Below are 72,089 nucleotides of genomic sequence, written 5' to 3'. Positions count from 1 at the left end.
TACATGAATTTGTGTCCCTTTGAATCCTCAGGCTGTTGAATTGTCCTTGTCTAGTCTGACTACCTCCCTGGGAGAAAGATGTCCCTCCTGGTGCATGATGGTTATAGGACTCCCAGGATATCCCGAGGTTGTTCCTCCAACTGGGAGCAATCTGTCAGTGCTGCATAGTCCACACAATGAACTTGGCCAGCAGACAGACCTGGAGATGCACCTGAACTGCACCTTGAATGAGCTTCTCCTGCAGCCTACGTGAGTTGCAGGAGACAAAACTACAACATCACACTGCACTGGGACTGAAAAGGGTACCTAGCATATGCCAGTTATAACTATGTCCCACCTGAAAGAAATCCATTAATGTTGCCTATAAAGACATCCAGCACGGAAAACCCCACAGCTTCCTGAAGTTGCTCCGGTCACTCACCATCACAGTGCTTCTGTGTTTGTTTTTTTGGTTTTTTTTTTTTTTTTTTTTATCTTGCATGTTTCTTGCTGGCATGGAAGTCCATCCACCTTAGACATTAAGGAACAAATTCCGTTGCAGAAGCACCTCACAACTAGTACTTCCCCTCAAGGCCTTCCCCTTCCCTTAACCCCACCAGCTGTACTCCCATGTGCTAACTCAAATGTCTTTTTTCTTTTTAAAAATATTTAAGTCACCCACCCCCATCTTTGGATGCTATTGTGAGTACTGCATGTGGTCTTGGTTTGGATACACTGAAAACCAATTCTTGCTTTAAACAAAAGGGTTGGCACACACAAGTGGAGTTTCCAGCTGGCAAAGGTGGTAGCCCCTGATCCAGGAGATGTGATCTCTGGGGATTGCTCGAAACACAAAACCTCACTAGTGCATAAGCAGCTTGTTGTACTTGGGGAACATCACCCCTTCCTTGCTTCTCTCTTCCCATGGGAAGACTCAGGATCACCTTTTTCTTCCAAAACTCCTGCCATGATGAAAAGCACAAGCACTAACCTCTCAGGTGTGTTTGTCAGCGACTGGTGGATTAATAGACAATTCCTTCCCCATGCCTGCCATTCACACAGGTAGCAGAGAGCTCCTGAGAGCAGTAAATTAGAGAAGTAAGGAAAAAGCAGCGGGAGGAAGATGTTTCCAGGAGTGTCCTTGCATTGTTGGCACACCCCATCTACAGGTGGCATCGACCCAGAGCTAACAGGGGACAACTGAGGCACAAAAGCTTAAACTGGAGGCAGCCTCCCCTGAGAGATTTTGGATTCATTTTAAAAAGAGATTTATTTTTTTTATTCTGGTAAATCCAAGTCACAGTGAAAGATTTTCTTCCAATTTTAACAGTCAGAACTGGAATATTATTTTTTGCAGAAACTGCATTTTCCATCAAACAAATTTCCAATTGAACGTTTCTTATCAACTTAATGGGCTTAAAATTGTTTTTAATGTCCCCTGTCAGTATCAGGATTGGTTTCTCTACAGAGTCTGTTTATTTTACTTTCTCTCTTACAAGATACAAAATCTGATGCAGTTTGAAACTTTAGTAGTATTTTTATTGAATGCTGAGATTATAGACCTGCCAGAGACCGAATTGTTCAAACAAACTTTCCAAGGCCCCAGTGAATGTGTCTCCAGGAGTGGATTGAGATGTCAGGCAAGCAAAAGCTACTTGCTTTTATAGTTCAAGAATGACTTTTTACTCATATAAACATAATGTAGCCCAGACAAACTCACAAAGCATTTAAACCATGTAACAGTTTAAATAATCAGTGTAATCATCTACTTGGTGTTACCTGCAATGTCTGGAAATGCAGTATCATATCTGGAAAGCATCTCACCAGGAATGTGAGCAACATGCTCTTCTCTCGCTCCTCTGGGAGAGCCTTTGGTTAGGGAGGTTCGAAAAAGATCACACTCCATAAAAACTCATATTCTTTCTTCTGATGTTACTTATACTGTTTCACATGGTTTCTAATACAAAACCATATTTCAATAAATACATATTTAATGTGTTAGATTCAACTCTTCTCGTTGTAAAGTTGGATTCTATTGTTGGATTAAAACTTGAATATTTTCAGGCAAGCCTAATAATAACCTACTGGGCATATCTGTAGGTCGGACCTTTGTTTTCACGTCATGGGACACAACCAAAACTTGAGCAAGGTCCTTCTGTCACGCTGAAGTCACTGGGCAAATCCACCTCAAAGGAGGAATCACTCTGTAAAACTTCTGAACCAGCCTTTGACACTGAAGTGATATGTGCTAAAAATAAACATCCAAAATTATTTATTTTAAGAATTTTTACCCCAAATCATTTCAGCAATCTGGTTACATGATTGCACCACCAGCAGCTGCCTTGGCACAAATGAAGGGCCAGGAAAAAGTGGCTGGAGGGAAGAAGGTGTTTCCTAAATTGGCTTTGCCATCAAAACCAGCGCACCATGGACAAACGCTCTTCTTTACTGTCCGGGTGGTTTACAAGTTCACCTTGAGCTGACCTCACGTACCAGCTTCCAGCCACAACTGCAGGGAGCAACCCCTCAGTGACCCACAGCCCAGCCGGCAGGTAGCACAGCAGGACATGCACCTGACCTAAGATGCTGGCAGGCCAGGGCGGTGGATTCAGCTCAGTGTCAAAGTGATAATGAACTGACTGCTACTGGCTTTCCTCAACCACCACTGCACCCCCAAAACGTGTGCCTCTGCTATGCTTGCTGCACCCCGAGTCTCAGCATACCACAGGATCAAGTCCAGCTCAGTAGAAGATCACTTCTTGTCTCCACCACCCATCCAAGACGTTTGGGACTTTCCAAGGGACCACATGTTATCCTGGTGTATTTACCTTTCCCCATCGTGGTTTGCATACCTTGCGGGTATCACCTAACTGTAAATGAGGAGAGCAGTTATTCACTACACCACTTCCCGTATATTTTTTTGTTTGACACTTTTACACTGCTAACAAGTTCAAACAGCGTCATGCAACAGGGCTCACGGGCGTATGATCCCACCGGGCAATGCCCGGCGTGTCTATGCTGCCCATGGGATGCTGGAGGGTGCTCTCCAAGGCCTTGGGGACCCATCGCACCTCTCTGCCACACACATTTGCTGCCCTTTGCTACACGGGATGGACAAGCCCCAAACCCTGCTGCTACAAATCCAGGTTCAGTTTCACGGGGTGAGAATTTCTCACCTGAAACCCTCCTGGATGCCTGACCCTCTCTGGCCTGCTTCTCCTCAAACAGCATTTCCAGCAGCACCAACAGGTCAACAGATTGGTTGGAGTTTATTTTTTTTTAATTTTTTCTTCATATGAAGAAGAAAACAGCTAAATGATTGACTGCAGCAACCTCAGCCATCCCACACTCCACACAGACGACCTGCTGTCACGTATCACGCCCTTTTACAGCAAAGCAAGTGAGACCACTCACTTGACCAAGAAAGTCATGCCAGCTGTGTCCCAAGTGAGAAAGTACCTGGGGTTTGCAGCAACAGCCCTTGGTGGTAGATGAACGCGGCGCAAAGAACTTATCCTAAAAGCAAGAGCTTTGTGTACGCAACATAGATCAGATTTCTGAGTGCTTCTCAGCCTTTACTTTTCTCCAGTCCTGCTGGAGAGGTACAAAAAGCTCACGTTACAGAGTTCCAGAGCTGCTGATTCACAGCAGAAATGAGCAACACAACAGCCTGAGCCTCCTCTCTGGGACTGCTTGCTGTGACCCTCTGCAGAGGTCCAGGACTGGAGAAACCACAGCTTCGATGGGGTGATGACAAGTCCAACCCAGCTGATGTCTCACTATAGCGTGAAGGTGGAAGAAAGCTTTCCTCCTTGTTGCACCATGCCTAAGCACCTCTGAAATTTGGTACAGCTGCTGGGGGATGTGCAGAGAATCAGATGCAAGGCTGCTGCTAGAGCAAAGTCGCAGCATTTTACTCTGGTGATGAACTTTTTCTCTCATTTCCATTTGCATTGGAATATCAATTTGCATTTATTAAAAAGCCCTTACCCTCCTCTCCAGAAAAAAAAAAAAAAAAAAAAAAAAAGGCATCTAAAGAAAGAGATTGGTTTACATAAAATCCTATTAGTATAGCTGATTGCTTCCAAAACATTTCTGAGAAAGCTTTCCATTACCATACAAATGGCGCTGGGCCCTTTTTGCAGGCTAACTGCTAGATAGCGTAATGGTTTGGGCAAATATTCATCAAGACAGCTGCTTCTGCGAGAGGGGATGGGAGCCTGCCGCACACCATTTAAGAAAAGAGCAAGAAATAGCTGATCCCCTCCGTGAAGGCAACAGCTAAACCAGCCGCAGCCCTCTCCCCGCATCTCGGTGGCAGCACCCCAAACATATGGGGAGCATACCTGTGGGGGGAGCCTGTGGGTCTATGGAAAAGGAGGAGCAGGACCCAGATGATATGAGAAGGTGGGAGAGGAGAAGGAGGCTGGCAGCCCGGCGTGAACGTGTCTGGGGATCGTGTGCCGGAGCAGAGCAGCGAGGGAGCATGCCCACCGACTTGGCCAAGAGCTGCATTCCTCCTCCGTGTCATCATTTTCTCCTCCTCGCTGGAATAACCGCGAGATCCCACAAGCTTTGCCTGGACGATGAAGCCAAAAGAGCTAAGAAGGCTGTAATTTTATAGACCTCTGTGAACAGCTCCTGGAGGCTTCAGCATCAGGTCCATCCCTGGGGAGCAGATCCCTGGTCACCAGTTTTGGGATTGCAGGGTGCAGCCTGGGTGATGTGAAAACAGCCAGGACCAAGGACATCACCTCGGTGGCTGGGCATTGAGGTGGGCAGGGGATTCTCTGGGTTTGCAAAAGGGAAGCTCACCACTGAAGGTCTTGTGAAGTCTGCAAAGGCTTTGCCAAGTCAGGGCTTTTGAGTCACCGGGTAAGTGTGGTCCTGTGCAGTCGTGTGGGGGCTGCCTACCCCCCTCCTGTAAACACAAAGCATCTCTTCAACACTCCCCAGAGGTGCTTGTGTGAATCAGACAGCCATGCGAACAAGGCGAGGATCCAGATCTAAAACACCATCATAAACTTGGAGAGGCTGATTTCAACCGTGAAGAGCCCAAATCTGGGAAAAGAGTCTGCACAGAACTTGTTTTTTTTCCTTTAACAATTATTGGTGCAATCACCTTTGAGAGAACAAACATCTCATTAATATCAGCCATGGGATAAGTCAGGATGCAGTAACAACCTCTGTAACCAAAAATTAATTCAGAAAGCCACAATCAGCATCATTGGCATTTAAGGAAAATAAAAAAGGGGGTGGGGGGGGGGGGGGGGAATCAGTGACGACTAAAGATGCCGCATGAGAGAGCAGTAAAAATTCAAACATTCAGCAGCTATTCCACACAACATTTACATGTAATTTCCTGTTCTAATAAGCCAAAATGGAAAAAAAAAATAGAAGAGCTACAGTACCAAGGAGATACCATCAGCCATCGCTGAAAATAAAATAAAATAAAACATCAAATCCCTGGGACTTTTCATCCAGGGGCTGAGGGAAGGGAACATGCAAGTCCTAAGGCTGTATCTCTACTTCCCTACGAGCACATGGCAACCTCACCCCACCGGCTCCAGGCCAGTGAGCTGAGTTATCCTGTCTGGGACTGACCAGCACGGGGAACCAGCAGCTCCTTGCTCCCAGACTGGTTTAGGAGTGCTGCATGGAACCCAAACACATGGGGATTGCGAGGTGCTCTCCCAACTCAAGCATTTTGGCAACCAGTACGCACCAGTGACACAGCCCAGGTTGGGCTGTTAATGAAATCCACCCAACAGGCAGCGGAGGTGGGTGTTTTAAAACAGGCACCCAGTCAATTCAGCAGCTTTGTCTCCATTTTGGGAAAACTATCCCAAAGAGATTTCTTTCCTCAATTTGTTATTTTCTGGAGACCTGACACATCATTTAAGAGTCAAAATGGCACCAGAGATGAGCAGGCATCCTCCTGCTTTTTGGATTGAGGTGACAAAGCAGAGAGGGACCATCCAACACGAGAGACTTAATCGCAACTCACCTTAACCCTGGTTTGCAGAGGAAGCTGGAGGGATGGATGCGTCGAGGGATGGATGCGTCAAGAGATGGCCTAACTAAGCGGTGAACTCATGAGCTGTGCCCCTGTGTTAATGCTGTACGAGGTCACTAATCGTTAGCACGGCACTGTCAACACCAGCAGCAGCTTCCATGCATGCTCACGGCCGTGGCAGTCGCGGCGGGACGGCACACCACCTATCTGTGGGTCAACAGCTCATCTTCCATCAACTGACCTGAGCTTTCTGGGAGTGTAGGACCTGGGCGAACCAACCAGGCTGAGCTCAGAGGCAGGTCTCAGACCTGACACTGAAGGTCAGCAGATGCAGGAGGGACTACCACAAAACCCAGTTTCCTTTGCCCACCGGCTCCCAGCCTGGCATTCTCTGCAGCCGGGGTATGCGAACAAGGAACAGCAGGCAGGCAGCAAACACATAAACTTTCTCCTTCCCCACACTTCAAACCCTGTCCATGATTTTCCAGCTGCTGCCTGTCCCTGACGCCATGAGAGAAGTAGAGGAGAGCCAAAGGGAAAAACAAAAAAGCCCTTTCTGAAGACACCAGGCCAGTTGTACACTGGGAGGGAAAACCCTCGCTGACTCGAGCCCCCTTCCCATCTGCTCCATGGAGGTGACTGGCCGAGGCAGCGGAGCATGAGATTTGATTATAATTATTGTCTTAACGCAGAGCTGAAATTGTTCTGAGCACAGAGAGCTTCTGGGAATAGGCAAGCATCCAAAATAATCTTTGGACTGCAAACTCTGTGACGAAGAGATGGCACAAACCGACAGACATCACAAAACCCTTCCAAGCCCGCTTCCCATCGAGCAGGGTTGTCCCCGTCACTCTGCAATTCCACCTCCAGACAGCTCCCACTTTCGTTCCTTGGCAGACACGTTGTTTTTCAACGAGGAAAAAAATACAGATATTGAGAGACCGTAAACCAGTTCAACCCAATTAAATCAAGCCCAGCGGCTGCCGGGCTGCGCTTCTCTCCACAGTCAATTCCGATCTGGTACCTGCCGTGCAAAACCGGTGACATTATGGACTGCAGCAACACAATTAGGACCAAAGCCTAAATCTATAAAGGTATTTAGATGCCTAAGTGGCAGTCAGACATCTAAGTGTCTCTGTGGAGTGACATGCAGCTCTTGGGGCAGAAGGAAGTTTTCTCACAGAGAAGAAACCATCTTTGTTACCACGTGTACTCCGAGAACTCCTACACAGCTCTTGGCTTTGAGCAACACCTGTAGCTCAGGCTGGGAGAAGCCAGATGTATGGGGGAACACCACCTTCTCCAGCCACTCCTTTTTCTCTTAAAATCCAAAAGCTGGAGGCATTTACTACTCCCCTGTTTCTCATTAAATAAGCCTGACGTGCTGGAGGCCATGCAAAGCTTTGAGTAGTTAGCAGCACACGGTAAATTAGAAATAACGGGTTGCTGGCTGGGATGTATCACGCTGCACATCCTTGGGAAATACCTCTGCAGCAGTCCATGTCATGAGCAGATGCTTTTTCTCTACGAGGTGGCTCCTGGTAGTAAAGCAGAACTTGGTGAGCACCAGGGGGATTTTACCCGATAATTGGCCAGTGTGCACAAGGCTTAAGAGTTTTGGCTGTTGGCACCAGTGAAGCAGGATTTGGGCTCTCCCCTGAGTCTTGCTAATACCCAGATCCTGCGAAGGATTGTAAACGGCTTACGCTATTCCAGGTGGGCAAAGCACTGTGTAGGGTAGGAGCTCACATAAAGCCGATCCAGGAGAATTAGTTTTTTCTTCTGGCTGTTATATCCTGCCTAATTCTAACTCCTCTAGGAGTTATTTCACCATAAGCATCTGTACAACAAGCTATGAAATTCCTATTGCGCTGACTTGGCTATGGGTATCCCTGCGAAGGAAATTCACTTAAAACACCCTTCAGAGCAATTCCCAGTTGGGATGGACAAGGATAATCTGCGAGAAGGTTGCACAGGTACTGCTCTGGGTTTTGAATGAAACCTCCCTCAGTGCCTTTATGTTGAAAGGTTTATTTTTGTGACTCTCAAGTAATGCACAGCCATGTTTCCCTCTTCCAGCTCCTTCTGAATCACATTTTCTCCTGGCGTCTGGAAGAGCCAACAGCAGTAAGAAGTGTGAAACCTCTGTGCCCTCGCCAAGCGTGAACCAGGCTCCCTGCTGGGGAAGGTTCTAGGAAAGGGCATTTTGGACAATGGAAGCAGGTGCTGCCAATATTCAGTTTCAATGTTTTTGTCAAGTGCAATATGTTTTTGTTAATTCTACTGCTGCGTCAGACCTGCGAGCCCTGCCGGCTGTGCCCAGGCTCCCCTCCCAGCAAGCCCACGCTGTGCTGACTTACTTAACCTCTGGTTTGTTGCACATCTCTATTACTCTGAAGGGGGGAGAAAGCCCTGTCCATTGATTATAAATGCTGAACACCTTAAAGATATTTTATATCTGACTAAGCACTTTAGAAGCCTGTTCATGCAAGTATCAGGCCAGAATTCCTCATCTTGTAGGCATAAGAGAATATTTTTTTTGCTTAGTTCAATAAAACTATTTGTATTCATCTTTACTCATTCCACTATTGTTTTCCCTTGCTCTGCAAGATGTATATTACAGTCTGTTTAATTGTGTGTTTGATCTTTACTACTTAACCAGATCTATTTATCATTACAATGCATCAGTACATTACAAAGCTTTCAGGCGCGTTTATCAGCATAACAAAGCTCCCACTACAAGAAGAGTCCTCCAGGGAAATAAAGCAACAACAACAACAACTACTTAATGCAATTCACTTACCAGTACAAATATTTGTAATTACAAAAATCTTTAAGTGTGCTTCTTCCATAAATGGCGTGGTTTACTTAAAATTGCTTTCAAAATGTGATCGTGCTTCCCATTTGTGCAGCTGATGGTTTCCTCACATTAAAGAAAGTGAGGCCAAGTTAACTGGTTCTTTATATTCTCCCTTTGGCTAATGTGAAGGCAGAACTCCAGTTCACTAATGTGCTATTGAAAATTTGGTTACACCTAATAAAATGAGAACATTTAAAAACCACTAGTCCCTGATTAATAACTGCTATAAATACATTACAGCATGAATGCAATGTCACAGAGAGCTGCAAGCCATGTGTGAACTAAGTCTACAGCAATCAATTAGCCATTAATTGTAATGTCTGTTAATCATTAATTAACCCTTTATAAATAACAAATACATTACCCTTGGTATAAACTGGGACCACCAGATTATATTACATGGCTATTAATGTTTCTCAGGTCTACCATAGAAAAATACATATTGTCAATCTGTTGTAATTGCAGAACCATTTTGATATATTTAAAATTCTTGGAAAATATGTTGGTACCACATTAGTAGGTTGTTTGGGTTTTTTTTGCTTTTGCCTAGTAGCAAATTATTGCAAACTGAAGGATATCCCAGGAAGCCAGCTTCTTCAGCTGCAAACTGTCATGTCACAAAAAAGCCCTGGGGATACTTGTTTTGTCTTATCATGCAGTGAGTCACACTCAGATTTTCTATGGAAAGTGGTTTTTGTTCAGAGCCCAGGGCAGTGCCCAGCAGCACTTTCCAGACCTCCTGCTATCCTTCGACCCACAGTGAAACCTCCTGCCTCCAGAGAGTGCCAATGGGAGACTCACCTTCACCAGATCCATCTCATGATTAAAACAGCCAGAACTGCTCAAAGCCACGAGAACTAAAAATGAAATTAGGAATACAAATCGCAGAATATCAGCGCTACTCAAAATTTAGCAAGATCCAGACTTCCAATATTTTCTGAAACCTCAGTGTGGCTACATCAATATTATGATGCTTCAGTGACAAGCATCACGCTTTATGCTCCATAGCATTATATATAGTCTTCCACTGAGAAGATCAATGCTCCTTTAACAAACGACTGGTGAAAAATCTGCTTTGCATCCATTGTTCCTGCTTAGACTTGACCTATCGCCATTGTTATTGTGCCTGGTTTTAACGCGTAGGCTTAATGTCCAGTCTGATAGACGCACAGAGAAGCAGAGGAGATCCAGTTCCGCCCACCTTTCTTACCAGATCTCCAGAACAGAATATTCCCACCACATTCCAAAACATGGTATTTCAGAATATTGTTTTGAGGCAAAACAAGTTCTCTGGTCTTCCGAGCGAAACCTTTGCCGAGGGAGAGGGAATGAACATGCCACTGACGGCCATTGCAGGACCTGGGTGGGCAGCGGACGAGTTTCACATCCCAGCTCGATGAAGAAGAGGTACCACCACCCAAAAATGTTAGATCAGCAGAGCAGTCATGGGCACGGCTGCAGGCAGTATTGTCAGGGAACAGGACAACAAGGGCAGGACAGGCATGGATGCGTGAAAGTTGTCTGAAAGGAGCCGGCCAAGAGAGAGGGAGCTAGAAACTTCCCTGTGAGGGCCCCTGAAAGCTATTGAGAAAACAGAAAAACAGACCATGATGGAAATCTGAAACTTGAGAGACCTCCAGTAGGCAAAAGCACAAGGACATATTTCACAGAGGACAAAATCTCAAAGATAACAAACAGTGCCCAAGCTTTAGAAAATGCTTAGGGTGTATGTTTCCCCTGTTTGGTTTTTTTTTTTTTTTTTTTTTTTAATGAGCCTTCATATTTGTGCCTGTGAAGTATTTGGAGCAAGAACTATTTTTCAGATATTCATTTACATGTTTATAAATACAAGAAACCATTCACAGAGGCTGCATCCTGAGCAGGTCCCAGGTCTTTGAGCTGTCTGTAATTTAAGAAGGGAAACGACACCTGAACAGGTGAGCCAGGACTGACACAGATTCATTGACAGTCTCACCAGGCTTTTTAATATCTTATCCTCTTCAAACTCAGTGACACGATGGCAAATTCTGCCGTTGAAATGCTCTGGGCAGGCTTAAACCCTGAACGACCAACATGTAATTAAGAATGGGAGCATTTACAGACTTTGAAAGTGAAGATTCTCCATGTGCAGTATTTAACTATTCCATAATAGCGTATTTAAAAAACAATACCTATAGGGGCAGCTTAAAACAGAGGCAGGGAAAGCAAAGCCAGCTGTTTTAACGGGGGTTTCACTGTGTATTTTCGATGCACAAAGTGTCTGTTTTGCCACCTGGTGGCTACTGCAGAGAGATCGTCCGGATTTTTGTGCCTTTGTCATCCGAAGTGCCCATCAGCTCCCAGGTCTTGGAGGAAAATAACAGAAGGAGATAGTAGCAGTTAAAAAAAAATATCTAGCATATATAGCTATCACAATCCAGATCACCTGTAGTTCTTAGATTTGGCAGAGAAATCGGGAGATAAGCTCAGGTATCCCAGCCTGGGTGTTCCAGAGCCAGAACACAGCCCTGGCTTGAAACAGCAAGAAGCGAGGGATTTCTGAGAAGGGAATTTGAGAAAACAACAGTTCAGCATCTGACTTAGTTCCTATTGTAAAGTGCAGAGGTTGGCATGAAACAAGCTGAGATCATCTATCACACTGAAGCCAAAGGTTTGGGTTGGTACCGCAGCAGCTGCCGCTCGGCACCTCCACGAGCTCAGGCTTGTCAGATGGGAGAGCAAACGATTACACCACCTTCTTCTATTACATTTTCATACACTGAACTCACCACGAGAGTCAAACCGCAATTTCTATCCCCTGACACGCTCAACCAGGCAAAGGCTGCAGCAGGCAACCTTCCCCTCCCCGGGCTGAGCAGACACTGCACTGCTGAGTCCAGACCCCTGGCACGAACACACTAAAAAATAATTTTCAAAAATCAGCATATCACAAACAACAATATATTACCCTTTCTAGCCAGGAATCTATCTCCCCAAAGGGATTGCAGAGGCTGATGGAGCTGAGACAAAGCATCTGTTTAAGAGCGTTTCCAACATTTGGAGTTTTAAACCTCACATTAATGGATATTGGGGGTGAACTATGAGATGTGGATTATCAGAGTGGTTATTCAAAGACAGTACCATGGGTTGGAGAAGTGTCACCCTCCTGTGTCTCCTGGGGATGGATTCTCCTAAGCAATGAAACCACTTTAAAACCAGAAAATCAGATTCATTGCCAGGAGAAGTTTACCCCATACACATCTGGATCTGCAGAGACTCTCTCTGGTTTATTCTACTGCAACTTCAGGCACTTAATTGGAAAGACGATACACGTGAGGAGTGATTCCTCTTAAGCTTTCACTTGGGTCACTGAGGACAAGCAGAAGAGAGAGCCCAGACAGATGAATCTGGATTTAAGAACAGCCACCATCGAATGGCTGGTGACCAGCCTTTCAAAGGAAACCGTGTGGTGTCTGCTGAGATCTGAGCTCAGCTGTCTGTCACAGATACATCACAAACTACCGGCAGTCACTGGCAGCTCCGCTGACAATTAATCGCAAATGAAAAATAAAATGCTTTGGGAATCACAGCAACATCTACTACTTCCAGCAGCACTGGACAGAACACATCAGCAAAGTTCTCCAAGTGGTGAGGTTTGGTCTCAGAGCCTGTGTTGTTGGGAAGATGTTCACTGGAATGACACAAGTTAATATTGCTCTTTCAACAGACTTGTCTTTATCTCCAAAACGGGATCAGATCTCAGCTACTAGCTCCATGATGCTAAACTGTGCCTTTATCCTTTGAATTTACAGAGGCTGAAAACCTCTAAAAAAGAGTATTGAGTCACAGTGGGGATTTTTCATCTCTTACCTGTGCTTCTCGCAATACGGGGGTTGTATCCTGTGCTAAAAAGGCTGGTCCACCGGAAGAAAAGAAAGAAGAAAAAACAGACAGCTGCTCAGAATATGAATTAGTGACAACCCCCACTTTCAGCAATTTGTTTCAAAGGACAAGCTTCCCACTTCATGCTTGGAATGGAAAGCGATGGCTTTGGAGCTAATTACAAATGGCTGTAGCTTAAGAGATAAAAATAAATCTATCACCATAACTTCATAACATGATGAACCCATTTCACACACACCAGGCCTTCAAAAAACTTGGGCAAGCAAACAGCCAAATGACTGGAAACCCAGAGCAAAAAGAAGCTGGAAGTCCCCTGACTCCATTTTAACACGAAAACTACTGGTGCTGGTAACAGCAGATATGTTACTGGAAAGCACCAGAAGCAGCTTCTCTGTCTGTTGTGGTTCAAGAACAGTTAAATACAGCACTTAACTTGCCTCGACTTAACTTTACACAAGGGCTTAACCAAAACCCTAATAAACAGCAATGGAGATGTCAATGGGGTTTACTCTGATGCGTCTAGGTGTGCCGCAGAGCAAGTGCTGCTGCCTCCCGAGTTCCCGGGAAGGGGAATCCGCTGTGAAGCCAGCAGCTGTGTTGGAGGCAACTGGCCTGAGAATTCAACCCATTGCATCAGGTGGGACATTGTGGAAATGGCTGGAGTGGTTTGGAAATCCAGGTCTGAGACATCAGCTCCTCAGGAGACGTATTTTTAGCTGTCGATTTGCTGCCCTGACTTCGAGGGTTCACCCAGGGAGGACCAGCTCCATAAGCTTTTCTCAGACTACACAAGGAGGAGGTTTTCACAGTAGAGAAGAAGAAACAGCTCTGTCACATTGGCACATAATTTTCTACCTCATAATACACCAAATTTGATATGTAAAAAGGCTCTTGTGGCAATTTCAGCTAATAATTATGTTCCTTTTTATTACTTTAAATCTTTGCAACTCAAAACATATTCAAGCATTTAAATGTATTTTTTTTTAAAAACTTCCTTTATTTCTTGAGCAGCTCATCAGCGCTTCCAACCAGCAACCGCTTATCTTTTTCAGGCAGCAGATGAAAGAAGGGGGATAGACAAGTAATTGAAGACTGTGCAAGTAACAAATGTCTTTGATGGGCTGGCATGCTCAGAGAATGATCTACATCGTTTTGGAAATGTCTCAAATGCCTCTAACCATCCCAAGGACATACTTAGTCTGTTTATGGCAGCCTTGACACAGTGTCACAATGTCCCCCTGAAAACAAACAACAACCCTTTAAGAAAACACTCCATTATAGCTCTGAGCAGAAATGTAACGGCACTGAAAAGTGCTGAGACTAGATGTGAAGAACCATAACTTTTTCTGTAGTATAGAACATGTAGGAAGGAAACTCCAGATAAGGAACTGCGTAAAAAAAAGACCAACTGGGAGATCCCAAGGCCAAAAGCGGACATAAAAAATAGAATATTGGGTAAGGGTTTAGGGAGGCAGCATGCATGGAGATCAGAGAAGGAGAGAGCTGAAAAACAACTGGTCTGTGTTGGGCTGGAACTCAGAGACGAAAAGTAGAACTGATCAAAGGATACTTCTTCTGAAAAAAGGGAAGAAATCTAAAAGTAATGTTCCAGGTCCCTTGAACACTATAAGTAAACAAAGAAGAAGGACAGCAGGTAGATGCTGAGCGACAAACAGCCCGATATGAGGTACGAGACCCAGATAACGTCCATCCTGCAAGAGGCAGATACACAGCGGGTACAGACTATGAGAGCGTGACCACGGCATAGAGCATCTACTCAACGTGGAGCTTTTGCCACTAATGAGGTGCTACCTCAGCAAATGCAATTTGAAGATTGAGAAAAGGATTAATGAAGTTCTTCAAGCACTTGTGACCTTGCAGGAAAACAGTTTACCAAGGAAACTGGAAACTTAGTGGAGGCAAGAGGACAGCAGCTGAAAGTCTCAAAGAAGATCAGAAATCATCTGCAGAAGACAACCATAACGGACTATGTCATTCAAAAGGACAAAAATACAGCGCCACAAAGGAAAGGATGTACAGTGTAATGAAAGAAACTGGGAAAGAAAACAGATGAATAACAACCTTTGGTTTTCCTGGAAGATGTGTCACTGACCTCAGTACAAAGGCAAATTAACACACTCACTAAATCCAAATACTTAGACTCATAGAATGGTTTGGGTTGGAAGGGACCTTCAAGATCAGCCAGTTCCAACCCCCCTGCCATGGGCAGGGACACCTCCCACTAGCCCAGGTTGCCCAAAGCCTCATCCAGCCTGGCCTTGAACCCCTCCAGGGATGGGGCATCCACAGCTTCTCTGGGCAACCTGGGCCACTGCCTCACCACCCGCACAGGAAAACATTTCTTCCTAATATCTCATCTAAATCCTCCCCTCTTTCAGCTTAAAACTTTTACCCCTTGTCTTATCCCTATACCTCCTGATCAAGAGTCCCTCCCCATCTCTCCTGCAGCCCCCCTTTCAGCACTGGAAGCTGCTCTAAGGTCTCCCTGGAGCCTTCTCTTCTCCAGGCTGAACAACCCCAAATCTCTCAGCCTGTCCTTGTATGGGAGGTGCTCCAGCCCTCTCATCTTCATGGTCTCCTCTGGACCCCCTCCAACAGGTCCGTGTCCTTCTTATGAAGCAATAACTGGAATTTACAGACAAGGAAAGCCAAACTAAATAAAGCAGTTTAAAAATTCCAGTGACAGTTACCCCCCACTTAAACAAACTCTCAGGGCAAAAACCCCATCACTTGACATTTTAATATAAAGACTAGAAATCTTTCTGAAAGGTTTACTTAAGTGAAAACACAGGATCAGGTTTAATGAAGAAGCATATTACATTTAACAGCTTTACTAAGTCATCAGATAAAATGATCTAACATTACTCTCTGCCCTTGAAATCGATGACTGCTTTTTTTTTTCAGGTTTGGGTTTTTTTTGTTTTTTTTTCAATTTACAAAAGGTAGAAAGGTTGGCGTGAACTGAATAAAGGCAATGCTGGCAGTGCTGCCTTCTCCTTCAAACAGAACAAGTGACATTATTGAAGCACAGACTGAGATTAAAGAAGAGGAGAAGAAAAGTCTTCGGTCTGAGACAAGGAGTAAGCTGGTAACAGCCAGCCTACAGCAGTCACAGTCATTTGGAAAGCCAGCCTTAATCATCTGAGGTGGAAGGCTGGACAAGAAAATAATAGGGCATTTTCTCAAAAAAAACATACTAGAGGAAAAAGCCTTGAGGCTTGTTATAAAGGAAGCAGAAGTGTTTTACGCCGCATGGAAAAGGCCTCTCGTTGGTTTGGCAATAACCTTGTACGACCTTTGAACAGCGTTCTCACATTCTGGATTGTAAAAACCACGTTATGAAAAAAACCCACAAACAAATCCCCCAAACTGAAATCAAAACAAGAACCCCAATCCAAACTGCAGGGACTCCAGGACTGACTCGCAGTCACCCCAACAGGAAGCCTGTCCCAGGACCTCCCTGCTGCCAAAGATCTTTTCCTAACCCCCATTGATGCCTGTTCATGCTAAAGCATTTCTGTAACATTTCTCCTTCCTCCTCAGCATTTACTACTTACAGTCATCACCCCACCTCAGCCTTCACTTCAAGCTGAAAACCCCAAGTTACTCTAATTTCCTCTCACATGACAAACCCTTCACATCTTTATTCGTTTTGAGAGCTGGTCTTTGCTGACTTCAGCTCGAGCTCACCCTTTTGAAAATGCACGACCAAAGCTACACACCAAACGCTCCAGGTCCCGTGTAGGATCTCTGATCCATTCTCATCCCTACCGATAACACTGTGCCAGACACATCTGCCATCAAACTCCTCTTTTCCACAGCTGCCCCACCACAGCAATCAATCAATCACTCCGACCACGCGAAATGGCTTATGGCTCTTTTTTCTGACAAGTTTTTGTTTTGACTTGCAAGTACTTGACTTTTCATTTGCACAACTGGTCTCTCTCTGCTTCCAACAGCCCATCGCCTGATACCATCAAACTCCTGTGTGGGCTCCAGAGCCTCCTGCACACGGGTGATGCCGACAATCTTTGAGCCAGGAGCAGTTTCAGCAGTTGGCCTCCTTCTTGGCCAAGATCCTTAATTCAAATAACACCACCCAAAAAAATCCTGACTATTGAGGCAGGCACTTTGATTACCTCCTCTTCCACCTTTCAACATTGCCTCAGGGCAGCTGTGGCCCTCCGCTGCTGTTGCCTTCCCCACTTCATATTTTCCCACTAATTGCATCTTCTTCTGTCTAAACTTTATTTAGCACATCCTTTACCAGACGGAGGAAATCTAATCATATTTCCACTAACCAACAAAAGCAGTCATAGAAGATTTACGGTTAGTCTGGCATAGCAGCGTTTGTTTATTATGGTACAATTAGTCATTTAATCCAAGCTTTTTTTTTAAAAAAAAATTTAATTCAGCTTTTGAGACCAAAACCCAGAAGTCAGTACCCATCACTGCCTTTTTCCTTTCTGCTCCAATAGAAGCAGGAAACTGGCTTACTCTCCAGCAGTCAGAAGGACAGATATATTTCAAGCACTAGGACAAAAATATTGAACGTGTTCCCACTACAACAGCAATGCCCTATCGCACCCATCAGTACAGTATTTCAAGCTCAAATCTTGAAAAAGCTGTGCCTGAGCAAGCACAGGTAGCAGCTCAAAAACCTGCAGCTGAAGGACAGCAAGGTTCAGAACCAAGCCCGAGAAGCGCATGCAGTAAATCCTGGTGCCTTCACGTCTAGTTCATCAATTTATTGATTCACTGGAAACAAAGCTTACTTACATACATCGCATCCAAACTGATGCAAGAGAAGGGAAAAAAAAAAAAAACAAAACACCATCTTGGTTTTCCTCGGGAAATTTGGTTGCAAATGAGACTGTCGGTGATTCTTTGCCGCCAGATGTTAAATGTTTGTTTTACATATGTTAAAGAAGTATCTTTAGCCTGACAAAGAAGCATCTAAAAACATGAATTACCAATGAAATATTAAATCCTACCTCAACTGCAGCAGACAGCATTTGGTTTTCTTGGCCACAAAGCTGTTGGAAGTGTCTTTCCTGGGATAACTGGCAGGTTTAGTGCTGTTCTCTGTTTTGTTTCATGGAGGGAATGGGAATGGTTTTACCATCAAATAAATTGTAATGGATTACATTCTTGACTCTTTATGTTCAAGGCAAAAACTTTCCACTCCTCCATGGAGACAAAATTCCCCTTTACATAGTGATCCTTGGGTACAGACCTGCAAGTTTCAGTCTCTCTTGACTTGCAGTCTCCTAACATTTTTCCAACAGGAGTGGAGGCTGCTCTGCAGAATTCAGGAAGGGGGAGAGTAACTTTCCATAGATCCCATAAAAACAGCTCACTAACCTTGGGTGCACAATTACTAGCTCAGATTAATAGTGAACAAATAAGAGACCGCCGAGAAGGTTTACGTCCAGGTTCACTTTTGCCCATCCTGGATTTTCTTCTCCAGCAGCTAAACTTTTTTCTTGCCTTTTTAAACTGCGTAGGGATGAAGGACATCTTATCCAGGAGCACAGGAAAGGTCAAAACTGCTTCCAGCTGAAATCCAGCCTGCCTTGAAAACACTTCTGCCTGTGTTCAAAGAAACAAACTCCTTTAATACAGCAAATACAATTACATCCTGCTGCACTCTTCTATCATCACAAAAGCAAATAAAACAATGGACACTTCTCATGTTGGACTTCGGCAAAAGACATTTATTATTATTATTGTTGTGTTGCTGTTGTACCTCCTCTGCTCTGTCCACAGTGGTGGCATAAATGCTGTTACCATATTGCAGCTGATGATGCCGGTGTACAAATCAAAATCCATCTTAATTTCAAACTCCATTAGAAACACAGGAAAAAAGATCAACATTTACGAAATGTAAAGGGAAAAATGGTATGGAAAGAATTTTTTTTTTTTTATTTTTCAAGCTTCCAAGACAGTATTACAAACAACAGAGAGCAAAGTAAAGCTAGAAATGAAATACTTGACAGCGTCTGTTTAAAAATTACAGCTAAGAAACCTAATAAAAGTTGAATAAACAGTTACTAGAAAGAAAAATTTTTACACGTATGACATTTGTCTGGGATTTTTATTTCTTTAAAATAATTCATACAAATGGTTACAGTCACAAACATGATTTTAACCAAAAAATATTGCTAGCCTACTACATTACCAGGAAGGAATCAATGTAGGCAATGAAATGCTGCTACTTTTCAGTAGTCTAGTGCCTTTTTCGCATACCACCAATAATATATACTTTAACTGGTGACAAAAAGCACAATGCTCGTTTATACAAAACCTTTATTTTTCCTCAAAATCTCTTTGCAAGGTTGTCTTCATTTTGAAATAAGGGAATTCATGCCAAAATTAGGAGAAACTGTTTTTCTTTTGTTTACTAAATTATTCTAAAAAATAAGACAAGCAGGTAGAAAAAACAATGCACTGTGTGGCGTAGAAAGAAAAATGGGAAAAATTCATTGTCCTGAGAAGTTTGCCAACTGCCTCACTTTTGGGCATGTTTTAAAATATAAAAGAAAGGATTGTTAATCTCAAAATTGGTTTGTTGAATGCCTCCCTTATGTTTTTCCTTGTTGACAGCTAAGCAAACAAACCCTTTTTAATGTTCTAAAAACTGTACACAGACAAGTACATTCATGATATAATTAACTACTAACTTCTTTTGCTTAACAAAGAACCCATAGGACACAGAAACAGTGAATCAGTCCACTGGACAGGGACAAACTACAATTTATACGGAGGAAAAAAATCTTTCCAAATCTTCTTTTTGTCTCCCACCTTTTCCTTTTATACTGTATATTGGACCAGTTTCTAAAACAATAATCGTCTCCTCCTGTAAGTTCATGGTTTTGCCTTAAATCAAAATCCAGGGTTTTGTTTGTTTGTTTTCCACACGCTGAAGTTGAAATCGCCGATGATGGGAATGCTGTTTTCGTAGGCTACAATTGGTCGCTTGGGTGGTCTCTATCAGCTTCTGGTTTGACAGTTTGGCCGGGGGAAGGAGCATGGGGCGGGTGGGCTACAGCAGGGAGGCCGTGTGATAAAGACATGGGGTTGGGGACTATTCCTTCTACTGCTGCAGGTATGCCAGTTGAAGCCACGCTTACAACGCCTGGGGGATACCTGCTGAGAGAATAGAACAAGAGCATCCATTAAAACCAAGAGATGACTGACATGAAGTCCACCTTGCCTCCTTCTAGAGCTACAGAGATGCTTCTTTTGTTTTCAAACCCATCAGAAAGTTGGTTAAGCTCCGGATGAGTCACCATATGCGATGCTGCTAAGTAAAACAAAAGATACTGTATTTTACACAAATGAGAAATAAAGTTTTGCTAGATTGTTTCTTCAGCTATCAGATTTAATAGCATGACTGACAGCACAGCAACTGAAACAACCTGGAAGTATTGCTCCTCTCAAAGTACACCTCAACAAGAAGTAACTCAGGCTACGTCTGTGCAACACCTCTCTGTCCTCCAGGACTTTTCCTCAAGTTGACCTTTGTGGATTTTTTTTTTTTCTCTTTCATTCTCATGTAGAAATTTTAAAATGTCATTGTTGTGGTTTGAAAAAACATGTCTTTAAGCTAATCTTGCAGTCATACCTTTCTGATAGCCCCCAGAAGATGGAGCATACCCACACACTCTTCAGATGACAAATTCAAGCCTATTACACCCAAGTAACTTTTTCAGCATCAAACTTGCCACTGTACTTGTTCGAAAGAGAACCAGTACTGCTTACACAGGGAAAGTGCTTTAAGGAGAGTGCAAGAAACAGAGATGCAAAACCAAAATCCTATGGATGGTTTTAAAGATTTGTTACCCCTCCTGGATGAATACTGAGGCCTAAATATTTTACAAATTCCAACAAAAAGTCACCCTCTGACTCAGCTTGATTTTATGACGACTCCGATATTATCAGGCTTAAAAAAATTTTGTAAATGTACTGTTCCAGTCCCTAAGTTCAGACGAACACTGGTATTTCACAGTGCTGTACATAAACAATGGGTACACATGAATAGTTTTAATGAAAATAAGTTTTCTTTTTAGCCAAGTACCCAATTTGCAAGTTATCTCAGGCTGGCCACGTACACTGCCCCTTTGCTCCCCCCATCATAATGCTGCACACTCATCCCTCCTCCTATCCTGCTCTATTCTGCTCATCAAGAAGCATCCTTGCGAAAGCGTTACCCACTTTAAAGCCTAAACACACAAACCTACCGCTTACTCACTGGGGCATTTGCTACCTGAGTACTTGCTTTGAATTAAATGGAAGAAAAGGCGATTGTAGTCTAGTTGAGCTTTTTCAAACGTCACATTGTTCTGCTGTTGATCTTCTCCTCATCAGAGTTCCAACGCTGAATGCATCACGGAATTTCTCCCCATTTCAGCAGCATCTTTTCTAAAGAATGCATGTTTGCGTAGCTCATCCTACGTTCCCTCGAACTGACAGAAAATTAGTGCAGAACTTATGGAAAACTCAGAGGATGAAACAAGCTGGATGAAAGCACATCCACACTGGCCTGGTCCTACTGGGAAAGGTTCCTGCAGATCACTGACTGTAACCTGGGATGGATGACCAGTATGTCAAAGATCCCACCACCCGTAGGCCAGAGAACTTTGTTCCCAATTGGACACATACTTACAGGGCTTCCTATGCTAATTCCTTCTCCAGAGAGGATCCTTAGAATTAATTTGCAGTTACTAATGGAATTAGTTGCTTGTTTCAGTACCTCAATTTGAATCTTATTAATCAAATTTGCTTCAATTCCTATGGAAACTGTCAGACTGGGTATTGTTTTATTTATTCAGATTAAATTCTAGAACAGCTTATCTGTTACTTGAGGTGCTTTGTAAAAAAAACAACTTGAAATGACAAAAACTTCCACTTAGAAGCCCAACACAGCAATTATTTCAGCATCAACACACCAGAGCTGGGAGAATCAAGAAGAGCCAATTCTACAACTATGTTTCCCTCTGGAAGAAAAGCCAGAGCCTCTGCTTGTGAAAACGGACAGTGCTGGATCAGGAGCATTAACAGTCACCTTATGAGCACTGTAAGCCCTTTGAACTACACATCTGTAATTCTCCATGGTTCCAAATATTCCTTCTGTATATAAAAAATATTCCCCTTGGACACCAAGCTATAGTAACTGGGATTTTACCTGCCATCCCCCCTCCTCAGACACAGGCTTCCCACAGACTTTCAGTAACCTCCAAAAGCTCTACAATAGTTTTTCTTGCCCTGAAGCTACACAGTAGTAGTAGACAAAATACAGACAGCATACCCCTCTCTACAGAAACCGTATTTTGCTTGACAACTAACCTAACCCTATTTTGCCATGTCCTTTTCATAATTTTTGCCCCTTTTAAATTCAATCATCAGTGTTTAAATCGTATCTCTGAAAGGAGGATGTATGAACTCAACAGCCTCTACACGTGGGCATTTCTATCCTACTCAACCTCCCCTTATGTTGCTATTTATTGCTTTTCTATTCTTAACCAGCAAATACATTCCCTCCAGTGCTTCATAAAGTTACTCCCGATCTTCCTCCCCTGGTAGCAATAAGAGGTAAAATTTCCACTGAATTAATTTTTTGTGAAAACAGAAGCAAGAGATTCGTTACACCTACTCTACTACTTTATATTCTTCATTTCCCTTCCCCCATACAGTCTCAATTTATAAGGAAAATTACAGTAGCCCTCTTAATTACAACTGAAAGGTAACTCCAATTCCTATGTTAATCTCCTGTATTCTTTAAACTACAGAAGCACCTTGAACTCACTATGTTAAGCTCTGTTCAAGAAACTGAGCATGTCCCAAAAGAGATGAAAAATTTAAGTGCATGCTGTTATCTTACAGAGTCTGAAAATCACCAGTGAAATATCTGCACATGAAACAACTCCTCAGTTACCAACATCTAACTATTCTTGTCCAAGTACCTCTTCAGTACCTAGATATTCTCATCTTCTACCTGTGAGAAGGCAGAGAGATATGTCAACATGTCTCTAAATTGCACAATCATGGTTTACTGGCTGCCAAATTTCACTTTGCCCATAACCTGCATGCTCTGTGGCAGAGGAAATGGCAGGGGTTATTTAACAGGCAGCTCAGTAACAAATACACAGTAATAACACAAAAGCAGGGTTTATTATGCTGCTTCGCCAAGACTATTACAAACAGTTCCTTCCCAGGAATATTGTTAATCTTTACTCATGGGATAGGTCCCGTTTGCTTGACCTTTTGTGTTGACAGAGCATCTTGCATTTCACATAGTAAATGGTTTTGTTCTCCACAGACCACGCTGATATTCAGAAAATCTAGATTATACTCTGCTGATTAATGCTCGATGTTCTCTGCTTGAGATAATATCTGATAATTTAAGAGTTCTGTCCTACATCAAAATACAAGTAAATGGTATATCCAGAATGAAATAGCCTCATTAGCTTTAGTTCACCGAAAGAGCTATTTGCATTTTTTAACATATAAATTATTATCCCAGCTCTTATCTTCTAATGCAATTACATGGCTATGATACAGTTATTAGCACATCTGAAACATCATACTGCCTGTGACAGACTCCAGAACTCAGCTAGTTGAATGTAATCCTGGATTGCAAAGAGAAGACAGAAAAAATTGTTTTGAACAATCAATTCAAATTCTGTACTTAATCCAGGTAGGAATTAAGCATCAGGAAATACTGCTACTGAAACCAATTTCTTCATAAAGCCTGAGCTTCACGTTCCACATATTTTATACTGCACAAAATAATATCTGCCTTTGCCCACATTCAAACACTATTCTATCACCCCTCCAAAAAGCAGCTTTTAATATTTGTTCTATTACTCTTAACTCCTTCCTCAAAATTCCCGAACTGAGTTTTGTTTTGCATTTGCAAATAATTGTGAAGTCAGAATTTATTTATTATTTTCTTCATTGAAAAAACGGATTGAAACAATGTCTAAAAAAAGGCATTCAGTTCTGTGCTTATCCCGCTTAAATTAAATACATATGGTCTTTATCTTGTAAATCATTAACTCCTAAAACATTCCTAAGTTAAAATCCATTTCTAGCCGTGAAGCCTGCTTCTACTGGACTTGTGACCCCCAAAATGAGAGCAAACAACTGCATTTTATTTGGGCACGCAACCCTGTTCCTAACTGCCATGACAGGGTTGGAGTTCTCACCCCCCACTCAGCAACACCTGCCTCTACGCCTCAACCGCGTTCAGCTAACCCTGAGTACTCCAAACTGAAGTCAACGAAACCACACACTGTGTGGAAGAGAACACATGTGCTTCAACTTTCCATTTAAGCAAATAAAACCACCCTTCTTCAGATATTCAGGGCTACGGCTACTTTTTACAAAAATACACATCCTGACGTGATGTGAGATATTACGCATGTTGATCAAATCAAAGTTACTCTTTTCCTTTGGTGCACTTATTGCTACTGGTAAGAAGAGTATGACAGAGGGGGGTGATGCTCCTCTGTGTCATCTGTCCATCACTTTCTGATGAGACTGTACAGCTGGGTTCTCATACGGGGAAACTCATATACAAAAAAATCCCCTATATATTAAAAGTATGGGGTAGCTCTCCTCTAGAAAGACAAAGGTAAGGAAGATGTATGAAGGAGGACAGCAGAAAGATTAGTATAAAGAGGTAAAAAAAATAATGAGAAGACCACACTGTCCCTTCACTCAAGGCATTGAGGGAAGCAGTTGTTTGTAGCTTTCTCAGCCACTTTCATCCTACTTATGAGTAAATACCATACTGGGAGATAAAAAAATTGCACATGTGTTTCACAAATAGTAATTGTGTGAAACTGGCTACTAGGAAAAATCTGCTGCTAGAACAGCTGCTGGGAATAAAACAACAGAGAAAGACTCTCAAGCAAACAAAGTAACTAAGGAACGTACATATTAGATGTAAAAGAATCGACCCTTTCTATTAATTATTAAGAGCTGTTCTTACAGTTGATTGAGAATACATAGATCAAGTCTCTCAAATGCTTTTGCTTAAAAATTAAACATATAATTTAGAAAACACTATTTAAAACATATTTTCATAATCACCACAGGCTATTCCACTGCATTCACTACTGATTTATTTGTTTTCTCGTGTGTCTGGAAGCCACAAAACCAAGTAACAAGAGTTTATTACTGCAAGTCTTTCTGTAACCTACTGCTCTATCCCCACCTTCAGCAAAAGGTACACACAAACCTCCACTGCACTGACTGCAATGACCAGAATCGTTTTACTGGAATATACAAAAAACTGTATATTGTTCAGTTATTACTAACCACATAAAAAAGATAAGAAAAAGAAATTAACTTATGCACCTCGTGACTGACTTCAACTAGCAAAACAAGATCATGCTCCTGAACACAACAATTATGAAAACAATATAGCTGGGGCCTAATCCAAACCCGCTTCATTTATTAATAGGAAGGTCTTTCATTTATTCTGGAATACTTACCTCTGAATTAGGAAGGTATTTCTTTTACACCTGCAGCAGGCTTACCTGTATGCAGCACCATTAAGCTCTGGATGAACAACTGCGGGATCCATGCTGGCCCAATGTGTAGCTGCGGTCAAATGATCTTTGTTAACACAGTTTTTCAGACTGTCTGGAATACGACCTAGGACGAAGGGAGGGAAAGGAAATAAAAAATTATGTGCCTTATGCTCTCAATGTATCTATGTTAAAAACAGTTATAAGTATTTGCTAGCCTCTGTAGGCATGTTCTACTAGTTTACTCTTACAAAAGAGTATTTATTTATGTTAAACTTATTTCATAATTATCCTTTCACTCGCCACACCTGCCTTCTCATTTCTTCCATTACTGTTTTCAGCAGTCTTCCTTATGTAATATTGCTAATGTTTTGATGTTCAAAAATATATTCAATATTTCATCTTTGCTCATTATTTTTATTTCATACAGCAGAATGCTGTTTTCTGGAACAGCAGAACAACTTAACTTCTCTATTGTCAGATGCATTCCTTCATTGTAAACCTTTTTCCAATTAGTTTCTCTCTCTACACCCTTTCTCCTCTGTGGCTTTCACATACCCAGCTTTATCCCACACTTCCTGTATCTTTCCTGCATTTGTTTCACTGCAATTGAATGTCATTCTCACCTCCCTACTGTTGGCCTCAGTTTGATCTTACTACAAACCATGTGCAAACACTGAAGTGCTGACAGCTTCAAGACAAATCAATTATTTAGATTGCTGATAGCACAATCACAAACTTGAAGAAAATATCGGTCTGTCTTCCTAGGCACATATGTTTGGGCTATTGCACAATATTTAACATAAGCCTAGCTCTGCATATTTGACTCTTATTCAGTTTTCAGATCTTAGCCTACCAACGCTTACTTGCACATCAATCATCACTCAAACAGGTATCGTATGCTGGTTTGCGCAATCGCTCCCAGAGCTATTTGGGAGCAGGTAATAGTTGCACAACAACTTAATGAATGTACTATTAGAGTTCTCCTGGAGTATAAGCACAGGGACCATTTCCAGCCAAGGGACTCTTCAGGTTACCTCTAAAACAGAGAGAAATAATCCTGGAAAGGGCAATTCAGATCAGGAGTTAAAAGGCACCTTTAATCACCATCTAGAGGAGAATCCTCTTTCTGCACAGACTATAAATGAAACTACGTTGCCCAGCGTCTCTAGGACAGGCTACTGCTAGTGCTTTTTGTACGGCAGAGCAATGTGCTGGCACTGAACTACTCTCAAGGTGACACAGATGGCCCTTCATGTCTGCAGAGCATTCAGTCTATATCGCCGGGGGGGAAACAGCAAAGTCCTACTAAAAAGAGAACATTAGTGCTTAATGAATCATTTTCCAGTATGAAAATCCTTCCTTTTATTTAGGCTACAAGGGATTCAAACCAATGCCAAATGGCTCACTCTTCTCATTTTACTCATTAGCAGTGCATGTTCAAGACATAACTGTTTTCTCTTATGTGAACAGTTTATAATTACATGGTAGTTATATAACAAAGAGACTTTGCTCTTCAAAATGCCAGAGTTCTTTAGCAATGCTTTAAAGACAGGAACATCTAAAATACAGTATTCTCCCAACAGAATACTGAAAACTCTGTTTTGATGCAGACAATGAGTTGTTGAGATGTGAGCACTACTAGGAACAGCATGAAGCTCTAGATGCTTTAACTCTGAATGTTACAGCCTCAAAGACACTGAAATTCCAGACTGTCCTCTAAGACAATTTGGATGTACTTTAGAAAATACAAAGGAACCAAAGAGAAAAGAATCACGGAATCATAAAATGGCTTGGGTTGGAAGGGACCTTCAAGATCACTGAGCTCCAACTCCATGGGCAGGGACACCTCCCACTAGCCCAGGTTGCTCAAAGCCTCAACCAGCCTGGCCTTGAACCCCTCCAGGGATGGGGCATCCACAGCTTCTCTGGGCAGCCTGGTCCACTGTCTTACAACCCTGATGGTAAAGAATTTCTTCCTAATATCTAATCTAAATCTCCCCTCTCTCAGCTTAAAACCCTTTCCCTCGTTCTATCACTACACTCCCCGACCAAGAGTGGCCTCTCTCCTCATGACAAGTATAAGGGGGCATCTAGGAAAACCTATGAAAGATAGCAGCAATATCTGGATGACTTGCAGTCCAACCCACCAAATGGGTAATGTAGACAAGCAAAAAAAGAAAGTAACAATTTTTACATATAAGTACATTTCTGTTATAAGGACAAAGTACTTATTTCGCAGTGCCTGCCTTCTCTGTAACTGCAATGGACCTCCAAAATGATCTGCTCCAGTTCTGAGAACAGATTTAGTGGGTATTTCTTTGTTTCTGTATTAGAAGTGGTTAAACAAAACCTAAAGGCTGGTTCTTTTCAGCATCTTTCAAGACTGAAGAATGAAAAATTTTATTAAAAAGAAATATGCAGTGAAGGAGCTAACAAGGTGAGTTAGTACCTGTGATCGCCCTTCGGATCTCTCGTGCTGCTTCCTCCCGCATCTCAATTGAGGCTTGTTCACTATACCAAGCTGCATGTGGCGTACAGATCAGGTTTGGTGCATCCTTCAAGGGGCCCTGACTAAAGCTAAATGAAGATTTAAAACAAGATCAAATCACCAAAAATATTGAAGGGGGGAGGGGAAGGAGGAAGGGGAGAAGGGGGGTGATCCAGATAAACAGATTAATTTCTACAACAAAAAAGAATTGCACTTCTATTCCTTGCTGGGTTTGTTTTTAATTCTGTCAGTTAATTTAATACACTGTTCATGGTACAAATAAGCAATAATCACCTCACATAGACTCAAAGGGCAGAACCTAAGTATAGGTGCAACATTAACATTAGCTTCTGTCCAATGCACTTACTGGTAACTACAGCCACTGCTACTCCAGTTCTGCTGCAGAAATGCATAAAGCAAGACCCAAATCAATTCAGGATGCCATTCCATCTGTCCATTTCATCACATTTTTACTTTTACTGCACTAGTCAAGAAAGCTCTGTTTTCTCAAGAGTCACTGTCAATGTGACATTTAGTCACTTAAAGAAAAAAATCTTACAATTATTTCCAAGTAAGAAGTGTGTCCATCAGCAGCCTCAACTTTTTTAAACTATTTTTTCTTTCCTGTTCCTTTATAGAAACTCCACAGAAAGAAGGAAATTTACTTTACAGATTGATTTTCAGGGAAAGCAATAAATCTGTGTAGAAGTGCTATCACAGATACCGAGTAAAGAAACTGGAAATAACGGAAACTTGTTCCTCCTATTTATTTCCAGTTTTAATAATCTTACAGCCAATTGTAACAACAGGAAAACAAATATTTTAAGACAAAAGCGTGCTTTCAGAGTTTGTCATAATTCATAAAATGACATATTTCATCTGTAGTTCAATACACATCAGAATATCTGGCAAAACTCTTGCATAAAGAGTTGCATGCTGCGATCAGATAGACATGCAGCACTGAAGCCAAAGGAAATTGTGGCTGTAATCCTGCAACTGAATCTCTGCAGATGGCATCTCTATGCAGTAAATGGGGCTTCCTAGAGGTGCAACGGTCTGCTTGTGCAGATCTGAGATCTGAATTGGGAAGAATGTATGTAGCTGAAAGTCCCCTGAGCTGTTAGACTCTGGCTTTGCACAGCACTACTGCATTGTAATGACTACATTTAGAAGCAAATGAATGCAGGGTATGCATAAATAAAATTAAATATTTGTGATGTGGCATTGTGCCTCAGTAGATATAAAAATTCTACCTAAAAGGATCCTATTCTATTTTTTTAAGCTTCTACTTCCCCCCTCAAGCTGATACAAGAGAGACTGTCGTCTCTCCAGTCTTAAAAACCTGTCCTGAAGTCCCGAAGCTGTTCCTCTTCCAGAACTTATGTGGATTGTTCCAGTTAAAGTGAACATTTCTCCCTGCCCAGACTGAACAACGGAAAAGGGCTTGTCACATACAAGCACTAAGTTGCAGCATCTATTCTCACAATTCTAAGTCAGGCCCAAGCCTCAAGGACATAAAATAGGCTCGGTTTCTGATTACGAGTGCTGATGCCACTGTGGGGAGCGTTACATTTCTGCCTAAAATGCTGGGCTTCTCAGCGTCATTCAAAAACTAAGGCTTGTGCTGCCAGCTCTACTAATGACAACAGTTACTGCTTCCCTGAAAAAGGGTAAACCAAAACAAAACCTGCACTCTGACCACCTTCCTCATCTTTTTTTGCAACCTGTTACACTTATGGCTTTCCTGCAGAGGCGAACTGGACAAAAGCATGTCTTTTCCTCCAGAAAAGTGTCAGAAAGTAGTTATTTCTCACATCAAATCAACTTTTTGCCTTCTGAAAGAGTCTGTTCAGACATCAACACTAGTTGCCTCCAGAGTTGCACCAATGACAAAGGAAAGCTCCCCTCAAAGCCACGACACCAAGCCATGCCCAGGATCTGAACCCAAGTCTGCTATTTCTGCTAAATAAACTCATTGGACACTTTTTTTTTTTTTTTTGAGGAATTAAATCTTGGATATCACTTTTTTTTCACTTTGGACCACACACACAAGCTCCATCTACATTTGCATTAGTCCAGTGCTGCACAGATTCATGTTGCTTTACTAAGGAGTATTCATCTACCAAATGAAGGGAAAACTCAGTTTACTTGTTGCTGTTGATTGTATCATGCACTAAGACTTAAAAATAAGAAAGTGAACAAAATAAAAAGAAAAGAAAAGGAAAAGCACCTGAATGGTTCTGACTCATGTACATCTAAGGCTGCCCCTCGTATCCTTCCTTCCTTCAGGGCCTGTGCAAGTGCTTTTTCGTCTACTAACCCACCTCGAGCTGTGTTGACCAGGAAAGCCCCTTGTCTCATCTAGGGAAAGTTAAAAACAAGAATGATGAAATAAAAATAAATGAAATAAAATCGTTGTGGCATTATTTTTTTACTCAAAAGAAGCATCCATTACAATAAAGGCTATTCAGCTGGTTTAACCCGTAACAGTTGTCTTCCCTTTCCATTGGAAAGTACCACAAAATGTGATGCTTCTAACATAAAATGCTATTTCACAGCACTTAATAACCTTTTGTTTCTTGTAAGTAGTGTCTTTTAACAGAAGCGTTTCAGATATCGTGCAGTAACATGATCAAAAGATACAACTGTGCATAAGAAAGTGACAGATCATTTTATGCCTTTTTATTTCACTGTGAAATTGCATGAGACAGAAACTACAGCACATTCTTATACAAATTCATATTTTGTGGTTTTTGACTTTCACACAAATAAAGGCCTACATGAATTTTTCAGAAAAATCAATGCTTTTGGATTTTCAAACACTTTTCCCTGTAGTTGCAAAAACACAGTAGGTTGATGTTTTATTTATTTTTGTTACTTCAGCTTCCTCCTCCCTGTGAGACTTTCCAAATAAAGGTCTAAAGAATTCGTATATTATTCAATTAAAAGGCATGAAAATGAATTTGGTTGAGAATGCTGTGTGCCCAGGAGAGAAGCTGTGCTGTGCATTGTGCAGATTAGCATTGTAGATGACACTGTGTGGGGAGAACTACAAGAATTTAGACCATAATATATCCACAACACGAAAAACAAAGCAGCGCTTAAATAAGTGAGATGGTACAGGAAAAAAAAAAATATACTACATCCTGCTTCCAGCCACCCTAATACTTCATCTTTTACCAGATGTCTCAAACACAGCTTCTGATCTCGGAAGCACCTCTGTGCACGAAGCTAAGCATATGAAGAGCAGGAACCATAGTGACGATGAATGATAAAAAACTCGTTTTGTATTGAGTCCATCTCTCACCATAAGAACAAGAAAACCCCAATATTTTGACACCAAGTCAAATACTTGAAATCCACACATCAAACTAAAGCTTAAGTAAATGGATCCTTACTCTGAAAGACTGACTCAAAATACCAAATTCATGAACAAGGAGGTTTGGACGAAAGTCATCTGTGAGTATTTTTTTTACATGAGATCATAGGAAATATTAAGCAATTAACATACATATGCTTGCAGTAAGGTTATAAGGGAAAAAAAAAAACCTTACAACCATATTTTATTGGCCTAGGTACTCACTAGGTTTAGTGTGGCCCTGCCTCTCTCCATGTGCAGACTCTTGGGCTTACAGGAGAACCATCTACTGGTCTGTACAGCAAAACCAAAGTCCACTTACGGGAGCAGAACTAAGGGATACTTCTTTTAGTTTTATGTAATCAACCTGGGAACTAGAACAATGAAGAAATGGTGGCATGACCTTAAGCTGATCTATTAACAACAAGATGTTCCTGATGGGAACCATCACTGCATCTCCACTACTTGTCAGCTGTGAGAACTGGATCCAAACCAGCACAGGAGGGCTCACCCAAGCTACAATCACACTTTGTGTGCAGACACGCCATATAGGCTCGTGGGAGCTTGTACACCCTTCCTATTTCTATGCTCTTGCAAATAGCTAATTTGAGTCTTAAGTACAGCCTAGTGTATTTATATGCCCATTGAAGGACTTAAAAATTTTAATTAAAGTGAACCCTGCTAAAATCTTCTGTTCAACCTTAATAGCATTGCTTGACTTTTCATTTTAGGACTATTTACAGAACTCTAAAGCCAGTACCAAGACAAGTCCAAATCAAACAGCACATGGCTGCGTAACTGCATTCTAGTGGGAATGAATTACGTGACTCATGATCAGCCATAAGGGTGGATGCAGCTGGAGATGACCCTTAACAATGGGTGGAAGTTTGAAAGAGCTTCACAGCTAGAACTGATGACAGCTGTTAAATTCACCTATACTAAACCTGCACAGCTGCTTTAAAAACATATTGCGTTCAAACGGAGCGTCATCTTCTCAAGTCTGCAAAACTAAAGATGACCTCAGCTTCTCTTAAGAGCACTTGATTACCATGGGTTCAATGAACACAAGCTTGAAACACTTCTCTCAGCTTCTCTGGGACTACAAGGCCAAGCATGAAGGCTAGGCAGAATGCTGACTAATTAAAGGGAAAAGCTACTGAAAGAAGACTGACACCAAATTTTCAAAGCCATTTTAAGGTTGTGTAATTTCAGATTCTAAACAAAATTTAGAGTGAGACTTCAGTGAAATGAGGTGCATCATACCTCTCTGTACTATGTTTAAAAACTGGTTATTCCATGAGCACGTAATAACAGAGAAAACACAATGCTCTATAAAAATTTTAAGCCAACTCTAACATTTGGCAGCCAAAAAAAGTTATTCTGCTCTTTATGATTCATATTCAGAAGATGTGCTCTACGCAAACCAAGCAGTCAAAAATGTTACAATTTTATGGCTGCCACATCAGCTGTTACAATACAGACTGTTTCATCCAAACTTTTATCCAAAGCAAGAATTATTTTCTAACATTTCAATCTTTGCTTCAATAATGAAGGATGACAAATAGCGAGATAAATGCTTACTATATCCCTTCCACTACAGATTTTACAATATGCATTTCATTTCAGATGGTATCACGCAGTTTTAACCTGTTTTGTTTGTTTCTCTGATTAATGCACTAAGACCCTCTCCAGAACTCATTGTATTTATCCACCACAACTCAAACACTACCTGTGATACACTGCCCCAAGTTTCACAGTCTGCTGTATAATGAGTGACCACTGCTAAGCCTCCACACAGTCCCACCGAACTCAGTGTGTGTGATTCTGTTTGGGTCTAGAAGTATGCTTGCAAAGACATCTAACCACGTAATAACTATTAAATGTACCTGAGCACACAACAAAAGAGAATGTTCAAGGCAGGGTGACAGAGCTCCGTTGTCTTAGAGATTTTACACTTCTTAATTTTTTTAGAGTCTTAAATCCCAAACCCTGATTTTATGTTGGGATGAATCTGCAAAATCCCTAAACTCTCAGATCAAGAAGTGTGTTATATTGTCAGTTATCTGCCATGGTCCTACATGACTGTGGAACACGATCAGTAATTACTTCAGTTCAAGAGTAATAGGTGCAAACTATTACTCAGAAGCCAAGCAATGATTTTACTGCAAAAGAATATTACTGACATTGTTACCAACTCATAGAAACACTACATACATGAAGAACAGAAAAATCAACTATTACATCTTGGAGTTTCTTTCCTGTACACTATCTACATTCTTACATCTCAACGTTCTATTTCTTGTTATCTGCACTGAGGCTGGAGTCAGAAGCTAGACATTTAATGAAAAAGCTTACTATTGAATTAGTCAATAATGGAGTGGTTAATACACCTAGATCTTGAAATTATTTTAATATTACCTAAAACTTTAGGGAGAGGTTAGTACTAATTCCAAGACACATTATTTTTCCAAATCATGCAATGCTGTAAACGTGATCCATCCATGAAGCGCTCTGCAAGCATCAGGACTGAGCACAGGAGGGAGCCATTTAGTCACAATCCTTAAATTGCATCTAAAGAATTCAAACTGGGGAACAAGAGTGAAAGGCAGTATTGCTACCTGAAAATACACAGGTAAAGGAAGTAGCTACTAGAAGACAAAGTATTTTTACATTAATGGAACTTTATTAAACCTGAGCAACATTAAGAAGAGCAAATTATTTCCACAAATGCAATGTTACTGAGCAAAAAAGGCAATAAAAGCAACAATACATAAGCCACCAGCTACTTCCTAATCAGTTATAAACCTGCTTGATCTCAAAGCAGCGAAAGGGAAAAAAAAAATATCTTTCAAATGAGAATCTGCCTGTTTACATAAATGAACGCTACACCGTGTCAGCCACCAGCACTGGTGTGGAGGGCGCCCACAGAGATTATTACCTGTTTTATGGTGAAGTCGTTAATAAGATGATGATTGTGTTCATTCAAGTTGCAGTGCAGGGTAACACAGTCACTGTGGAACAGCAGGTCCTGCAAAGTGCTCACCCGCTGCAGTCCCAGAGCACGCTCCATGCCATCTGAGAGGTATGGGTCATAGAAAATCACACTGAAGCCAAAGGCTTTGGCACGTAGTGCTACTGCTTGCCCAACACGCCCTAGAACAAGAGAAACATGCAACAAGAACAGATGTGAAGCAGCTGGTACAAGGTAGCCTCCTCCCTCCTATTGCAAACGCTTGTATCAAACCATATCGTTTTGTACAGCAACTGGAAGAGGATAAAAGAGAGGCGGCTCCCACCTCACTTGAAACTGTCACTAAGATCAGAAACATCAAATCTGGGCTGTTTCACACTGCTTCGTTCAAAACAAAGTAGGAGGTCTACACCTTTTGCAACTGAAAATCTGAAATGCCAGAAGATGTCACGTAATCTGCAATAATCTGTGTAATACAAGGGCTTGTCCGCTGGGCCTGTTTATGGTAAAACACTCCTGCTTGTGAACACAGCCTGCCTAGGACTTATTCTTACCCATGTCGGACCAGCTGGCCTTAATAAAAAGCTACAAAGCTAATCCTCAAAAATGGATGCAATAAAAGATAATTTGTTTAATCTGAAGCTCAACCATTCTCAATGCATGGAATCTCCTTTGTGAACTAGTATTTTCTTTCATTTTGAATAAAATCCTTTCGGCATTAAAATGTTTAAAAGAGTCCTCCCATCTAAGGCTCTAAAAATTTGTGTATCCATCTAACTAGACGAGGAATAAATACAGTCCATCATATGGGACCTAGTTAAGAAAAGAGTGGTACCATCTGGTATTCATGCTAACCTCAGCTTTTCTCTGTTCCCCTTTCCTTACTGTCATATTTCAGAGTTGTGACTGAAATTGCTGTTTGGGCATCACTCCATGCCACTTGTATCAAGAGGTATTTCACTTTGACACACTATCGGTAAAACAGAGAAAAAAGTAAGTTCATCTAGTGAATACGGGTATTTTGAAGGATGGGAACTAACACACTTTTCAGGTTAGAAGACTACACACTAGATACTCACGTTAGAGTAGCACAGATGTTAGATAAAGACATTTCAAAAGCATCACTAGACACACCATGATAATCATGTCTCATTTTAAAAAAAAGGCAACAAGTTTTCTTTTGTAACATCTCCATTTGTTCAAAAAAGCATCAAATTAACACAGGGAAATCCCATCTCTTTCCAATTGTGCTTGAAGGGATTTCCCTCTGCTTTTCAGTTTCTCTTTGAATAAACTTAAGAAGCCACAGGAAGAAAGGTTTTCTGTTGATCATTTAACCTAAACACAGCAATTCTGCAGTGCTTGGTGACAGATGTGCTTGGAATATTAAGCAGTGTGTCAATCTGATGGGGGCTGTCTGCTTTTCCTTGGGGACACCAAGTTAAAATACTCTTCAAAACCTTTTATTTCAATACTTGCATACATATCATTTGTTTGCTTTTTGAAGCGGTTTTTTACAAACTTGAATTAGACAATTTTCAGCACAAACACTATTATTTTCAAATTTTGGCATGTTCACAGCTCCAGGAATCAGTCACACAACTGTAAACAATTTATTAATTTTTTTTTTTTTTTTTTTTTAAAGAAAGCATATTGCTTTTATTCCAGCTCCATTCATTTTCACAGGGAACGTTCTGTCATCTGTTCTTTTTTACACTCTTTACAACACTAATACCTGAGGGGATTCACAACAGTGAAATCTCTTACAACAGACTCTCCGGTTAAAGCTACACTTTCCACTCACCGCAACCCAGCTAATAAGCCAAAGTCTTCTTCCATGGGCACAAAGTTTCCTTCCGAAACACTTGGGAATCACACGCGTGTGCATGCAGCCAGAATTGTCCTATTACAATTATTTGATGAGATAAAACTCTTCCACAATTGACAATTTGTATTTAGTCTTAGTCATTAGACAAATCCATAGGTGGACACACATAGTTTGCCAATTCCTTTTTAAATTACAGTCTGACAATACAGTACAACCACAAAGCTATGATGGTTTTTTCCTTTACTGAAAAACTTCCATTATTTAAGACTCTCCTGGGTGTGAGGGGTGGCTCAAAACCTACCTCAGCATATGAAGAACAACAGAACAGCACACAAAGCATCCCACCTTTGGGACAGCTCTAGCTTAAAAGCATATGCAACTGCTATGAATATTCATGGCTGCTTCTATGGAAGGCAGATTCTGAAGTTCAAAATATCAAATGAGCTTCTTGGTCTGCAGCATGGGAAGAATGCAGAAAATGCATGTTGCATCCAATTGCAAAAAGAGCAGAGAGCAACAAAAGCCTATTTTAGAATCAGAGATTAATGTAAAGCTCTAGCAAAGCCCATGCAGCACTTCAGTGACACTGATCAAAAACGTCTGGGTCTCCTGTTACAGCCTGACCCATCTCCTCCCGCAAATCTCCCAACTCCCCCCAGGTCTCCCAGTTTGTTGGTGCCTCTGACCTTGACCTTGCCAATGACCTGATTTGAGCGTGACAACCTGCAGTTGTCAATGACCCCCATCCAGCTCCTGGGCAAAGAACGAGCATCCTACACTGGTATTTCAAAGTTTTATAAAACGCCCTTGATCCTGTGGAAATGTTGATGACCTGCCTGCAGATTTCCATGGAAAGAAAAAGTGCTTTCACTTAGCAGCTCTTTCCTGTCTATGCATCGGTAATGGAGAATCTGGGTAATTTTTCCTCCCTCTTGGAGAACTCTGAAATGTGGAGAGTGCCATTTTGTTACTTTTTTTAGAGCTAGTAGGACTGCGAACGGTACATCATTTATTGCACGGTAATACCACCCAACTCTTAACCCTTAATATTGTCTGATGATGCAGATCAGTACTTTAGCCAACATCTAGTCAGTACCGTGGGACTGCTGAGAAAATACAGCAGGTGAGGAAAGACAAACTGAGTGATGACATTCATTATGATGCAGAGACAAATGCATTTGGAGGAATTTCACCTCTCTTGGGTGAGGAATGAATTAGCTATCAGTCATCAGCATTTGTTACTGGGAAGGAAGGGAAAAGGAACGTGACTTCGCTGCCTTCACTGCTTCTAAATTACCATTAGAGCAGAACCAGGTCCAGCTATCTATTCATCCAAGTACTTACACACCGCTGCTCATAAATATTCTTTAAAAGAAAAAAAACCCTGAATGTCTAGATATAAGGTGAAAAGGTAGTTTTTTGTTTTTAAATGCAGGGCTTACTATCCAAGCTCATGATGCATCACTTGAAATATAGGACACTGGATAGTAATAAAGATTAAAAGTGGCAAAGACGGCTGTTTAATGATGTGATATTATTATTTATGTAAGGTTCAAAGAATCACTTCATAAAGACAGGAAGAAACACAGGCTCTGCTCTAAGGAGCTCAGAGACTAACCAAACAACAAAACAATGACGAATGGCATCCAACAAGCACATGCTGTTGAGTCTCTGCTTATCTTCAAGCTCAATACAAGCAGAGGATGAGACATGGGGTTAACTATGAAGGAGGAGCACCGAGTAATAGGATTAAGCAGGACAGACCAAGTGTCAAAGCAGGAATATGCATGAGTGGAGGTAAAGAAAAGAGAGTGGGTGATGGAAGGAAAAAGGCAAGTGAGTCATGAAACTTGGCTAGACCAGTGGACAAGGAAGTGCGGAGCTGAACCTTTGGAGGGAATGACATAGTCACTCCCTAGCACAGGGATAGGCAAGGGCTAGGGTGTTCCTCTTCAGTAAAACAAGAGAAAAGCCCAGGAAAAGATGTGAAGAAGGTTTGGACTTAGCTGTTGCAGCAGCAAGTGATAAATTTAAGCAACCTACTGCTGAAAAGACCACAAGTTTAAGACAAGAATAGAGAAACACAGCTGTGGCTGAGATGCTCTCAGACACACATTAATGAGAAAGGACAGAAACAGCAACACTACATAGAACTAGAGAAAAGGAGGACTTAGCAGCAGGTGATGAGAATTGTTTGTGTGCAATGCATTCACTTCACAGCCTCTTGCTGGTTCATCACTTCTGACCTTGACAGGGTTAAATAAAAAAATAACAAATTGAGGCAGAACTACAAATGTGGGAAGAGGCCACTAGTAAAGAAACATAACCTAAGGACACCAGTCTGTTGAGGGTGGTTGTAAACACACATTCTGGACTAAAACTAGAGACAGGTAGTCTCTTGCAGTGATCTGTAACAGGAATATATCACAGCCTAAGTGCCCAAAGTGCTCAAATGCAAAGTCTAGTACAGCCCTATCTCCATACTTTCTAAGACAACATTTTTATTTTTCATTAATACATAGCTACACAGGAGTTTGTTAGAACAGGTCAGAATCAAAATGTGCTGATTCACAAGCATGCACAGAAAGAAACAGTGGAAGTTTTCTAAACTAACTTTAATATTTAATTTCCCTTGAAATTGTGAATATTCAATTGTAAGAAAAGATCTAGGAACAATTAAGGCTAGAGAAAATTACTGGTTAATAACTGTAACAGATGTGTACCTTTAAAATCAGATTTTACTAGCCTCTTAATATACCACGCGCACAAAGGATTTGCCTTTTTAAAAATAAAACAAAAAAACAGTGTTTTATGTAGCTTTACACACATATTGGCAATCTGATTATCCATTTGTTTCTCCACACTTTTCAATCATTCACAACAAAAAAAACAGACACACAATTTACTTAAGGGAGTCAATAATAAATGAAAATTTTTTCTAATCTCAGCCTGGAATTCACGGAATACTAAAAATGCAATGCCAACAGGACAGATATCTCCAGCAAATATGTGCAGAATATGTGAGCTGAGGCTTAAGTTTCAACAACTAGGTATGCATTTCCATTTTTAAAACCTTTGCAGGTGATTGACTATTATGTATGTATAGATGGTGTGACGGGAAGTGCAATAATCACTGTGTGTCTGAATGACATGCATAATTACAGAGGTATAGATCTGAGAAAGCAACTTCATGACTAACTTCTTGGAAGTCATATTTTAAAGGCAATTCTTCAATGGTGAAGATGTTTTTGCTGCCTTGCATACTGATTTAAATGAGTACTATGTAACGTCAGGCTATTTTCAGCTTCCAAAAGTAAGAGTTTGTGGCTTGAGTTATTTGACAGCAATGTGTAACTGGAGCAGTCATTTAAGTATGATGCCTTGTTGTCAAAATCATATTATTAATTCCTGTGGATGAATACCACGGCAATTACAGCCACAGTCTATCAGATTCTTGATAAAACAAGCACATGACTAAATAATTTTTATATAGAAACTGACTTGCTTGTTTTTCTTCTCTACTTCGGTAACAGACAGTAATTAATTCATCTCAACCAAGCCTGTCCATCTGTCAGATGCTGAAACACATTTAGGGCCATTCAGAGAGGTAAGTAGGTGATTTTATTAAGTCTGGAAACATTTCAAACTTTCTTGCATATATTTTTCCTCTCATTTGAGCTGAAATACAAATTCAGATGCAGCTCGACCAAATGCATGAAATAACTGCTCTGCAGGCTCTTCCTGAAGCAAAGGCTTTTCAGATGTTAAAAACAGTAAAAAGAAAAAAGCACAAACAGACCCACACATGGCAATGGACAAGAAATACAACATATACAGGTGACACCAGGCTGAAGTAGCAGGATCCTTGTCCTGGAAAAGGGAAGCGATGGTGTCTCCTCTTACAACCAGTGTGCCTGACACCAGGCACTATGGCAGCAGAAGTTATGTACAGAAACTCAAAAGTATTGAGAGAATATTAGCAACAAAATAAGGGGGAAACATTTGACACATATAAACACTAGGAGTGAAGTGGTGTACAGAATGCTTGATCGATATGGAAAGGAGTGAAGTGCTCCATTTTTAAAGCTCAAATCTTGATAATTTTTTTAAAGCAATGGGAGGTAAGGAGTATTAAACCACCTCTGCAAGCCAACATACCTAATCCAATAATGCCCAAGGTCTCCCCTCTGATCCTGGCAGCTCCAGAAGCCACTTCCCGAATCTGTTCAACACTTTGTACTCTCGTGCCTTCTCGCAAAGCCTGGTGAAGCCAGGTGGTTCGCCTGTACAGGTTCAGAATGTGGCACATGGTAGAATCTGCTGTTTCTTCTACCGAGGCAGCTGGCACATTACACACTGCGATCCCTGTGAAGAATGGGGGGAAAGTTGCCAAACGTTTTTACTTTTTTCCATTTAACAGCAATTCAGGAGTATGACTTTTAAATTTATCGACATTTCAACATCTGTTTTGCACAAATACTAAGTTTCCGACTGTAATGGCAGACAGAATACTTGAGATAATAGTTGATTAATATGTACAGACTTTTTTTTTCTCATGTGTTATTACTATGTATTGTGTTTGCAAACTAAAGCAAACAGTAAACAGACCACTGAAACCACAGAAGGAAAGTACTGAAGATGTCGGGTAGTTTAGAACACAAGTCTTCGTAAGCGTGGACCACTGAAACCACAGAAGGAAAGTACTGGAGATGTCGGGTAGTTTAGAACATAAGTCTTTGTAAGCGTATTACCTGCACACTGAGCTAGGTGTTTTGAATAGCAAAGAGAAATCTGCCTTGCTCTCAACACTGTGGTTAACGATCACTGTTCAGAATTAATTGCTTGAGGTAGCTTCCCATCACTGCAAAGATATCCTCCCAAAAACTATCTATACATGTTATGAAAAACATAAAATAATTTATAAGGATAGCAGCTCTTATAAAGCCCTCACAGGATGACTATTAGTATTTCTAACTCATGTATGGGTAATCATGGCACAGGGAAGGACAATTTGTTTTGTGTTGCACACAGGTTTGTAGAATTACGACAAACAGAATCCAAGTCCTTTCCTGGTCCCTCAAATTAAAGAGCTAACCTATCTAATTGACAACAGGGAAAGAAAAAATCTGCTTCTGCATGGCACTAATACAAAACTAAGTCCGTGTTCGTAAGAGCAGAAAAGTTACTAGTTAAAAATGGCCTAACATCAAGAAGATAAAGGACTGTTACAGAAAGAGAAATTTTGTGGAAACAGAAAACTATGGAAGCTGGATTGATTAAAGACTCACAGTAATCCTTTTTTACTTCAAAAAACAGATCAGTCAACAAGAGACTGTAATTGCACGCAAGTTATCTCATTCTGCTTTCTACCTTCCAGTACCCAATGTACTGCAGTTAAGAAAAGCATTTACTTGAAAAGCTGGTGTCCTTTTTGACCTGTTTCTGTTCTCTCTCTAATCATGAGCTCCCACAAACGTTTGTCTCTTGGTTCTGCTACTGCAGTTAAGAAAAGCATTTACTTGAAAAGCTGGTGTCCTTTTTGACCTGTTTCTGTTCTCTCTCTCTAATCATGAGCTCCCACAAATGTTTGTCTCTCGGTTCTGCTGATGGAGATCACAAACAGTATAAAGCATAATTCCATGGTGGAGAGAAAAAAGTGTTTTGTACACTAAAGGCACCCCAATGCTGTTTTCACTGTTTAGTTCTTTGGGTTTTTACATAAGTAAATATGCAATGAGTCCTCAGCTCATGCCAGTATATCTTATGAATCAAGGAAGGAAAAACATTCTCTTCAATAATAGCAATAACAATAAACTGACAAATAATAAGCTCACACCATATTTATCTGTGTTTGACATGCAAACACCTTCATTCTGCTGCCCAGTACTTTTTTACAGCTTTCTTTAGATAAGTAAAAGCCAACGTAAGGAACCTGCAGAACTATTTTTCTTTTCTCTGCTGTAGAGATTGTGTGCTGAGTCACTGCTCTTAGACTTACACAAAGATAAAACAGCATCATTTGCTGGGATATGCATCTCGGCATCCTGCAAACATCAATCGTAGTATGAAACTCGCCATTTTTTAACAAATGAGGAAAAAAGTGCAAATGGGGGAAAAGTACAAGACTGAAAAGTAACATCCCTTTAACTGCAACATTAAACAGCTGCACTTGTTTATACAAAAAGTCTTTTTCATGGAGCAAAAATGCAGATTTTAGATGGCAAAACAAATTTAATAAGCATGTCTCCTGATAGCTGGCATCAACCAAATTATGTTTTAATAGGAGTGTAAGAAGTTATCTTACACATTTTGGAAGAGAACTAAGTAATTGAACTCACCTTACACCTTCCTACCGAATAAGTTTCCTTAGGAAATTTGGGGGAGAAGAGTCAGATACCTTCTCTCCTAAACTGCAGGAATTTCTTTCTCTCTGTTTTCCCCCAACTTTAAAACCAGCTAATTTCTGATGGCCAGGGGCATGGTGAACCACAAAAAGCAGCAAGAGAAAGGTAAGGATATGAAGAGACATTTTACATAGAAAAAGCACACTCTTGTAACTCACATCCCTTGCTTCCCCTCTCCCTTCCCTTTCCCCTTTCCCAACTGCTTTCAGTGATCCTGTGCATAGGTTCAACGTTGAAAAATGCAGGAATCAATGGATATCACCCTTCACTCCCACCTCACTTGCAACAAGCTACACTCACAACTTGCACATATTTTCTAGTCAACCATTAGTGAAGTGGAGAAGAAGCAGACCAGATCTTAAAAGATTTTTATCCAGGAAACATTCATGTTAATGCATTTTAAGAAGAATAAAAGTGCTAATATGAAAATAATAGTCAATTGGAAAAGCTGGTAACAACGCCATGAGCCAGCTCTGTGAAAAATGACTCAAAAAGTTACTACGGAAGTTCAGGAATATGTGAGACTTTACAGTCTAACTCTACACTGTATTTCGAGAGTGAATCAAAGCTTTTTACAAAAAGCAATTAACTCTCATATTACCTTGTTGAGATGCATAGTATTTGTACTAGTTCAACAAATGGAAAGTGATTTGTCCCAGTAGTGGTGAGTTAGGGTGAAATGATTGGGATTAAATTCTAACTATTAAAATCTGAGATTTTATACCATAAGCCTTCCAGCTTTTATTGGCTTTTGACAGAGTGGACAACCGTATTTCATAAATACTGGAAAGCACAAATGGCATAGATCCTAACTCTGTAAGTCGGTCTAATCACATCATAGAAACTGAATGATTAGGAACTTGGCCATTTAGCACTTCACATGAATAAAAATTTCCCAAATCTGCTGTAGTTGAAGAACTGGCTTGAAGAATTACACGGATGCAATTAAATTAGAAACTTGGCTTACAATCCAGCATGGAGACTTGTAGAAACAGCCAACAAACCTGCAAACATTTTCCTCCTCTTAGGGATTCTCTGCACAAATCAGTCTCCTCACCCCTTGGGGCCTTTGATCTGTACCTACGTTTTGGGATTTTGGTCTAGGATTTTACCCAAGGCCAATCTCTAGATACATACGTGTCTTCTGGGGCTCACAATGCATGTGCCTGACTTCAGCACTAGTCACAATACACAGGAATACAGCCTTGCACTCAGATCTGATCTGTTCTTCATAGCAGCTCACAAAGAAGTTGTTACCCTCTGCCTGCTGTGCAAACTACACAGCCATTAGAAACAGGCGATTACTTTACTATCATTTACTGATAAACAGACCATATTACAGCTCCTCACTACATCCATGGGGTTATTACTAGCACTAAGCACTGTCACACTGAAATAAATGTTTCCAAGATCTTCCCAGAGCATAATGGGAAACATACTTGGTCACCTCAATCTTAGAAAAGAAACAAAGAAAATGTAGGCATTTATTCCAAGTGGTAGTTTGACCTGTAGATTACAGATAAGAGATGGCTTATCCTAAAGTAAGAAGAGTGCAAATAAGGCTGTTGCTCTTTTTTTTTTTTTTTTTTACAGTGAAACAATAAGCAGCATCTCTCTTCATTAGCTCCAGTATCTGAATATATTCTGAAGCAGCAGTAACTGATTCTCCTATAAAACTAATATTTCTGTTTTATGGAGTAGTTTAGTACTAAATCTCATGCATCATAAATAGGTCTCAGATAGTCGATAATGATCTAATTTTTTATTCAAACAGAGGTAGTATGCCACACTGACAATTATATTTTGTAACTGGATTACAGCAGTAGTAGTAAAAATATACAATTGGGGTAAAAAGGAAAGAAATTAAAAATTACGGACTTTCTCCTTGGATTTATATTGAACAGGTAGATTGTCATCTTGTCACAAAGATGTTAATATTATCACTTAATTAACTAATGCCAGTATCTCCATAATGATTTTTAAACACTTTGATGAGAAAATTATACAGCTTACATACTATGTTAGTATAAATTACACAGACAACATTAATGCAAAGACTTGGATGCTATCAGATTTCTGGAGGCAAGTATAAGATGTAAAATAACATCTTTAAAAGTCATACCTAAATCTCCAGCGGATTTGATGTCAATATTATCAAAACCACTGCCGATTCGGACAATTATTCGAAGTGCTTTAAATTTCTCCAGGTCTTCTCGTGTTAAAGTGATTGTGTGATACATCAGTGCACCCACTGCTTCATTTAGTACCTATAAATAAAAGGGAAGAAAAAAAGATATTTTTATTTTTCTTACATAATAGCTCAATCACACATACATATTTTCAGGTACAAAAATACATTAGAAGCATTAAATCCAGGTCTTTTGTTTTAAAGGTTATTTCTCCAAATAGCTTCCAGCCTCTTGTTAGTCTTTTTTCATCTGATGTATCCGTTCTAGCACGATAAGATTAGCTTTACAAGCACTAAGTGATCTTTGTGTTCTTATTAAGAGGGAGAGCTCTTTCTCATTCCACAGAAGATGCTCTGCAATGCTGGGCCCTAAGTACAAGCACCACTGGACTGCATCTGCCCATGCAGATGAAACACAACACAGCAGCAAGCAGTCACTTTAAACAGTAAGTATTTTTTATGCTCAGGCAGCTGACATTCAGTTCTGAATGGAGTCACAGAGCAGTATCTCTTCACCATACACACAGTGGTACAGGCATTCACTGAGCTATTAAACCTCTTGATACCTGAATAGAAAACATTCAGTAATCACTGTAAAACCCTTAGACAACAGAGACTGAAATCTGTCAATTCATACATAAGAACAATGTGTTTGGCCCTTAGTTTATTGATATTGCAACTATCTAAGCTCTCACTGACGGAAAACTGGATGTCATAGAAATTGCTACAGCTGAGATGCCAAACTGAACATTATCTAGAAAAAATAGCACCTCTAAGAAATAAATTGTATCGAAACAAAAATGTTGAGAAAAAACAAACAAACAAACAAAACAAAAAACTTGCATGCGAGCAAGCCAAAAAAAAAGAAAATTAATTCACAGGATCTGAAATGTCTGAATAATCTTTTAAATTATGTTAGCGTGCATCCAACCTACTCAAGAAAGTGTAAGAGGAAGGGGTACAGAGAAGAAGAGAGCCTAGCACACCATGCCCAGCAGGTTCAAATTCTGCTACCAAACAAGCAGTGACACTGCACCCCACACAGCTGATACAAGATTATTTTTCAAAAAGCAGAAAATATTTTCCACTCTTTATATGCAAAACGGACAATTTCACTTCTTCAAAACACTTCTGTGTTTCCACCTTCAGTGCACTACCTAATATCCTAATTGTTCTACAAGATACAAAACATGCACAAATCATTTCAACACCTAAGATAGCTGTAATGACTTCAAGAGATTCCTGTGATGCCCTCCACATCAAAGTTCTGCAGAAGCTCTAAGTTTCTTATTCAATAGACTTTTGGTACATGTACAGATTCTTTCATCTGAGTTATTTCTGCTCATATGATCATTTTCTAGGGTACTGCAAGATCAGTAACAATAATCAACATAAATAATTAAAAAAAATATTACTGCAGCAAAATACAGTCTTACACACAGAAGATTACAACTGCTGGAACCCAAGATCCAGAGCAGTAATTTTTAAAATTAAAATACATGAAGAAAAAATTTAAAAGAAAATAAAAACAAACTCCATAAAAATGAAAGGAAACTGCTTCTTACAGAACACTTCACAAACGTATTTACGCAATTTCAACAGGTGTTTCTGTTCTAAGTCAGATAAAGACCAGAATCCTTTGAGCAGAATTTGGTTTTACTTGCAAGAGTAAGAACTGCAAAAAAATTAGAAATTACACATCTTTAAAGAATGCAGCTACAACGTAATTTAAAGAATAGCTGTAGGCTCTGATCTTATAAATGATTATACACACACAAAACTCCTTGATTTTAATGGTACAAACAAGTCCTTTGGAGATTACATCTAACAGTCACCAGTCGGTAAGACTGCATGCATCAGAATGTGTTTCCTTGTGCTGTTGCACAGTGTTTAAAAAAACCCAAACGAGTTTATTGGTTTTGCTTCTACAGTGACATTACAGTTGGCATGGGCCAAGGCAAAGCCTGTGCCTGGGGCAGTCTACACAAGAAACAGTCCCTCTTATAACCCTAGTACCCACACAAAATGTCCTTAGGGTTTTTCTGGCCCATTAATTCCTACAAGAGAATTGTTCCAAAATCTCACAGCTCCAACAACATGGAAATTTTTTTCTGGTTTCCAGCCTCAATTTATTCACAGCCCAGCTTCTATCCATTTGTTCTGGCACCACTGTTGGCCATGTGCTTAAACCATACTTTCTCTCCTTGGTGCTTACAATCCAAATGTATTTATAGACAACGATCATATCCTCTCTCAGCCATTCGTTTGGCTAGACTTCACAAGCCTTGTCCTTCCAGTCTCATCGGGGATGATACCCTTTCACTCCCTTGATCAGTCTAACACTTCTCTACTGCACTTGAAGAAGTCTAAGGTCAACTCTTCCATGGGTGCTCACAACTGCACCCCGTGTGCTACTGGAGCTTGCCCTCCCCATCGTGTTATACCGACCCTAGCACTGTCCGCAGCAGCACGTGTACTGGAAACCTCTCCTAATGAAGTCTCACGCGATGGGTGACGTTTCTGCACGGCCACCGTTGCACTGCCAGCTGATCCTGGGAGTAACATGTGAATCTGAATCCTTCTCCCCTGAAGCATGTGTTTCTGCCACGTTCCCAAATTTACAGCAGGACTTCTTTCTCCAAATCACAGCACAATCTCAAGGTTCTCAAGTTCTTTATGAGACCCTGGTCCTCTCCAATTCGCCGTGTCCTCCACTCTGGGTTTTATCACATACATTTCCTTCACCTCTGCCAGGGCTGCTCCAGTTGGTTGTGACGCAGGAGGAAACATCCTCTGTTTAGCTGTCAGAAGGGCAAAACCTCAAGTAGCTTAGAGCTTACAATGACCCACCTAAGGCTTGTGTCGCAGCCAGAACCTTCTTTCCCTCCTCTCCAAGACTGGGAAAGGCCAGTGCTGTGTGGTTTTGTATGTGCAGAGCGCTGACACTACTTTAAGGACTGCATTAATTAGGTGCTAAACAACAGCTGAAGGGCTCAGACATTTGTGTTTTCAAATCACAGTGTTTCATTTGGGAAGAAGGTTACCATCATGATCATGCATATTTTATTAACTCAGCTAATCACAACTGTAATTTGGACTAAGAGCGCTGGTGTGGACCCATTACACCACATTTTTGGGCCCATCTAGGTTATGCCTTGGCACTAGGAGGAGATGGAAAAGTATTGGGAAGCTTGGGAACACGTTCAAGAAAAGGAAAAATATTTCTCAGCTATGGCTTAACACTGACACTAGCCATTTCCACAGGCAGTTATTTACCCGTCAGATGGGATATGGAACAAACAGATACAAATAAAGAAATCTTTTTACATTTTCTTTCTAGCCTCTTCTAGGATTACAGCCCAGTTATCAAGGAAATGCACTGCCAAAAAAGTAATCTTCTCTGACTGTGTATTGTTTCACATTGATTTGATAATTAAATTAGGTTACTGCTTTTTGCAACTAGCCTGATGATTGAAATATGCCAAAAAGGCAGAAAATAATAGCAGAAAATCTGAAGCTAGAAACACTGAGTATTGACAAATGTTAATAATGTTAATAATGCCACTTACAAGATTAATAAAAAGTTTCTATGTTTTAGAATTAGTTGCATAAATTATATTCTCAGTCATTACATATACTAAATACACACAAGGAAGTTTGACAAGCTTGTTCAATGAGTAAAGTCATAACCTCAACTAATGAGAGAAGAATACATGAAACTGAAATCCAGCATAAATGCTACCAGTTCCAGAAAATGAAATAATCTATAGAAAAAAACCACTGTGCATAGGAGTAATTTAGTGATCACTTGCAGAAGCACATCCAATAGTGGATGCATGAGAGAAACCAGGAATATATATGGTTTTTTCATCATTTTCCATAATGAACTTGATCAATACAACGTTCATCAAATTCTAGTACTATTTTATTACAAAGATATCAACTCCTGTAAATCTGAGTGAGAAAACATATTTAACAAGCAAGCTAGAAATTCCAGATCAGCCCAAGTATGTGGCATTCAGACAACGCTTTCATGATCTCTCGTGAGAAAAGACAACGGGCAAAATTTTATAGAGAACAAGCAGAGTTAGCTGTGTAGCTTCAACAGTCATTCCTGCCTTCATCAGACTACAACTGTGCTTTTCAGGAAAAAAGGACCTGAGATAAAAGTTGAAACACAGGACATGAGTTGGCTTCCTTCTGTTACCAAATTATTATGCAGCCCATCTACATAGTTCCTATGCCTTCAGACTTACTTCCAGGTGAAGCTACAGCACACTGCTTGCTGAAAGCCTTTTTCATACCCTCTTCGATGAGCTGACATCCTTTCCAATCACAGCTGCTTAGACTGGTCTTTCTGCTGTTCTTCAACCTTGAAACGAATACTCTGCTTTCACAACATGCCAGGTCTACCACTATAGTAGGAGACATTTCTATTTCAAATAATTTAACAAATCTCACGTACTGAATACTGAAGGTTGAAATCCTTTTTAAACATCTTTGTCTATTTTTTTTCACCTTATTTCAGAATGAGGCTATTTTAGCCATCGTGCCAAACACTACATAGTCACCACTGCAACAGTCGAGCCTCGTACTATTTGGGGAAGAACTCTCACCATCTCGAAAAGCGTAAACATATTGTAACATGCTAAGAATAGAACAGCAAGGTCTCCTGTTCTTTGGTCATCCAAACGCATACTACTAGATTTTACTATGAGAGACTGATCTCAGAGGCTTGCGCATCAAATCTAGAGTACATAAACATACGACAGTATGTGAAATGCTAAATCACTTCAGTGCAGAGACAGAACATATTTATATATTACACACTGAACATGACAATATATAATAATTTTTTTTTCAAGACCTCTAGAAAATCTTCACTAGAAAGTGCTATATTTAATCTGGTTCTAGAAACTACAGGGTATTGCATTTCCTGGAGTATGATGTGTCATCTCCAAAAAAATACGTTCCAGTGTCACCAAAAGACTTGAGACATTTTGCACTTTTGGGTGGAAAAAATGTACTTTGCCTAAACCGAGTAGGCCTTGCATCATTTGCCTTGCAAAAAGCAGATGCGTGCCAAATTTGTAACCAAGTCTGCCACGCAGGGGAGGCTGCAGCAGACTCGTAGCTGCTCTCAAAGCCTCACTACAACATCACTAACTAATGCTGTTAAAATCGAAAAGAAAACCCAGTGTGCTCAAATGGCGTTCAGTAGGATTTCAAAACCCTGCTAGTTTGTGCTGCTCTTTACAAGTTCCCGTTTCTCTTCACAAGACTATCAGCTCAATGTTAGGTTCCTATGATCCGTGGTGCTGTCAGTAACCTGCTCATTTCATCGTATGCACTTTATTCAGCAAGGATACTTGCTTTAGTGGAGACCCTAAATATAAATAGTTAAGTTTATACTGCACATAAATACAAACAAGTATAAAAATTTTATACAAACATAAACAAAACTTACTTGCAGGCTCCTGAAAACACTCTCTCTGAAAACCTATATATCCTCACACTGTATAAACCACATATATATACACGACATATAAGAGAGTGTACTTCTAGTCTTTTAAAAAATACTATTGAAAAATATATAAACACACACACAACTATACAAATAACCTGCACAGCCTATAACAAATTTCCTTTTAAAAACTATATTGAAGCCAGTCTTTCAAACCCAGGATTTACTAACAATTATACACAGTTTAATGACAGAAGTCAATTTGAGAATATAGACTCTGGAAACACTTTGACTAAATAAAAAGCTCTAATGAAAAACCTTTGGTTTTAACCAGACTTCTGTGTGTTAACTTGTACGGTCTATTAATAAGGCTGCATCGTGTTCCATTTCAGTTCAAGTCTATCAGACGCTAGGAGGGACTGAACATCTATACCACAGGATCATTATGTCATGAAAGTCATTGACAACAACATATCAATCCACGCAACTGTCTCGAAAAAACCTGTTAATAATCACTAGCAATATTCAAGCCTCAATGATCCATATTAAAACTTGGTACTGGGAAATTAAGCAAAAAGCTTGTCGATAACAAACTACATTAGACTCTAATCTGTCTGTAAGATTGATATATGCTGTTTGCTGGGTACAGCAGCACTTCCACTCTGCTTTTTAAAGCATATCAGTCAGAGGAGACACTGGCAGCCTGCCCTTTCTTGTAACGCTGCACTTGACCTGTAATATTACCACTGACCTGCTGGCAGAAGGGTCACTGAATACAAACAGTAATTTTGTATACACCCCTACTGTGACAGCTGGAGGTAGTGTCCTGGTTTCAGCTGAGACAGAGTTAACCTTCTTCACAGTAGCTAGTGTGAGGCTGTGTTTGGATTTGTGCTGAGGAGAAGCTGATCACATACTGATAGGACAGTCAAGGACTTTTCAGCTTCTCTGCTGTGCCCGTGTCTGAGCACAGCCCCAATTACTAGCCTAGGATTTGGCCTTAAGTTTAGGACTGAGACCCAAACTGGCCAATGGTCTGTTCCATATCATGCACATCATGCCCAGAATATAGACGAGGATCTGTCCAGAAGTGCTCATTTTTTCTGGGTCAGCTTTCTTCTGGGTGGTCTTTTGTTTGGGTTGTCGCCCTCTGGGTCATCCCTCTCTCAGGGTTGTCTTGGTCTCTTGGGCACTTGGGTTCTTATCTCCATTCTGGGATTGCTGTTTCAGGACTCTCCTTGGTCTGGGACCATCCGCTGGGAACAGGCTGAGCACCATTATCATCATTATTATTACTTTCAATATTACTGTAGTTTAGTTATTAAGTTGTTCTTAACTCATGAGTCGCTTTTCCCGTTACCTCTTTAATCCTCTTGCCCATCCCTGGGAGGGGGACGGTGTGCCAGCAGTTGTTGTATTTTGGCCACCAGCCAGGGTCAAACCTACAACAGTTAGCTACTTTGTTGTAAAATGAGGTGTAGTAAACCCTCTTAGGGTTTCCTTTTGTTATTTTTTTTCAAAGTCTTTCATAAGGAATCTGATCCAAGGCTCATTTAGTTTCAGTAAATTTACAAGGTTTTGGATCAGCTCTAAGGCAACAACTTATTCCCAAGCATCCGTTACTGTTCAGAACAAGGCAGCTTCCTTTCAATCTGTATTCTTTGAGAAGTTAATTTTGATGGAAAACTAAAATGCTGCAACTGCATCATGAGTATAAACAGCACTAAGGGTACAAATGCAAGATTGCAGCTTTACTCCTAAACAAAGAAGAATCTGAAGCTGAAGAAATTATCTTACTTAACCATTGACATAATAGGAACAAATCAAAGCTTCAGCTGAACAACAGCACCATTCTTGATTTGTTTGTATCAGTTTCAAAACATTTGTCGCATTACAAAAGCTCTTCAGCTCTTCTTTGAAACAGTCTTAGATAAAACTGTAATGACTCGAAATGTTTCTACATTCAATTCCTATGTAAAAGTGCAATTGAAAAAATTCCAAGTCCTACACCGTTCAATACCAAGTTCAGCTTTTCTCTTTTTAACTTAAACTAAAAATACAGAAATGCAGTATCCCTGACAATGTTATTTGGTGCTTTTCTAACAGGAGTCAAGGGATCTGATGCATTCTAACTTAACTAAATCACTTGTAAGGGTGGAGCACGCGTTTACCAGACAATTTTTCCACTTCCAACAGAACAGCCTATTCTCTTTAATGTTCTGGTGAACTGGGTATCTGCATGAAGCACCAAATCCAGTCAAAAACACCCCCATTTCTTCTTTCTAGCTGATTTGAGACAAGATGTAGGAAACCACATAATTACACAAAGAGAGAAAACGTACACAGCTTTAAACAAACTCTTGACTTCTGTCCAGTCTGTGTGTTTTGCTTTAAAGACCACTCTTAATCAGCTGTGCTTCCTGGCTTTTCAGTTGGGTTTGCAAGGATCACTTCATTTTCTCTCTGCTTGGCCAAGATGTCTACTACCAGATCTTGCATCTTATGCTTAGGTTTAGCCCTTTGGAGCTACACAGCATGCTCCATGTTACAGAATATACAGCAGAAGTCAGGAAGTCCAAAAAGTAAAGAATTTAACTCCAAAAATCTCAGGCAACATAAAGACCTCAAGGGTGTGCTTGAGTCTGTGATGCCTTTGAAGGTACAGCAGTAGAAGGAAGAAGCAATACTGCAGAAGTGTTGGGTAGGCTGCCAGGGAGCCAGGAAAAACAGTAAACTGTGAATGGCACTGAAAAAAGGGATTTGGGGAAAAAAGAAGGGGAGAGACAACAGAGCATAAAACAGGGAAAAAAGAAAGTTGACCTGGAATGAGGATGCAAGCAAGCTAATTATTTATAAATAATTTTTTTGATGACCACCTATATTTTGGCAGAACAAACCAGAACACCATATATGTTTGGAGTCAGTCTGAGACAGTAACTGAAGAGTGATTTACAGATGATTAATTATAAAATAAAAACAATTTAAACAGTTTAACTTCTGACATTAATGCAACCTCTATTAAGAAACAAATTTAACCACCAAAATCTTAAAGTAATTTTTTCCCTAAATGACAGAAGTTTCCTGATAGGATGTAGTGAACCTAGTTCCCAGCTATCCCATGATATGGTTTGACAAATGTAATGCTCAGCTTCACACAGCCATATACAACATTTGCAATACAACAGAACTTAGGAGTCAATGCATAAACATGTACGTTGAAAACACACCACGTTTCTGGGGGGGCGAGATCAGTAAAACCTTAGACACCTGATTTCAGAAGAAGTGTAATAAGTGTCCTCTAACTACAAAGGTATTTTAAAACCTTGGGTCACTCTCAGCAAACATGTGTTCACTTAAGCACTGGCAGCCCAATTTTCAAAAGGAAGGTAACATTATCTTTGCCGTCCAAATTGCCTTCCAAAGCAGGGGGAAAGAATGCTTTGACTCCAGATGAAGCAGAGTTCTAATACACACTGTTATTTACTTGTGACTTTAAACAACTTACTTATTTTCCATACTTTAGCTTCCTCAGCCACAAAAAGAGAATGACAAATTAACTCTTTGGCATAAGAGAATTGCTACGAACTGCAACTCAGGTACTACCCACTTTGGAGAAAACTTTAATTACCACATACAGTAAGGTATAATGGTATTTGCTAACATCCTGCTTTTGACCCTGTACCCAGATCGCATTCAAATCCTAATTTATTTTCCTCCTTTCTGTATGTGTTAAAATTTCTCAGCCTCCTTGCTTCGCTATGAAAAAATATCTAGCTTGTGCTTTGCTGTCTCACAAACGACTACAAATTCCCCTTTTCCCTTCTATTTCCTTTGTTGCCTAATCATCCTAAAAGACTGTCTTTTAAACCATCATCCTGTCCCTGAAACCTTCTCATAACCAGCAGAAATCCCTTCCCCAGTTTCCAAAATGTTTACTCCTCAAACACCAACTCCTCAGACCCCCGTGATCAAGGCTCCACAGCTGTGCAAGCTGAGTTTATACCCTCTCTTACTCTCCTACCCATCCCTTTGTAGTCTTTCACTCCTTTCCTCATCTGATTCTCAGTTCCTGTCTTTTTTTTTCCCATTGCATTCATCTATAGCGATCCATCTATGTGTATCAAATGACATCAATCACCTCTTTCAAACCCCATTCTAAATTTTGCAGTCTCTGGCCTGCCTCCTGCAACTTCAGACTATCTAAATGTGTCTGTATCTGCTACCCCACCAAATTCAGCATCTCTTCTTATAAAGACAAGAAATATATGAAAGAAAAACTAAATTTCACCTTCTGCTTTCAGCAAGCTCTTCTCAACACTAAACCTTTTTCCTGATTTGCAGTCATCTCTTCTTTCACAATGGGGAACAGTCTTTTGCAAATTGACATCCATTACCAAAATCTGTATTTTAATTAACAGGACAATATCATTTAGTATGGCCAGGAATGTGCATTCATAAATACATGAACAGTTTAGATACCGCTTTAAATATGCAACTTCTAATTTTAAAACTTTTCCTGAAAGCAATTTTATATTTAGTAAAGCACCATTCACAAATAAGGTACTACACAAGCAGTACTGAAGGACAGATATTTCTCTATTATAACTCTAAAGTTGTGTGAAAAACAGCCATTTTTCACTGCAGATGAACAGTGACCACTTTGTACATGCAAGTATACAGTGCTCAACACGTCATAAAACTGATCTCTTAGTCTATGTTAAAGTAATCCAACAATATGATAACGAATTAACATTTGTGATTTTTGTTGCAGAAATGTATTCCCTGCCAGAACAGCAGTACATTGCAAACCCAAACATTTTAAGACAGCATCATCCTTTGGGCTAGTGAAGATTTGTATTATGGCAGTGTACCGGTAGCAAGTGAAAATCCATTTTCCAGATATATTACTGAGCTCACTAAGAAGGAATTATTTTGGTATAATAAAAAGCAAAGGATGGAAGATTTAGTATAATCCACTAAACACAATGCTCTTGCAAAGATCAACAACCGTTTACCTGTGTTACTCATCAGTTATTTAAATGGTTTTCCAAAGCTACAATTTGAGGTGTACCGGTAGCAAGTGAAAATCCATTTTCCAGATATATTACTGAGCTCACTAAGAAGGAATTATTTTGGTATAATAAAAAGCAAAGGATGGAAGATTTAGTATAATCCACTAAACACAATGCTCTTGCAAAGATCAACAACCGTTTACCTGTGTTACTCATCAGTTATTTAAATGGTTTTCCAAAGCTACAATTTGAGACACACACACTTCCAGTCTCAAGATCTGGGAAGTTCATTTACTACACAACACTGATAACAGAAAATATTGAGTGTTTCTAAGGTTTTGTCACACAGGAACCCCTAGTCTTCATGCATTAGAAGTAAATGATGTTGAGTTCAGCAAGCAAAGCATAAAACTATACAGGTGATGCAGTTGCCAACATTATAGTGTTCATCTGAAGAGTAGACTACTATTATCTACAAAAAAAGATGAAACAGCATTGTAGTACTTATTCTTCACATATTATTTAGTCCTTGTAAATGGAATCCAGCTATTTCATGTATTAAACTTCTGATAATGGTGTAAGATACGAAAACAGCAAGACTAAAGCAACTTTTCAACATGATTAAAAAGAAATACACAGAAATAAGGCATTATATCATATTTTAGCTCTCAATATATAAAAAGATAAAAGGGAATTGAGAGAAAAAAGCTTGGGTTGAATATTTCTCTAAATTAAATAAATAAAGCATTATCCTTAGATTACTATTGTCTTTGACTCTTACAAATTAAGCTTCTTTTAATTAAAAAAAAAAAAAAATCCCAAACCAGAAAACAGTATCTGTTTCTATGGATCTCCAATTACCAATGAAGACAGGAAAGCTTTCACTTCTTCGCATTTGTTCTCAGGTTAGTTATTTTTACATTCCCATCCACTGCCACAATATTGAATAGTTTCAGTTGCATGCACAGCAAAAACACTGGTCTTTTTCAACAGATATTAAAGAGAAGGTTGAAATTAGCATTAGGATTTGGTAAAACCTTACTGATTCAAAATAGAATGTCACAACAAAACAGAAGTTCAGGTTTCGAGTTTACACAATCCCATTGACCACCCACTGTAAAGATGGTCTTCTATATGACAGTATAAACACATTAAAAAAGACACGAGATCTGAACTGTAATACTGCCAACTCTGAATCCAGTTTATAATTCAAGAATCACCTGAAAAGAACAGTTTTAACTCTATTGTGAGAAACAACTAATGAACTCAAAAAAGGGTATCTGGAATGCTGATTATTTCCTAGTAGGAACAATTTTATTTTTTTTTCCGTTTTCCTATTCACATTAGAATTTTATTGTATCTAAAATGCAGCTGAACAAAACAAGGTAGCGACGTTAAGCCAGTACTGATGTGGCAGAAAAGAACTTTAAATATCATTCTTGACTCCTGTTCTGACAAAAGCCTGTTCCTGTGTGGGAAGGGAGGCAGAAGGGTAAAAGAGGAAATCTGAAAGTTGTCCAAGATAGCCACCAAGGAACTAGCATCAGAGATCTCCACCAAGGAACTATGCCAGGGGTTTTAGAAGAGGGGTCATCTCTTGTGTTTGCTTGAACCATGAGAATCGGCAGTTCTAGTTTGCTGTGCTGATAACAGCATGCAACGCTTTGGTCTTTTCTTTATTGTTTAGAAAAGAAAAAAACCACAAGAAAAAAACCCTACAACTTACAAATCTTTAAAGTTTTAACAACAAAAATGTTCTTTTTCAGAATAAAAATATTTTTTTGTAAGAAGTAACAAGCTAAACAGTTGGTTGATGGGTTCACACCAGAAAGATGTCCACATGTGACTACCAAAAAAGAGATTTATCCACTTGATAACAGAAGGCAAGTTAGTATTAGTATTATTTTCAAGTTGCTGGCTTTGTAAAAAAGTCATCAAAGAAAAGATTAAATCTTTCATCACATACAGAGACTTTAAAACGTTTAACAATGCTATATATTACAAGAACATGAAAAGTAAATAAACAATTAAACCAGTTATGAATTCAAAATAGTGAAAAGCTTCTGAAAACCCGTCACAAACCCAAGGGCTGCTATAGTTATCGTAGGACAAGTCCAACAAGGTACCTGTAGAGAAACAAGAATGCTGGTGCAACTCGGTTCAGCTGACACCTCCTTAGCACCTGAATCACACTCAGTGTACAGCACCGTACGCAAAAAAGTGGATACAGACGCTCACCTAACAAGCCTTTAAGTTAATGCTTGGATTTGTACTTGTCTATCATGGGTCTCTGCTGGAGAAGAAGAAAATAAATTCCTGGGAAGGGCCCCCTGATTACCCTCCTCTGATGTAATATTTAAATTTTTTACATCCATAAAAGTGGTTAAGGCTCGTTTTCATCCTTTATCAGGTCAAGGATTTAGCATTTGAGGCTTACCCTGCTAGCCAACAGGAATACATTTATAATACATTTTAAAATTAATTTTCTAAATAAATTTTGGGTTAGCAATTGTTTTGAAACCCTTCGCAGCGTCTATTCTCGGTGCACGAGGACTCTCAACCCAATTTGCACAACTCCTTGGCTAAACAAAGAAGTTTGAAAGTTCCTCACACCAGCCAATCCAACACTGAGATTTGGCTTTCCAGCTGAAGGCTGAGCAACAATGTTTCCAAGAAGCATTTCAAAATATCATGTAAAATTTTCCCAGAGGTAACTCTCTCCATTAATCTAATACAGTGGGTAAGCATATGGACAACACCCAGCCACAGATACACTACACAAAAGCATACTTCAACACAGACATTTCCATCTTTGTGTCATCATCATGTTTCGTAACTTATTGGAAACGACCAGGAGCTCACTCACGAAGGTTATCAACTCTTAACTAAAATGCAACAGCTAAACACATTGTCAGAGCTAACGCAATACTGTATCTGTTCTGAATAATCAAAATATTTGTGTTTTCTAAAACATCTCAATTATACCTCTAAATATTACCTTTTCATGAATTTCTTGCGTAGACTGAGCATCACAAAACGCCACCGTGGCTACATCCTTCAGAATAGGCATTTCTACTGTACAGTCCCTGCCATCCAGCAACGCTACCAAAGGGCGCGGGTGCATGGGCCCATTCATGATCGGAGGTCGAATGCCTACGAAGAAACAGAGAAGACTTGTTATTCAAGCCATGCAAATATAATAATAACAATAAAAGGTTATAGCTAGTTTGTTTATTCTGATGGTAGAAAAAGATTTCAAGGACTGAAGCTAGTAGAACAGGAATAAGTTTACAGTCAGCAATCAAACAGAAAAAGTAAGAAAAAAATGCCATGGAGATTCAGGAGGCTGAAGCTGGATAAAACCACTAAGGGAATAGCATGTTTGTTTTTTAAAGATACATCCTTACTGCATTATTAAGAAGTGCCTGTGTGATCTTATCCAAGGTTTATGTTTTGATTGGATTCCACACCTTTGTGAGCTCTAGACAGAGTGAGAAATATCTTGTCCAGGCTTGTAAGAGCATAACTTATGGAATATCATAAGCAACCCAGCAAGGATTTGAGTATACAATTTACATATAAGATGATGATCTGCTGAGACTAAAATTTAACTGAAAAAAAGCCTACAACAGCAAAATTTTTAATTTACTGAAGACATAACGTCCAAGTGTACAAGCTCATTACTGATCTATGTAGGTCTGCTTAGACTTAAAATTTCTACAAAACAATTCTGTATACCTTAGTCAAACACACACATCATACTTAATCCACTTATCTGAAAACTCTTAAAAAATATGAACAAAATATCCCTCCCTACATCAACATCATGCTTGGAACATGGTAGAGCAACAAAGGAATACACGTTAAAGATCTGGGGGAAGGAAAATCAGTTGGAAGTGCAAGCTTCATTTATATCCTCCTTATGGAGTCTTAAAATGAACAGTAATCCTTATAACAAGATATTAAGAGAGCATCTTTTTAACAGTATAGATGCTATAAATATACAAAACTACTCAAGGGAGTAATATTAAACCAATACATTTACACAAAAGTAGTTAAGCGTGAGTGGAAAGAAACAAAAAGGACTTCCTGGAGAGATAAGGAAAAAAAACAAACAAGAATAAAGTACATTATTTTTTCCTCTTTTCAATTAAGTGGTTTTAAACACTGCAAAGTAAAGCAGGTTTAGATATTTCTTGCATGCAAATTTCAACAAGATATTTTTGTTGCAGTGTGAATTTAGAAGTATTATTACTTGGTAATACAAGTTAGTCCTACATTAACGCAAAAAAAGACCAAAGCTCCCCAGCTACCTTCTACAAGAAATCCCCACATCTTGGAGTCCTACCCTGTGTCAAAAAGCAAGACCTGAAAAACTGTCACTTGCATTTTAAGTGGATGGAAAATCAGTAGAATCCTAGCTACACAAGATAGCTGGTGAAGAAAAACAGCTGCTGGGAGAAGAGATTTTCACAAGTCAACAGAAGCAGCATATTACTTCCCCACTGGGACCAAGGCCAGGTGTGAGGCTGAAGGAGTACAGCTAAGGAGACCGGTACCCTCCTAGTCCGAACTGTCCAGGCTGCACCCGTAAGTTTCACATTCACCCCTAACCAAGCCAGGATGATAGGCCAGCCCTACTACAACGTGGCGTTTAAGTTCTTTACCTATTCAAACAGTTTTTATACTTCAAGAGGACAGGCGTCACTACATTTGCTGTTCTAGTCCCAGTGCCTCCCAGCAACTGATGATGCCAATGGACTGACTGCAGTTCTCTCACCATAGCAGAGAGGCATTCAGATGTGAGAAGTATTCACCAGCAAAGTTTTCTGCAGGTACAACACCCATGAAAACTATTCTCTGTTGTAAACCCATCAATTCCTAACCTCTACTGCAATAGACGTACTTAGAAATACTTGTGATTCACAGACTCTTCCAGTTCTATCCAGGCAACAAAATTCAATGGAAGCTTTTTACATATAATTTTTAAAAATCATGCATCTTGCTAACTTACTATCGTTACCTGTTTGAACAGTAACAATATGAATGGCCACATAACCTTCATACAGTCACTTCTATAAATAAACCACACACTAATAATGTGGTACAGGACACAAACACTACAGGAATACACAACGTAAAGCTACAGAGTTAGCCAGAGAACAAGTACTATCCTTTAATTGGAACATAAATATAAAACCCACATTAAATTTACTTAGAAACACCCTGAAATTTAAGAATGTTATAGACCTGTTCAAGTTTCTTTCAAAATAGCGTATGTGACAGCTTTAATAAAACGCAATTATGTCTTGAAACAAATGTGAAAATGACATTGCAAGTCCTATTCATACAACTGTGCTTATTTTATAACTGAAACGTTACTGTCATTGTCTTGTCAGTCCAGCAAAGCCAGGATTGCAATGACAAGTCTGAATACTAGCTAAAATAAAATTAAAAAAAGAAACTGAATTTTGATACTGAAGTTGTTGAAGATGAATGAGGAAAAATATGGCACAGATTATTCCCTCAGAGCTACAACTAAAGCACCTCTGTCAACAGAAGAGCGCATATAGTCCAAACAGATAACAGATGACGAGATTAAAAGCTGTCACTCCTAAGAAACACTTTCTGACTAGAGCTATCTCAGAAAATCATGAAATATAATATCACAGTACACAATCCTTTAAAATACATAAAGGTGCAGTCTGGTTTTCCCCTCACATCAGTATATAGATCAATTTCAACCAAGTTACTTGTGTCTAATGTTGGTGCTAAGTGGCATGCCAGATCAAGCCCTGAAGTGTAGAAACAAAAGTCAGAAAAACAACTAGAAGGATAAACCCTCCCCAAGAGACTCTCTGACTTTGTTGAGTCCCCAGAACTCAAATACATCCAGTGACCTTGACCACGAAAACCCTACAAACCTTTGCTTGCCAAAATCCTTCCTGAACTTCAGCATAGACTTCCTGTTGCACAATCTTTCTGCCTAAATACCATATCAGTGAATTGCAGACAATAACTCAACACTTAAGTAAACTTACAGTAATTTAATCACAGTGGGAGTCAGTATTTAAAGTTTATATTTGGAAAGACAGTTTCACTATGAATCAGAACCCTTTGAACAAAAAACTAATTCTTCCACCACTTAGATATTTCTAGATAAGAAATGGGCAGAACATATCATACTGCACCACGTGTTTGGTTTTGCAGCAGACCCTTGGAGTGACAGGATAAAGCAATGTGTATTTAAGAGCAGTATTTTCCACGCCTGCATTAACAGTAAATCATGCAACTTGGTGCCAGAGAGAAATAACTGTAAACCAGTCAAAAGTGACATTCAACACCAGAAAGTGAAACTAATTAAAAAAAATATAATTTTACTTAGCTGGCTTATTCAAGTATATGGTATAGCATTTCATGTAACACAGATAACAAAAATTATACCATCCACCCCCACATCCTAGAGTCTTTGTTATGGGAAAACAATCTCAGTTTATCCTAACTTGAGACTTTCAGGAACCCCTACCAACCTGACATTTCTTAATCTGAGCTTGACTTCCAGGGTCATGAATTCGATTTCTCAATGCTTTACAATCTTCAGTATTCTGAGGCAAAATAGCAGCCTGTCATTCCATCCTCATTTCCATGTCTTTAATTTTTCTTGCAGCCTCCTGTAATCTTGAACCAAAGCTTTTAAACTTCTTATCCACTGCAACCTCTGTAGCCTGGATGGCGTTCAAATTTTTACTAAAAATTAAACACAAACAATACATTAAAACAACATTAAGGGTCTGACTTGTGCTCGCAGAAGCCAGGAAACTCAAAATTAAAGCTTCTCACTGCATCTGCGCCCTTCCCCCTTTGGCTGCTGGCTTTCCACCACACCTGCGGTGCTGCCGCTGGCCATTAACATACCAGTGAAACCAGTGGACTGTTAAGACACACACGGCACCTTGCACAGGACAGCAGGTGTACTGTAAACAGACGTACCTGGAACAGTCGGCACCACTCATGCAGCAAACATTTTGCCTAGTTGAGCAGGGATCTGAGGCTAGTGTGTGATCTCCAATACCACCTGTGCTGGAGAGCCAAGCGCTCCAGTGAGCGCCAGAGATGGAGTGAGAAGCCTTAACTCTGAATTTGCTGGTTTTGTTGGGTATAAGTCAGGCCCTTAAGGTTATCTAAATGTATTTCAGAAAAAAAACAGAGTTTCCCCTGACAGCTGTAATCCAGTTATTAGTTTGGGGTTTCCCCCCGCCCCATAGGGAAATAATCTGGTGGTGAAGCTCTTGCCCCAGCAACAGCTACTGTGTCAGTGACTGCCGGAATTTTTCTAGTAATCCCAGGTGGAAATGAGCACACACAGACAGACAGAGCAGTTAGCCCCACGGCGAACAGCTGCTACATACAGACAACAGCAGAGTGCCTTTTCAGAACTGCAATTTGGACTAGCTGCTCTGAAAAAAAAAAAAAAAAAGTATCGAAGTATCAAAACCTTACTCTAGTCCAGCTTTTACAAAAGAAAAAAAATCTTGGAAATTTAAAAAAAAAGAGCTTTCAGCTGCAGAACCCAACAGGAGCCAGCCCCATGCACAAGCATTTCAACTGACTGTTCCCACAAACAAGAGGATTAATGAATTTACCATTCAGCTTTGTAAGAGGAAAGGTTGTGAATGATTACCTCCATACCTCCAGCAGCACGAGGACTTAGAAATTATCAGAGCAGCCTTAGCACAAGATGAATTTTTTTAAACTGGGAAGAAAAAGAGCTAAGTGGGCTAGCTTCCTCCCCCCCCCAAATCCCACCTGCACATCCCGTCGCCTCTGAAACAAAGGCGCACCTTTGAGAGCCACACTCCACGGGGGACACCTGATGCCAATACCATTCGACAAACAACTGGAGGGCAAGAAAGCTCTCCCTGACAAACCCTAGGCTGTTACAACATACTTCAAACTTTTCCTAAAACAACCTTTTATGTTATGAACTGACAGTAACTCAGTGATCATGTCACTCAGAGATCTCAAAGTCAGCTGTCACGGTTTGCTGACATTAGAAAACACACCAAAATGCACAAAGGTAAGCTACTTAAGACCAGCAATGATTAACAATGTTATCTTCACATTTTTCTGCTGCTGATTAACATAACATGATTGGGATCACAAATGTCTCTCAAATTTAAGGCACACATGTTAAAAGTAAAGGACACTGTCAGGTTTGTAGGCCTGAAACTTGACCTACCTTTCATTTTCTTAAAACTGTTTGCAAAGTCCATGTAATTCTTTAAATGTGTTTTTCTTTTTTCAAAACAAATGCTTCAATCCTTTTTTTTTCTAAAAAATACATCAATGCCAAAAAGCACAAGACCTATCAGTAACCCTACAAAGAGAAACCAGCACGCACATGAAACGGAGGACGGCAGCCTGGCAGACGAGAGTTTTCATTTTCACGTTTCCGGGGATTCTTGTAAGTGCAAAGATTAAATAAGCAGGAAAACTCCCTTGACAATGTCTTTTTAAAATGATTCTCCTACAAAACTTCCCTATGCACTGTAATATATTAAAGTTATTTAAGTTTTTAACAAAATGGAAACTACTGAAAAATCTGATCAGTATTTACAAAGACCCAAAAATGACAGGCTGGGCATTCAACTGATTTACAGTCTTGTGCATGTAACATGAGACTAATCCCCTGTGGCATTTACCTGTACTTTATATTCTTACCTAGGCTGCAAATTCAGTCAGAGCTGTCACTTATTTACCACAACCCCCCCCAAAATTACGTTTTTTTTTAAATAAATGCTAATATTAATTCAAGTAAATAATGAGCTGTCAAAACAAACAAAAAATATCCCACTCATAACATGAACACAGAAGCTGTTATGAATTAGATCTGCCAACATGCACTATTAAAATTCCTAGAAATGCCATAGTTTCAAAACATATTTTAAGGTTCCTGACACATCGTGTATTTCTGAATTTAGGACTTTGTTTTGCTAGTCTCTTTGTTTTGTGCACCGTGAACTCAAGCGACATTTAGATTCAAGGTAGAGCAAAACTTTAAAAGCAGTCAAGTAGAAATAAACTTTATAAGTACAATGCAGGTACCCGGACCAGTAAAATGGATGCGAGAAAAAAAAAAAAAAGTGCTTACCAGTCTTCTATATTTTGCTATTCAGCATATTCAGATGCTGAATATGCAACACAAAAATCTCCTGATTCCACCAGAATCAGAACCTTTTGTCATCACCTTCAGTATGAGCGGGATGCAACCTCCCATGATTTGGGATGTTGGACTGGAGGGGGGCAGATGGGGAGAATATTTTTAAATAAAGAACATCAACAAAAGGTACATACAAAAACGTGACAGCTACCCTTGGAAGCCTGAATTACTTAGCAGATTAAATTTAATTTAGTTCTTTTCTCATTTACTGTTTTTAACCACACATCCTAAGATTTTTAGGAATCTGGTGCAAGTCTTACTGAAATTAATAGGAACAATCCCAAACTGATTTTCAAAGGAAAAATATCCGGACTTCATGATATACATGCAAGAGAAAAGTAAGCATGAGCTTCAGCTAAAGGGTATGTGCAGCCTCTACTGAAGTCGACAGGGCTCAGAGGTTCATGCTAAGCACACTGAATCTTTACTGGAGGAGCATAGCTGATAAATACAATCACACTCTATGCTTTTTATTTACCCAAACGCAATAAAAACAAGTCATCTTCCTTCTTTTCTTTACAATTTGAAAGAGACCAAGAAAAAGAAAAGTGGTTTCCGGCGCTGTGTTGACCCAACGATGTGCAGAGCAGTCACACCCACTTATATCCTCTTGCTAATTGCCAAGACTGCACTACACCCAGCTGCTCTCCAGGACGTTCACAGCTCACTCCCTTACACAAAATATACAACCACCACCACCACCACCAGTATGCAACTACCACCCTGGGCCATACACTTCCACGGTACTTAGACTGATGCACACATCACATCATTATTTTACTGCCTGTGAGTAATGCGTGTGAGTATCCAAGCAATTGCTACAGCATACGATACGAAGGCTTCAACAGAAGAATATTTTGAGACAACTATTTTACTTGATTTTCTCTTTTGGTACAATCAAAACAAAATAAGCCAATGATTTCTATTTAGAAAATCCCACATCTCCCTGCCATGACTGGAATCCAAGAGTCATAATTCCGCATTACGTCTCCATATTCACATACCAAGTAAACTTGCCATTCTCAGATATAACTGTGAGGAAATGGGTTTCTGTTGTGTGTTTAAATAGTGATCCCTAACCAGCCTCTTTAAAACATCTAATAATTATGCTGTTATTTGTCTAACATCTGCCAGTATCCACACAAAATCCTAAATTCCTGTCAGGGTACAGAAAAACTAAGGTCCTACAAGGCATATCTGGAAAGCCTCTGATCAGAAATAAAGATCTGTTAAGGGGAAACAATCTGAAAACATTTTCTATTATTACACATGTACTTCAAACATCCACATGAAAACTGGAAGTATTTCACATCTGTCAAAAAATTTCTCTAATTACATATCCAGAGCATGCTATAACGATATGCCTAATCTTAACCAACACTTTTCAGAATAAGACTGAAAACAGTATGAATCACACCTATTTCATGTCAGAGGAACAAGCAGTAATAGCAGAATGCGGTACTGTCAGATGTTTTAATTGTCCATCACCATTTACAAAGCAAACAATTACAATTTTCAGTAACAACTATATCAAGTACTAAAACAAGAAAGCATAACTATCAGCCATAAAACACACAAAACCCCAACATTGCAGAAGTGCTGTTTTCAAGTAACAACACATGAAAGCAAACTCCAAAGAAAGACAAAACATTTTAAAAGACTGAGCTTTTCCTGGACCTGCAGCATTTCAGTGCCTCTCCACAGCAAATACTTCACTGTTTCAAGTATTTTTAGCTTTATTAAGTAATAAGTAAAGGAAAGAGAAGGGGGGGGGGGAAATAATAAATAAGTCAGCGATGGCAGAGCTGCCCTAGCTGAGCACACTCCCATTAATCCCAACTTCAGAGAAATTCTGGCTAAGGCTGACAACTGCTGTTAGTTATCCCATGAGTTTTGCGGTGACTGCCAAATGTCCCTGCCACGCACGCTGTGGTGAAAGCCACAAACTACTTGATAACTTACAGGAATCATTGTAGTGAAGTTCAGGACAGTACCTATGAATTAAGAACCGAAGAAACTGAGAATTATGACACTACACCAGCTGCGTTTATCCATAACTAACTATGGACATAGATTTCCCTGTTACTGATGGCGCAGTATCTCTAAAATACAGAGCTGAACGCACAAATCAAGTCTGCATTACAGATGTTCCCACAATGCACCGTATGCTGGGTATAGATCAGGGTATAGATCCACTTTCATCTTCTCCCAGGACAGCAACCATGGAGTAGGCTGATAACGGCAACCGTGGGGGAACCCACCTTACTACACACCCAAACACTAGTTTAAAATACAACCGAGCTTGTATTTCAGCCCATAAACTTTACAGGTTGATGGGTGTGACTTAAAAAAAAAAAAAAAAAAACAAAGGTCAGAAACCTCCTGCTTTCTGGAGCTGGAAAAACAATCTGCTTCAACAATGGTAATAGGAGCAGAATGATTAACTCCCCAAGCCATTCCAGTAACAATATAGATCATGCCAAGACTAACTAAAACACTTTCCACAGCAGTCCTGGAGATTTTGAGGACAATACTTAGGACACAAAACCCAAGTCTAGAACGGGTTGGCGAAACAGGGCTGTGCTGCCATATGAAGTGAAATACATCCATGGCCCTTATCCTCGCTCTTTTACCCACGTAAAGATGCATACAAGCATTGCTTTTTCTTTTTAAAATCACGTTATCAGAACTGGCATATTAGATGTGATTTTCATAAAAGCTGAACAGCCATATAATGTTAATTTAAAATGTAATACACTCAAGGAATGACTCTTGATTTGCCTGTAAAATATTATCTATTTGAACTATGAAGGAAAAAAAGAAAACTGCAAGTTTTTTCTCTCCTCCAAAAATGTTTCTTCTACAGCAAGTTATTTTATACCAGCAGGTTTGGGGGTTTTTTTTGTTTGTGGTTTAAACCACTGCCTGAGCTGTAAGTATGCTTTGGGAAAAAATACCACTTTTTAGCACTGTCAATGCAACCAACGACTTTCAGAGTATTAGTTTCATGTTATAGTGCAAAGACACTGCCAAGGACTTATTACAGAATATAATTTCTGGATGTACCCTATCCTAATGGCTACTCTTTGTGCTTTTTTTTTTTCCCCCACATATTTTAGACGTTGTACAGGACACTGTCTCAGAAAAAGAAACCCAATAACCCAAGTGGAGCCAACATCAAAGGATTCCTTTATTCTGATCCCAAACACTGAAAGCAATTTCTCTAACAGCACACCTGTACTTTGACCCAAGAACGTTAAACTATTACCTGGGGCACTCCTTATTTTCCTTATCAAAAAGACTGAAGATAAGGAAGTGTGGGGCTTTGGATAATCAAATTAGTTTCACAAGGATTAATTTTTTTTTTTTTTTTTTTTTTTAGGTCAGCAGAACACACTCAAATGACACTAAAAGTAACAATACGGAAGCACTTTACATACTGAACACTGATCTCCCTATTTGCTTTGCAAGTCGTGAACTTTTTTTTTATTTTGGGAAAGCTTCTAATGTGATTCACCATCCTCTCAGCTGAATATCACGATGCTGTATGTGTCAGCAATCCTTACAGTGGAAAAAAAAAAAAAAACACTGTGACTCTCTTGTTTAGGGATGGGAAGAAGGGAGGAGAGCTAGAAACTTCCATAAACAGCTCAAACACTTCAAAAACAAATAAATATACATATATAGCCCAGAATTTTAAGAGCGGCGTAATTAAAAAGGGTCAATTCAACACAGTATTAAGGGTTCTGGTAAACGAGGATAATAAACTCCCTCTTGAGTTACACTCCATTATGTCCTTCTGAAAACCCAAGCGACTCTGACAAACACTGAACCAGTACGAAGGGCTCCTTAAAGCTCTTTTTTCCTCTCTCCCTTTTCAGTTCCTCCAACAGCCACTGACCTCTGCTGTTCTCTGTCAATATTAAGAAAATGGTTGATGATGATTACAAGCTAGAGAACAGTTTTGCTGTACAAATGACAAAATTAGAAAGTCTGGAGCACACTGAAATAAAAGTCCTGCACTTCCCATCCAGGGTCCTCTGCAGCCGAACCAGACTTTAATAAATAGGATTTTCTGAAAAGATGTTCATTTTGAAGGTACGCAAACAGGATGTATAAAAATGACAAGCTCACTGAGAACGGGCCAGTAACAACAGCGAAAGTGCCAAATAAAACAGGCAGTTTAAGGCAAAAGCTGGGTTTACATTATCATGTTACATCTAATCATAATATACTAAAAGCATATGATGTAAGAGAGCTCTACTACTGAGCTTTTCTTCAAGTAAAGTTTTGAGTTTCAATTACAAAGGCTCTATTCCCAATATCACAGTTAAAGCTGTACTGAAAAACACAGTTAAAATTGGGAGTTATTCCCATGACTTGATGAGAGAAGCAAAATACTTCTTCCCACACATACCGCATACTAAAGGGGTTTAGAGAAGGTTTTTGAACACTTTGTTTCCACTGTACTGGTGAAAAGTCAAAAGTGTTTAAAAATGACCCATATTTGCATTTTTTCACTAGGCTTTATAATGTTTCTTTTAGCCTCTGTGGTTTAACCATTTTCAACTTGAAAAGGGTCTATTGACATGGATAAAAATGCTTTGTCTGCAGGTAATTATAAATTTTTCAGGGCACAAATCACATTCTATCTCTGTAAATGGCATAAAACATTTATCAGTGCTAAGGAAGTATTCTAAAAGGAATTACTGAATCCATTATTAAGAGCTACAAAATCTTAAGGCAAAAGTGTACCCTTCACTCTTCACGCCGGCAAGATTTCTTAACAGGTTATCTCTCCAACTGTATATTCTCGGTTTGATTGAGCACCGTATTTTGGAAAATGAATTCACCATTACATTTCCCAGTAAATTAAGTTGTCACTTTTCAGTTTTATTCTAGCCTTTTCCATGTATGCTTTATCTTAAAAAAATAAACTAGCTACAGCTCTTGTGTCCCCCAATCTGCAGGCAGAGACATTTACAAAATCTGCCCACGGCACATATGTGCGTCACACAAATGTCACCTCCTCCTCTCGCAGTGACAGCCTCAGACTTCTGCAGCACTGCAGTTGTGAAAAATGGACAGGTACAAAAAACGGACCCCAGCACCTTCCCTTCAAAACAAAATATAGATTGGCAACAGATTGAGAAGCAATTTGAATGGAAACCAGACCAATGTATTAGATGCAATAAAGAATTTCCAAAAGAAGAAATCTTACTCTATGTTTTTTCTATATTTTCTGAAACCAGAAACAAGAGGGCTGTCAGCTGCAGGACAAACAGCAGCGTGCTGAAAGGCGTGCAGGAGCACTGTATTTCTAAAAGCAGACTGTCACAGGAAACACTCAAATTATTTGTGATTCTATCATCCAAAAGATAATCAAAGGATCACCAACTTACGCAAGTAAACTCAAAGCACATCTTGAAACTCATTCTGTTGTTCAGAAAATGGACACGGCATAGAGAAGGATACTGGAAAGCAAGTCTAACTGCTTCCTGCTGGCTGTGATTTCTGAGAAAACATGGGAGGGAAGGACAGCTTAGTGCTTGCCCAGTGCAAGACAACAGCCGTCGGATAACTCCCAGAAACCAAGGAAGCATTATGACTGTTTTCCAGAATGTCATGGGAGAACACGAAGCTAATCCTTGCTCTCAAGATTGAGAAACAACAGAGCAACAAGCCTTCATAACACGTTATTCCCCCTATTCTCTGGATGTAAAGCAAACCAAATTAGTGCAGGTGTATCACCGCAAAAGTAAAAAAAAAAAAAAAACAGAAGTTCAGAAGTTATTACTGCTGCTCCCTAACCCTGGTCACTACCACTCTCTTTCTGCTTATGAGGCACTTCGATAGCACAACTGTTATTTCAGAGGAAATTGCAGCTCTTACAATATTTTCTTCAGGTCAATCTTTTAATTCTTTCTGCCCCTCCTGGGTCAGGACCATCATCCCAGTTACAAAAAGAAGAGAAGAAAAGAGTGCTGAGAATAGCAGATGAAATCTGGAAAACAACTGTAGGAAAAATTCTACACCCACGAGTAGCCCAGATGAGGGTCATTTATTCAGTCTGCACTGTAAACCAGATTATTAAGGTACAGACAAACAGTGAATGAGCTGGTGCTGGTCAAAGAGCTGAACACTTCAAGAGGCAACTCCACCTGTGTGTTCTCATATTTTTGGAAAAATAATTAAATTAGCATTATTTCTTATAAAGTCTACACCACTACAATCCATTATCAAATGTGACCCTTTGGGACTTTTTCTGACCTGCCACTCAAAGTTAAGACCACTGATAGCATCCAGGCTTCCCACCAGTACCTGCATCAGAAATCTGCTTTACAAGTTTTGAATGCTAGTGACTAAAATTACCTTGCAAGTTGCAGCTTATCAACTTCTTAACAGATATCACTAAGACACTTTTTACTGCATCATTACCTTGTAGACAACTAACTTTGTTGTTTTTTTAACTTCATGCAATGCCTACCACAATCTCTCCGAAGTCAAATCACTTGCAAAACAAATGGAGTTACTGAAAACTTCACAGCTAATAAAGGTTTGTCATTTTTTTTCCCTTTAAGGATACAAACTTCTTCTAGTGATGTTTTGACACCTATGTTTTGATACATTTCTTTTCATACTTGTTCTATAGGTACTTTCCAGAACGCTTAGATGAAATACTCAAGCAGGACTATATATTCCTTAAAGCACATTAACCACTTCATATAGAGGTAACTGAAAATTTAAGTCAAAAATATTTAAAGGACAAACAGGACTAGCAGCTTAATTCTCTGGGAGGTCTGGCAAGCACCCACAGGAGAATATGGGAGAGCTTCCCAACAGAAGGGAAGCCTTTGATTTCAATGAGTACTGTACCCAACCTGTGGATAAATGAATTTGAGAAGGACGCTCTCTTCCAACACTGTAGGTTCTGCAGCAGCAAGTACACTTAACTTACTCACTTTGTCCTGCATTTTGGGGGCCACCTTACCACAAAACAAAGCAACAGGACTTAAGAAGTGCTGCATGCCCTTACATTTCCCATCGGTCAGAACTAACGAGTTGTCATTGCTGCAGGACACCAACCACAGATGCCAACCTGGTTCAAGAATTAACAATATGTAGAAAGAGGCTATGCCGATTACTGAAAATTTAGTTCCAGAGAGAACACAAAAGAAGATATCAATCTAAGCCAGAAAAGTTACAATTCAGTATGGGGATTAGGTCAATTAATCATGGGGTTTTTTCCCCCAATGGGTTCTCACGGGGCCCTTCCAGGACCAGGAGTGGCATTAGGTGCTTCGGGGAAGCATGGGGAGGAAGCAAAATTCATTTACAACAGACCCAGAAGTACATCTTGTCTCCAGTTACTCTGACAAGTACACAGAGATGATGAAAGGGTGGGACTCATTTATTTCTCACTCTTCTCTTTCACAGACCCATGTGTTTATGAGAGAATAGAAGTGAAGGGGGGGTGGGGAGAGGGAAGAAATGGTTTTATTCTGTGCATCTGAGGAGATACTGTCACACAGGAAGCGGCACGGTCTAACTTCTTTTCACAGCTGTGTCATGGTTAGGAACAATCTGATCTGTAAACTGCTGTAAGCAAGACAAAAAGCCCTCATCTTCTGTACTAAACTCTCTTTCTCAACCTCTGAGAAAACCACTTGCAAGTAACTACAAATAGGCTCTGAACAGTTTTGGTAGATGGGTTTGGTATGAAGCAAACTGTTTCTTTTTCCCACTCTATGTATTTAAATAAAATATTAAATGTGAAAATGTGTAGTTTACACTATAGGGTTTTGTTTATTTTATTTTCTAATATTTTTAACTGTCCAGAGGGAACAAGCCATATG

At 39.9% G+C, this 72,089-nt stretch overlaps 1 protein-coding gene across 2 annotated transcripts; it reads right to left on the bottom strand.

Annotated features, from left to right (window-relative positions):
- Window positions 1-18,657: 18,657 nt before the first annotated feature.
- CTBP1 (C-terminal binding protein 1) lies at window positions 18,658-58,171 on the bottom strand. Of its 2 annotated transcripts, none has more exons than XM_010084721.1 (8): window positions 58,012-58,171; window positions 44,472-44,616; window positions 40,104-40,310; window positions 34,085-34,299; window positions 30,019-30,149; window positions 27,750-27,877; window positions 25,307-25,424; window positions 18,658-19,910 (listed from the first exon to the last, which is right to left on the bottom strand). In XM_010084721.1, the coding sequence occupies exons 1-8, from the start codon at window positions 58,147-58,149 to the stop codon at window positions 19,724-19,726; spliced, it is 1,269 nt and encodes a 422-aa protein (XP_010083023.1). In that variant the 5' UTR covers window positions 58,150-58,171; the 3' UTR covers window positions 18,658-19,723. The 2 variants fall into 2 exon arrangements, with proteins under 2 accessions (XP_010083023.1, XP_010083024.1); XM_010084722.1 differs by having other exon boundaries at window positions 18,658-19,907; window positions 58,012-58,165.
- Between the last annotated feature and the right edge of the window lie 13,918 nt (window positions 58,172-72,089).

This window comes from Pterocles gutturalis, unplaced genomic scaffold (assembly GCF_000699245.1).
Source record: "Pterocles gutturalis isolate BGI_N339 unplaced genomic scaffold, ASM69924v1 scaffold9385, whole genome shotgun sequence".
NCBI classification, from domain to species: Eukaryota; Metazoa; Chordata; class Aves; order Pterocliformes; family Pteroclidae; genus Pterocles; species Pterocles gutturalis.
This window is presented reverse-complemented; position numbering and strand designations above follow the sequence as displayed.

Bases quoted from the DNA above. Each gene is read 5' to 3' on its own strand.
- CTBP1 (XM_010084721.1), bottom strand. From the start codon at position 58,149: ATGAATGGGCCCATGCACCCGCGCCCTTTGGTAGCGTTGCTGGATGGC. The intron at 34,300-40,103 runs GTATGTTGGCTT...CTCTTGTTCTAG, and splicing joins CTTGGGCATTATTGGATTAG to GGCGTGTTGGGCAAGCAGTA. The intron at 30,150-34,084 runs GTAATAATCTCT...AACTTTCCCTAG, and splicing joins ACGACTTCACCATAAAACAG to ATGAGACAAGGGGCTTTCCT.